This window comes from Echinops telfairi, unplaced genomic scaffold, assembly GCF_000313985.2.
Source record: "Echinops telfairi isolate 266 unplaced genomic scaffold, ASM31398v2 ScPeMD7_18;HRSCAF=68, whole genome shotgun sequence".
In the NCBI taxonomy this organism is placed as follows: domain Eukaryota; kingdom Metazoa; phylum Chordata; class Mammalia; order Afrosoricida; family Tenrecidae; genus Echinops; species Echinops telfairi.
In genome coordinates this window covers 39,138,855-39,210,943 of record NW_022103915.1, presented here as the reverse complement: position 1 = coordinate 39,210,943, position 72,089 = coordinate 39,138,855, and the positions used below count along the sequence as shown (strand labels likewise).

The following is a 72,089-nucleotide window of genomic DNA, read 5'->3' as shown; positions in this document are numbered from 1 at the left end:
TGTCAGCTTGTTGGTAACTGAAAGGTTAAAGTTTTAGGTTTACTTAGAAGCTTCTAGAGAGAAAGACTAGGTGGTCTATACCTGGAAAATAAGCCTTTAAAACTCAGTGTAGTGCAGTTCTATTCTCTCACACATGAGGTAGCCATGAATCAGTATTGACCTGACAGTAATTAGTCTTTTTTTTTTAAAGATGAAATTTAGTCACGATTCTATCCATTGTGAAATTCCATTAGACCTCTCCTCACATTACTTTTCCTTTTTTTTTTTGCTTTATTTGATAATTAGACAAATTTTCTCCCTAAAATATCTTAGGAAGAGGTTAGTCAAAACAACAGGGAACAGGATTACTGAGACTTGGCATATGCTCATTTTTATTCTAGTATAGATGTAATCATTTTAGAACACTGGAACCTTGGTTGGCAATCCTTGTCACAATTTAATAATGCTCTGGCTATTGGAGGAAGGAACATTGTAATATGGCCTATTCCAGGGTTTTCTGGCTCTCTGTGTTGATTTACTTGAGTAATCTCATAATATAAATATATAACTGAAGTTTGAGAACCATTGGTATAAAGGAAAGTATAGCGAATCTCGAGTTAGAATATGTTGGATTTCCTATGGTTCCACTACCACTAAGTAGAACTGGACCAAGACTGAGTTTTACTATTTTCATTTTTAATGCAAAAGGATATAGATATTTTTAGATGGATTATAAGTTTTGTAAAGTCCCTTTCAGTTCTAATTTTGTGGCAACCTACCAGGTATCATCCTATAAAGTACTGCCACCAAGTCAATTCTAAATCATATAAGAGAGTAGAAGGACCCCCGAGGGTTTTGAAGGCTGTACAGGTAAATCTCTACGGACTGCTACATCTTTTCTCTCATAGAAAGGATAGTAAGTTCTATCCATTGACTTTTTGTTTTCATCTGAGGACTGTAATCACGGACCATTATGACTTCTTACTACCCTGTAGCCTCATGCTACTTTAAGTGTCATCTGTGAACAGTAAAGCCATTTTTTGGTAGTTTGTTAGAAAATGCAAGATCTCAGGCAGCATCAACCCAAGACCTACTGAGTCAAAAATCTACATTTTAATAAGATTTGTAGGTGATTTACATACCATCAAAGTTTAGAAACTTTTAAAAAAGATTACTATTTAATTAATAGTTACTTGAAAGACCAATGGCTCATCAAACAAAAAGTGAAGCTGTAATCTCCTCTTCACTTATGGACTATATTGTTCTTCTATATTTCATAATCTATGGCAATAGTGAATGCTACTATCTGACTGTTTTGTACATTTATGACCTATATCTGGCAGTAATGAAGCAGAGGTGCCGGGTGACAGTAATGCTGGCTGTGCTGGTTAAGGTTATATGTCACGTTGGCTGTGCCATGATTCTCATTGGCTTTATAGTTATGTGTAATGCTATAATTTGACCATATGATATAATTTGGTAGTTACTTAATGATAAAGCCACCTTCCATTTTGTGATCTATTGTGGTAATCTTTGATTTTTGCTAATCCCATTTTGTGCAACATGATTTAGCTTCTGGAACTTAACTGTAATGGTTAGAAGTGGCATAGGGATTGATTTGAGAAAAAGGAAATGCCATGATTCATGTCTCTTAAAGATTAGAATAACAGAAGGACAATTAAATTGAATAATTCATTTGAGAGAGAAGAAGAAAACTTTAAAATTTAAGTAATGTAATAAAATGAAAACAACGATAACTGGCATTTATTAAGCATATACTAGTCTCAGTTACATGAATGCATTTTTCTTTTGGCAGCACTAACAAATTGACATGAGGGTATTTTAGCTTTTTCTGCTATTTCCACCAAAAAATTCCATCTCCACCAAATCCCTCAAGTAGACTTAAATTGTAAGGAAAAAGTGTGCTTGCTATGAAATTTTAAGATATGTCTGTTAGCTTCTGGTGAGATCACTCTCTCTGAACACATTATTGTAGATAACACTGCATCATCATAATAACTCATTTTCATGATCCAAAAAAACAGTTGTGGAGAGATTTAGTAATGTAATTAATGTCTCTCTACTAATGTTCGACTGGTCTTAGGCTCTGATTGTAGGTCCAATTATTCTTCCATACAGCTTCTCTCTCTCACTCTCTGTTTATTGGGGCTTTTATAACTTTTATAACAATTCATATATCCATCCATTGTGTCAAACACATTTGTACATACATTTCCATCATCATTTAAAAAATATTTTCTTTGTATTTAAGCCCTTGGTGTCAGCTCATTTCCCACCTCCCCTACCCGCCTTCACTCATGAACCCTTGATAATTTATAAATTTTTCATGTCTTACGCTGACTGCTGTCTCCCTTCACCCACTTTTGTATTGTCCTCCCCGTTGGGAGGGGGCTATGTGCTAATCATTGTGGTTGGTTCCCCCTTTTTCCTTTACCTCGCCTCCCCCTCCTGGTATCACTACTCTCAATATTGCCCCTGAGGGGTTTATGTCCTGGATTCCCTTTGTTTCCAGCTCTTATCTGTACCAGTGTACATGTTCTGGTCTAGCCGGACTTATAAGATAGAATTGGGGTCATGATAGTTGGTGGGGTGGAAGCATCGAAGAACTAGGGGAAAGTTGTATGTTTCATTGGTGCTAAACTGCAACCTGACTGGCTGGTCTCTTCCTTGTGACGGTTCTGTAAGCGATGTCCAATTGTCTACAGATGGGCTTTAGGTCTCCAATCTGCTCTTCCCCTAATTTACATCAATATAGTTTTTGTTCTGGGTCTTTGATGCCTGCTACAGTAGAACCCTGGACCTCGATGCTAGAAGGAACTTCGAGATGTGATGCAGTCGAGTTCCAAATAAGTTTTTCACATAAGAAATACCTGAAAATGGAATAATCCATTCTCGACTACCAAGTTTTTACCCTAACATTGCCTTTTTATGCAAAACATTACATAAAAATTTCAAAGTAAATAAGTTCAAAGATAAATAATATAATTTAAATAAGAAGCACAACATAAAAAAAGTTTTTAACAACTGCAGTATGTTTGACCCATACCTTGAGATTGATGAGGATCTGGATCTGTGGACACGGATGTGGAGAGGAGATATGGAAAGAGAGTCATTGTTTGGAAGGGGAATCCCCTTGCATAAAATCAACTGGTAGCTGCTTTTCAGTTTTTTTCCATTCTTTGCCCTTTTTCACTAGGACCTGGCTGGCTTTCTCTTAAAAAATAAAAGAAAATCTGTCTAATGTGGTCTGCTTTGGGCTTTTCCTTAACTGTTTTCTAAAAGGTTTTACTAAATTATCATCAACAATATTGATAACATGATTACCCAGTACCTTGTCATGATGATTCTTTTAAAAAAAACTCTTTCTTAGGACCCATTTTTTAAATCTAAAAATAGCACAAAAAGCCACAAAAAACAAGAAAATTATAGCAAAATGCTTGGAACACAGCCAAAAAAGGCTTAAACCATGCTTACAAACAACACCAACTAACGCTGAGTAACCTAAACATGAACTGCTTTGATTTACAAAAATCGCATGCATTGGGTCAGATTATGATGTTTTTGTTCGAGCTCGGATGCAAAATTTTCTTGACAGTTTGCGTCGCTATCCGATTGTGTCAAGTACTGATGCAGTCAAGTACCGGGGTTCTATTGTACCGATCCCATCGACACCTCTTGATCACACCGGCTGGTGTGCTTCTTCCATGTGGGCTTTGTTGCTTTTCAGCTAGATGGCCGCTTGTTTATCCTCAAGCCTTGAAGACCCCAGATGCTATATCTTTTGATAGCTGGGCACCATCAGCTTTCTTCACCACATTTGCTAATGCACCCATTGTCTTCAGCCACCATGTCAGGAAGGTGAGCATCACAGAATACTGGGATATTAGAACAGAGTGTTCTTGGATTGAGGGAGTACTTGAGTAGAGGCCCAATGTCTGTCTGGTACCTTAATAACTTAACATATAAGTATATGTACATAGATCTATTTCCCTATCGTTATATGTAAATATATTTACATATGTACATGCCTGTATTTAGACTTCTATAAAGTCCTTTGCCTCTTAGTTCTTTCCTCTATTTCCTTTTAATTTCCTTTTGTCACACTATCATATTCAACCTTCATTTGGGTTTCAATAATTCCTCTCAGCTACATTGCCCTTGGCTCTAGCCCCACCAGGCATCCTACGCCCAGATCACTTTTTGTTCCCTTGACCCTGGGTTTGTTGAAGCCCCACTTCCGTTCCCCCACCTCCACCTCTCTTGTGACCCCCCAGAACTGTCAGTCCCATTGTTTTCTCCCCCAGATTGTTTTTCCTGCCTGTCTTATCTAGATAAGACATATAGTTACTAATAAGTATAAAAACAACACAACAGTTTCTCTCTTGACTACAGTGTATTGATTAATTCTACATTTATTCATTGACCACATGTAATATCGTATGGATATTATATTAGATTTGCAGTCAAATATACCGGGATTCAACTTCAGCTCTGATACTTACTGCATGTATGATCTTAGGTAAATTATTTATTCTATTGACAAGTTTCCTCATTTATAAAATGAGACTAAAATCTACATAAAGTATTATGAAAATCATATTTAAGTATAAAATTTACAGTAGATATTATCTGAATTATACAGAAATTTAATATCATGTACTAAGTGCCTTTAAATTAAAAAAAAAAGTAAGTATAGACAGATAAACAAATGTACAAGTAGGTCCTGTGTGATTTTACAACTTTATCCCAGTGTTAGCATCTTGTATAATTATAGTGCAGTGTCAAACTCAAGAATTTGATATTTGTACAATCTAGGGTTTATTCAGATTTTTACATGTACTCATTGGGATGGATTTTATAGGTTTTCCTTTTTAAGGACTGTAGCTTCCATAAATGGCCTTTGGCTGAAGAAAATAGCAGCACGCTATGTGACTGTCTTCAGTGTGAATTTTCACTCATGAATTTACAGAAATGGAATATAACAACAATATTATTATGGCAAAAAAGGAAGAAAATAATTGTTACTCTTCTGTTTCTAATCTTTCTTTGGAGCTATAACTGGAGAGACCATAAACTACTATCTAATTGAGAGGAAACTTAGTGGTAAAGTGAAGAATCTTCATATAAATTAGGTTTAAACATAGTTTTAAAAATTTAAATATTTATTTATAGTTCCTTATTCAATCCAACTTAAATGTTTTCAACAAATTGGCTTGTGTATATGTTACCATGTAATTAAAACAAATGAAAAAGTATTTGTCATTAAAATGAAACATTGTAATCTAATCAACCTAATTTTTACCCTACGGTATCTCAAGATAATCATTACTAATTACAGTTAATTATTAACTTTAATCCTGATTCAGTTATGTTAAAAAAAATTAGCACATTTTACCAGGGGGTCATAGCATTATCTCTGATGAAAATCTTGCCATTCATTGTCCCCTTTCAATGGCTATAGATGTCCCTAGTACTGTCCTCATTCTGTACTTAAAAAAAACAAAAAAACTTTTTCTTTTTCTATAGTTCTCTTTTTACAATAATTCTTATCCATGTAATTCACCATATTTTATAATCTCACTAATATTCATATTTTGTAAATAAGATTCTCTTGACAATCTGGTAAAATGGGGCAGGAAGAACTGGATCCTCCAGTAGGAGCTCTATATTGGTTAATTTAAATTTTTCATTGCAGTTCCAGTTTTATACATTTACATACTTGCTATACTTACCATAGACCACCAGACCACACAGTACTCTATTTTGTTCATTTATTTCCTGCTAACCTTGCTCGAAGTTTATAGCGTTGTTTTATCCAGTATTTTATATAGACCTGTACTAGATTTTTAGCTGACTGATTCTAAGGATAAAGAAGAGTGGGCTTAAAGACAGGGACAAGGAAAGGAGAATAGAATAACAGATACTCAAAACATTTTTTTTCTTGCTGTATATTAAAATAATTTTGTGTGTTTTATTAAAATGACCACAAAGGCAGTTCTAAAAAGGGAATCTTCAATATTACTAAAGTGACATTGTAATGAGATTATTTTGAAGGTCATGTTGGTTTGGATATTTTGGGGGAAACATCACATTACTTTTATAACTCAGCTTCATACTTTATAAACAATGGCTGTACATAAAGAACAGGCTTACGCGTACTTGTTACACAATAAATATGAGAGTGTTAGTTCTCATGTTTAGAGTTTCGAAAATATTCAGCAATCTGCTTCTGTTAAGACAGTCAAGAAAATATAGGAAGCAATTTTATTTTGTAACTTATGGGTTTTCAGTTTCCAGTGTATATAGATCTTTTCACTTCTTGGGTTATTTATTCATAGGCATTTTACTCTTTTCGATGTTACTATAAATCAAATTGCATGTCCTAAATTTAGATATAGTTGCTGGTCCTCAGTTTGTTATCTTTTTTGTATTATAAGATAGTAAAGGCAAGAATTGTAGCTTTTCATTTTTTATAGTCATAATGCCTAGCAAAGTTCCTGTCATATAGAAAACTTTCAAGAAAGTTTATTGACTGAATGAATGAATACGCTGCAAGAAAGACTTGGATATTGAGATAGTTTATTGTGCCAGCCTGGATGATAAACGCAGGTGGGATTGACTGAGGGGCGGAGAGATGGGTGGCTTGGTGAGCCTTGCCTTTCTTGTCTCTGTGATCATCGGACCAGTGTGCAGCTGCCTTGCTTGTTCTGTGCCGCAATTTAAAGGCTACACTGCCTGTGGGACGCCTAGCCTGTGGACTGTGTTGCTGTAAGTTGAGGTCCCTTTAAGACTTCTCTGGAGCTGGGGACTGGCGGTTGGTGACCTGCCTTGTAATTGGCTGTTGTGCTGACATAGCCTTGCTCTCTCTACAAATAGAGGAAGATCTGGCATCAGACAGAGACTTGAAGGACTGCTACTCTCTCAACTTTCTCTCATGGACTTGAGTTGCACTAAGCCATTTATAGTGCTTTCTAATTTAACTGTTTATTTCTTGTATTGTATATTTATCTGTATATGATTTAACAGTTCATTTCTCGTTATATAACTAATTATCTTTATAAATAAATATATTATCAGGAATTTGGTTTTATCTCTCTAGAGAACCCTGGCTAACACAGATATCTATTCCTGAAAATCAGCTAATTGAAACTGTGATCACAGTGGTCAGTTGTGCATGGAGTTGTCGTGGCTGGAGGCCAACTACATACCAGCTAACACCAAGAACAATGACAATGGGTGAATACTCCAGAATCCTTCATGACTAGTAATTCTTCTGTAAATAAATATTGATTTGGGGAATTTATTTTCTTTTAGTGTTCTATGTATTATTCTTGACTATCTTCAGTGTATTTTCAGTGCTGTAACACTGGGAGGGTGATTAAAGTGTGGTGCAAAATATCTATGCCTAAATTTAGTTTTATAATTAGAAATTGGTGTACTAATTCATAGTTTTTTCCTTTGTCATTTGCTTCTTTTTATTGTCAGATTTTGTGTACACAGATACTATTTTCCAGCATAACTTTCTCGATATGTTTTCTCAGCACTACAATGAATAACTCAGTGTTGTGGTGTTAAAAGATAACCTAGTCTCTGTCAGTACCATACTTTGACACATAATTAGGAAGGTGAATTTTAGGTTTGATTTTTGGTATTAAAAATTTAGTGTTTCATCATTTACTTAGATCTTCATAAAATCAATTTTGGAGAGAAACTTTAGAAGTTATTTAGTCCAATTACACTTTAATGCCTACGGTAATAAACCTGTTTTCCTAACAAAGTTATTTAAAGTAATAGGAAAATTTTAAGATGAAAAAGAAATGTGTGTTACATTTCTAACAAAGTAAAAATTTGACACTGTAATATGACTTGCATACTTATTAGATTGTCATATTATAGGGAGAGAAATAGGAGATAGAAAATGTAAGGATCATAAAAAAAGGAAATGTAAGGATCATATAGACTTCAACTAATGCCAATTAGTTATGTCTCTGCCATGAGTTATTGAACCTTTTGAAATAATAGCTACAGATTAGTTATTATACTTCAACAATATAAGATTTGTTCTTGGTCAAACCCCCTCCCTTGCCAAGAAATTAATGTTTGATCCCAATGTTCAGTTTTGGTTTGATACATTTGTGTACATTAGGCTTGTGAGGCTGAGATTGGGTGCCATTGAGCATGTATTTTATCCCGGTGAAATTAATTTTATTAAGCATAAGATCATATTGTAATTCTAATAGGCTGTGAAATTATATTTGAAGCAAATTTATATGTGGGTAAAAAGCAAAGGAGTAGAATTTCTAAAAATTCTAAAATTTTAATTAATAAAAAAATGGAAAACATATGGAGAAGACAATTTTAAAATTTCTGTAACCCTGTCTATACAGAAATACCCATTGCTATCATTTTGATGTATATCTTCACACATTTTTCTATTCATGTATGTGTTTCTCTACCAACATGAGAGCTTCAGAAAGTAAATGGTCAGATTCTATTTTTATAATCTTATTTTCCCACGATCTTTTCAAGCACCTTTATATTTATTTTGAAAGTGCTGTCAATTATAATGTAAAATCTCTTTTATACATTATTTTTTGAGGCTTTATGAATATTTTTACTTCCTACTAAAAATTCAGTAAAAAATAATTTTTAATTTTCTCTCGACTATTTCATTATTTAATATAGCTCCAATAGTTAGATAATTATTGAGCACCTTTATTTGTGCATTTTTATATAAAATTACTGTTTTCATAGATTAAAGGGAATAAGATTCTAAATCACATGTTAATTGTGCCTTAGACTTATATTTTATCTTAAATATATGAATTTATATCTTTACATAAATATTTTTTGTGATAAATAATAAAGTAAAAAAACATTTTTGTTTTATTGCTCCTAATTTTCAAATAAATTAGTTGTATATTTAAAGAAAGAAATTTGTGTTTTCTTAAATTCTACAGCTTCTTTTCATTTAATAACAGTTTGACTTTATATCTTATTATTAATGTTTGTATTCCCTGAGAATTATAACCACTGTCCTTTGTGTGCTCTCTGGCATTGAGCTGTTGCTCATTCTAAGTGATCCTTTGTGTATAGTCAACTTTCAACTGTCCACTGTAATAATATACCTTGGTGTTGCTTTCTGAGTGCATGACCTTAAGACAGGAATGCTTGGTTTTAATGTTAGTTCCTATATCATGCGAAGCAATTTAGTTGAATTATTTCATTTTACTAGATTACTGTAATTACTGATGTATCGGCAGGGTCTTGCTTTATTCTGAGACTAAGAGATGTGTCCAGAATTCATATAAAATAATAATTGGTAGAACCACAGTTAGAATTTTTATTTTAGATAGTATATTACTATCTGTAATATACATGCATGTATATGTACATATGCATTCCAGTATGAATTTTTACCCGGGAACACAGCTGACTATTAAAAATTCAAATTAAAATTCTTGCTTTGCTTATGAACATTCACCAAACCCCAAACTCATGGCCATGGAGTCAATTCTGACTAACGGTGAGCCTATAGAACAGGGTAGAACTGCTTCTGTGGGTTTCTGAGACTATAACTCTTTACAGGAATAGAAAGAATTATCTTTCTCCCTGTCAGTGACTTGTGGTTTGAACTGCTGACCTTTTGGATCACAGCACAACACACAACCACTATGCCACAAGAGCTCCTATAGATACTATAATAAATATTAACAGAATGAAGGCGTATAATTGAAATGTAATTTAATTATAAATTGGGTTCTTAAAATTTTAAACAGTATTTTTACTATTGCCTTTGGAACATTTGTCGATTATGTATATTCAGATGTGCTTATATACAGTTTTAAATTATTTAAAATTTTGTTTTAAGCTCATATTTTTTCATTATCATTGAAAATGATCAACATTTTATTCTTATGAAACTCTTCAAAAAAATCTTTAACAATTGTGAATTAAAACTTAACTAGAGAATTTCCAGACAAAAATCAAATATATTCAGAGATGTGCACAGTGACTTTCACTAGTTATGTTTACTTTTATTTTTTCTTTAAAAATTACTTGTGGGTAGTAGTGACATCTGTCACTTCAGTTTTAGTCCCTTGAACATGAGGCATTATTTTAATGGCCAGAGTCATTCAGGGCTGGGAGGCGGTTCAAATAAAGTTATCAGCAGCACTGGTATGCATCTTTTTTTTTTTTTTAACAAAGTTTATGTAAAGATAACTAAGCATAGAATACCTACTTATTGCTATTTTGGAATACTTTTGGGGCAAATTTTGGTTATGCTTTTGTAGTAGTTCCATAGCAAGGTTATTTCTTGAAACATCATCCAACCAAAAAGAAAATCCGAAATTTTGTTATTGTATTGACACCTTCAGTTGTAAATTAACATGTACAGTTGAAAGTCTTAAGAAAATTGGCATCAGATATCAACATAGTCTGTTTTCAGTTTTCCTAGTATTGTAAGAAGAATATCAATAATTAAACTTGTACAAACTGTAATTTGATATTGGTTGGTTCTTTTGAAAATCTTAGGCATCAATTATCTCAAATGCCTATGACCTTGGCTCCCCAGTATCCTTGTCAGAACATGATTTATTCATACAGGTGCATTGTAATGCTTGTATACGTTATTGTTAGGGTATATCTTTTTAAAAGTTTAATTCTTATTCCATTATTTGAAAACTTGAATGTGTAAAATAAAGTTTTCTGTGTTGTCTATTTTTATTTTTTGAGGGACAGGAATTGGGCTTACAATTCAGGTGTGTGTGTGTGTGTGTGTGTGTGTGTGTAAGAGAGAGAGAGAGATAGAGAGAGAGAGAGAGAAAGAGAGATCTTGTACTCAATCAAACTTTAAAGATTTTTTTTCCCATTATTTTTTTTCTTTACCTTATACATAGCCAAATGATTCTTAGATCCCCATACCTTTCTTTTGAGCTGCCTCTGAGAGGATTTGAACTTCTAATTTATCGGTTAGTAGCTGAGTACTTGCTATCACCCATTATTTTTGAATCTTTCTATTTTGGAAAAATTAAGAAATATGCAAAGTAAACAGAATAGTGCAATTAACCCACATATCCATAATCTAGATGTAAGAGATATCAGTGTGCCACTCTTATTTCATTTAGATTCCTCTACTTTCCACCCTCATTTAACTATTGATAATTTTTTAAATCATAAAACTTATATACATTAAAATTCTTTAATCTTAATTTTACAATTTTGATAATTTAATGCAATATGGAATCTACTCCTGTTTTACAATAAAGAACACTTCTAGCTTTCCTGAAATTCTGTAAGACACTGGTAGATGTTTTTTTCAAAGCATTTGTGTCATTTTTTATTCCTACCAACAATGCATAAGGGTTTCAGTTGCTTTACATTCTCATCAACATTTGTTATTGTCGTTTTACATTTTAACCATTCTGGTGCAGCTAAATATATGACTGCTAATGGAAAGGGTGCACATTAGAACCCACCTGACAACTCTGAACCAACCCAGCAGCTCCATGGGAGAAAGGACGTAGTGGTATGCTCCTGCAAAGATTACAACCTAGAAAACCCTAAAAGACAGTTCTATTCCTCTCTGTCCTGTTGGTTTGCTCTGGGTCAGAATGGACTCCTTCGCATGCAACAGCAGTGCTTATTTGGGTTAGTCATTGGGCTTTTCATTGTAAATAAGATTTGCAATTCAAATCTACTCTTTCCTCTGTGGTAGAAAGAAAAGGCTGTCTACTCCCTTAAAGATTTAAAGTATCACAAACCCCATGTAAAGCTACTATGAGTTAAAATTAATTGGATGGTATGGGTGTAGTTATTTGTTCATGTTTTTCCTCTCTTCTCCCTCAATTGTAAAAATTTTAATCTTACTGCCATTGACTAGATTCTAATCCTTAGTGATATCCTATAGGGCATGGCAGGCTTGTTCCATAGAATTTTGGATGCTCTAAAACGTTATGGAAGCAGACTTCCTCGTCTTTAAAACCACGGACAGCTGATGGTTTCAAGCTGCCAACCTCTGGGTTTGCAGCTTAATGTTTAACCTATTGCATCACCATATAATTCACCTTTCTATTTGTCAGATTAATATTTTTTATATTCTTTATCCCTGTGCTTAAGTAGGCAAACTTAAAACCTAAAAGTAAGTTTTCTAGTTTTTTGATAATTATTAACAAGTAGTTTAGTGTGGTTGTTTGGTGCCATTGAGGTGGTTCTGACATATAGCAGCCCTCTGTTCAACAGAACCAAATACTTCCTGGTCCTGAGCTATCCTCACAATTCTCTTTAAGGTTGAGCCCATTGTCGTCACTATGTCAGTCCTTCCAAGGCTTTCCTCTTTCTTGCTACACCTCTACTTTACCAAGCATGATGTTTTTCTCTAGGGACTGGTCTCTCCTGACAATATGGCCAAAGTGCATGCGACACAGTCTTGCCCTTCTTGCTTCTAGGGATCATTATGAATGTACTTCTTCCAAGACACATTTGTTTGTCCTTTTGATAGTTCATAGTACTTTTTAATATTGTCAACACCATAATTAAAATGCATCGATTCTTCTTCAGTCTTCCTTATTAAATGTCCAACTTTCACATGTGTATGAGGGGATTTAAAATATCATGGGTTGGATCAGGTATAACTGTAACTAAAATTTATTACTAAAACTCTTTCTTAGTCCTCAAAATAACATCCTTACTTTCATCATTTTAAAGTCTTGTGCAGTAGATTGACCTAGTGCAATGGGTCATTTGATATTTGACTGTTGCTTCCATGAGCATTGATTGTGAATCCAAGCAAAAAGAAATCTTTTTGTCCCACTATCATGCTCAGCCTTCATTTGGGTTTTAGTAATTCCTCTCGGTTACATTACCCTTGATAAAGTAAAAGGAAATAGAGGACAGAGCTAGGAGGAAAAGGGCATTTATAGAAGTCTAAATACAGGCATGTACATATGTAAATATATTTATATAAGAGGATGGGGAAATAGATCTATGTACATATATTTATAGATTTAGTATTAAGGTAGCAGATGGACATTGGGCCTCCACTCAAGTACTCCCTCAATGCAAGAATAATTTGTTCTATTAAACTGATATTCCATGATACTCACCTTCCTTACATGACCGCTGAAGACAAAGCAGGTGCATAAGCAAATGTGGTGAAGAAAGTTGATAGTGCCCGGTTATCAAAAGATATAGCATCTAGGGTCTTAAAGACTTGAAGGTAAACCAGCGGCCATCTAGCTCAGAAGGAACAAAGCCCACATGGTAGAAGCACACCAGCCTTTGTGTGATCACGAGGAGCTGAAGGGATCAATTATCAGGCATCAAAGAACAAAAAAATCATATCATTGTGTGCTCACCTCTCCAATACGATCACTGAAGACAAATGGGTGCATAAACACATTTGGTGAAGAAAGCTGATGGTGCCCAGCTATCAAAAGATATAGGCTTGAAGGTAAAAAAGCAGCCATGTAGCTCAGAAGCAACAAAGCCCACATGGAAGAAGCACACCAGCCTGTGTGATCGCGAAGTTGCCAAATGAATCAGATATCAGGCATCAAAGAACAAAAACTCATATTGTGAATGATGGGGAGTGCAGAGTGGTGACCCAAAGCCCATCTGTAGGCAACGACATCCCCTTACAGAAAGGTTGTGGGCAGGAGATGAGTCAGGGTGCAGTGTAGCAACGATGAAACATACAACTTTCCTCCAGTTCTTAACTGCTTCCTCCCCCTTCACTATCATGATCCCAATTCTACCTTACAAATATGGCTACACCAGAGGATGTACCCTGGTACAGATAGGAACTGGAAACACAGGGAATCCAGGATGGATGATCCCTTCTAGACCAGTATTGAGAGTGGTGATCCCAGGAGGGTGGAGGGAGGGTGGGGTGGAAAGGGGAAACTGGTTCCAGGGATCTACATATAACCTCCTCCTCCTTGTGGGGCGGACAACAGAAAAGTCAGTGAAGGGAGACTGACAGTGTAAGATATGACAAAATAATAATTTATAAATTATCAAGGGTCATGAGGGAGCAGGGAGCAGGGGGAGAAGGGTGAAAATTAGGAACTGATGCCAAGGGCTTAAGTGAGAGTAAATGTTTTGAGAACGATGAGGGCAACAAATATACAAATGTGCTTTACACAATTGATGTATGTATGGATTGTGTTAAGAGTAATATGAGCCCCCAATAAAATGATTTTTTAAAAAGAAATCTTTTTGACAATGTCAATCTTTTCTCCATTTATCATTGTGGCAGTTATTTAATCTATCAGCTTGAGGGAAGGGGGCTCATATTAAGAGTAATTGTATATTAAGAAAATATCCCAGCCCAATCCAGATCAAGTCCATAAATCTGATATTAGCCTATATGTCTGATACCAGTCCATAAATTTCTCTTCAGACTCACACAACACATGCAATGATGCCAAATACAGGAAGATCACAGGCCAGTGGGTACAAAGTCTTGTGGATCCAGTGGCAGTGGAAACATCTCAAGGCTGGTGTGGTTGTCCACGAGGTTCCTCCAGCCCCAGGGCTCTGGTTCCATCAGCTTAGGTCCATATTGCTTGTCAACAGGAATGTGTCACAGGGAGCATGTTTGTCCCAGAATCCGTAAGAGAACACCATGCCCACACAGACCTCAATAAGGTCATAGCAATATGGACCTAAGCTGAGTTGTAATCCATTCTGAAGGTTGTAAACCTTGATCTTCATTACAATAGCAAGCAAGAGTTTGTTATGTGCATATTATAGTTTGTTAATAAGCTTTCCTCCAATTCTGATGCCACAATCTTTTTCATATAAGCCAGTTTCTTGGATTATTTGCTCAGCATACAGTTTGACTAAGTATGGCATAAGGAGACAGTCCTGGCGCACAACTTTCCATATTTTAAACCATGCAATATTCCCATTTGCTGTTTGCACAACTGCCTCTTGATCTATGTACAGGTTCCACATGAGTACAATGAAGTGTTCTGGAATTCCCATTCTTCTTAAGGTTAGCTATAGTTTGTTATGAGTTGAATGTTTTGACATAGCCAATAAAAAACACAACCTAACATCTTCCTAGTATTATCTGCTTTCAGCAAATATCCATCTGATGTCAGCTGTGATATCCCTTGTTCCATGCCATTTTCTAAATTGGGCTTGAACCTCTGGCAGCTCTCTGTCAATGTGTTGCTTTGTACTGCTATTAGTTAAGCATAGTCTATTCTAAAACTCTTAATAAATGAAGTCATGTAGTATTTACTCCTCTGTACTTGGCTTCTTTCCCTTAGAGCAGTGGTTCTCAACCTTCCTAATTCAGCACCCCTTTAATATAGTTCCTTATGTTGTGGTGACCCCCAATCATAAAATTATTTTCATTGCTACTTCATAACTGTAATTTTGCTACTGTTATGAATGAGGCGACCTCTGTGAAAGGGTTGTTCAACCTCCAAAGGGGTTATGAGGACCGCTACCTTAATGTAATTTTTTTATGCTCATTTGCATTGTTATATAAATTACTCACTTTTTGGGGGGTTATAATTGGAAGCTTCATTTCAGTATCTTCTACTATATTCAGAAAACTATTGGCAACTAGAAGTTTGTATGGTCGGGTGCTTTTCACAGCTGTAGAATAAATAAAATCAATACTGAAATTGTTAACAGTAAATACACTTTAAATGTAAATATACTTTAAAATATACATATTGATAGTCCCACACACCTAGAAGTCATACTCTGGGTATACTTTATTCACATACTTTCTTTGTGTAGTATGAATTTCAGGACACATCTTAAGCCAAACCCACTGCTATCCAGTCTCTTTTAACACATAGCCACTCTAGTGTGTCTGAACTGTGGGAGTTGATAGCCTCATCTTTCTCCCACTGTGGTTCGAACTGCTGACCTTATGGTTAGCAGTTCAACACCTGGCATTGTTACCAGGAATCCTTAGGACACATTTTAGAGGATTTATGTATATTACTTTATTTGTAGGTGTTTCAAAGAGCTTATGTAAGAACAACAAAATCTAAATTTTGCAGATACAAGCTATAGACTAGGAGAAATTATTTGTAAGCTACATGTTTGACAAAGGTCTTATATCTATAATATATAAAGAACTCTAAAATGCAAAACAAAGAATTCAATTATGAAATAAGAAAATGATGTGAACAAATATTTCAATAAAGAAAGTTGAATGGTGAATACGTTATTCAAAAGATATTCAGTATCATTAAACATTATGGAAATGAAAGTTAAGACCACAATGAAATGTCACTACAAACATATTAAATCAGCAGGTTAAACACAGTAATAATATTAAATGCTGGCAGATGTGAAAAAACCTGATTCACATCTTACTGATGAGAATGTAAGATGATGCAGCCACTCTGAAAAATAGTGTGGCAGTTGCATATACATATAAACATGTACCTCTTATACAAATCAGGAATTGTACTTTCTGGCATTTATCCCAGAGAAATGAAAACTTAGACTCAACCAAAAACCTGTATGTAGATGTTCACAGGAGTTGTATTCATAAGTGCTTAAATCCTAGAGACAGCTCAAATCCTCTCCATTAGGTGAGTGGTTGAGCAAATTCTGGCACATCCTTATAATGGAATTCTACTCTGCCATAAAAATGAATGAACTCCTGATAGATATAACAATCTGAATGGACCCCAAGTACTTCAGGCTTACTAGAGAAAGTCAGTGTAAAGGTTACAAAATATATAAATCAATTTGTTTAACTTTCTCAAAAGGACAAAACTGTAGCGATGGAAAACAGACTAGTAGTTCCCATGGGGATATGAAAGGAACAAAGATGTGAGAATGGGGTGCAAACTCAAAAAAGGGAATTCTTTAGTGGTTTTGAAACAGTTATGTGTCTTGATTGTGGTAATATTCTAATATACATCATCTAAAATTGCATTCGAATAAGTATACACATTACATACACATATATAACATAAAAGTGAACACATGTAAGAATCGGAGAAAACTGAATAAGTTTTATAGTCATCATTAATATACCAGTATCATTTTTCTAGTCTTTGATACTTTATTATAACCATACTCAGGGACTTCAATAAATTCTTTTCATGTATTTTCCATGAACTTCTGAAGCCCCTTCGTATACTGTATTACCTTTGGAGAAAGCTGAAAAGTACAGAGGATGCTGTAGTATTTTTTTTTTGCAACTTCTTATGAGGATTCTTTTTTTTATAAATTATAAAATTTATAATGTAGTTTGCAGCATTTGTTCTTCAATGTTGTATACATTTGGTGTTGAATCTAAAACGTCTTTGCTTAAGTCAAGGTCAGAAATATTTTTCTCCTATTCATTTATTTTGTAGACCTTTAACAATTTTAGGTTTACGTTTAGGTGTATCTACTTGAAGTTAATTTTTGTAGATGGAGAGAGATTTTGATGAAATTTATTTTATCATGTGACTATCCAAATGTCCACAAAATTATTTGATGAAAAGACTGCTCTTTCTCTACTACGTTACTGTATTAGTCTGGGTACTTTGGAGAAACAAATCCACAGCAACTCATGTATAAGAGAGTTTTATGTAAAGAAAATGTGCATCACGAAAACATCCCAACCCAATGCTGCCCAAGCCCACAAGTCCAACATTAACCCATTAACCCAAAACCAGTCCACAAAGTCCTCCACCTCACAAAACAGAGGCAATGATGCCAACTGCAGGAGGAAAGCTGAGTCAGTGAACGAACAAGCATCTCAGCACTAGCAGGGGTCTCCACACAGCTCCTCCAGCACCCAGGGCTGCATCGGGATAGGTCCATGTAGCTTCTCCTTGGGGATGTCTTGTAGGAAGTCAATCTTGCAAGCGGAAGCAGGGAACTGCTAAGGCAGCTGCACCCCGTGCAACCATCACAAAACAAGAGACCCGAGAACTAGAAAGGCGAGGCTTCACCACCCGTTTATCCCTCCGCCTTTCAATTAGCCCCACATGTGATTATCGGCCAGGCTGGCACAATTAACGAACTCAGTTACTTTTGCACTTTTATAAAAAAATCACTTTTCTATGTCTTTGAGGTTTTATTTCTGAGTGCTTTTTCTTCTCTTCATATAGTCATCTATTTTTAAACCACATTGTTTTGTACATAGTGTTCTTAATGTACAGTAAAACTGATGAGTCAACTCTCTGGTTTTTACTCTTTTTTCCAGGTTTTATTTTGTTTTGTCTTTTAGTTATTTGAGGGTTTTTTTTTTCATTTCTCTGAATTATAGATTCACTTTATTAAATTCCATAATTCTGTTTGGAGTTGTTTTGAATCTATATAGACCAATTTATATCTTAACATTATGGAGTCTTTTGACCCTTGAATAAAGTATATGGCTCTATTTATTTAGGTCTTTAATTTTCTTAGCAGTTTTTGTTTTGTAGTTTCAAGATACAAGTCTTTCACATCTATTGTCAGATTTCTTCCTGACCAATTAGCATAATTTCTGTGTCATTATAAGTAGTGCTTTAAAAGGATTTCATTTCCCAATTGTTCATTGATCTTATACAAAATGCACTTGATTTTTACACATATATTGACCCTGTTTTTTACAATGTTTCTAAATATCTATTAGTCCTAGTAGCTTTTTTCTAGCTCTGATGAAAGGATGGGATGCTGCTAAGGACATGCACACCTTACTAGGAGAAGGACAAGGGCCCCATGGGTCAGGGTAGGAGATATGGGAGGGCTTGTTCGGACTCTAGGGCATGCTTTCATGCTGTGTTGGGCATTAGGGGTAAACTGGGAGTTTCTCCATTGTCCTACCTGTTAATGAATGTTTAGAGGTTCTGTGGTAACTGAAGACTGAAACAAGTAGCTGAAATTGTGCTTCGATGGTTTTTTCCTCTTCACTTGCTGGCAATGTGGCAACAAGTCCTATGGCCTTAGTTGAAAAGCAATATTGCTGTGGCTTCTGGTCAAAGGTTACTCCAGTTTAAAATAATTGGTGCTAGCAGAGAAGATGTAGATTTGAGTGAACGTACTTTAGAAGTGGGTTTGATTAATCGATATGACTAGTTGCTTAAAACTGAAAGTAAATGCAAACCTTTGCTTACTGAAATATTCCATTTTTTTCATCTGTATATTCTTAGCCCTCCTTCCCCATCTACTATGTCCTCAGTTGCCACAAAAATAAATGAATGAATGAGTAAATAAATAAATGGAGAAAAGAGAAAAGGAAAAAAAAGTCCTGGGGGAACTTCAGAGGAGAATAACTCAAGTTTTTATGGTTCTGTTGGATATAGGTAGTCAAGACACCATCTTTCCTGGCCTCATGTCAGGGAGGAATACTGGGGCAAGGGGCACTGCTGGGTTGAGCTGTACTGGCTTAGGCAGAGGTCTAAAGAAAGGTCCTTGAGCTGTGGTGCTTTCTAGGTGCCAGAATGTAGAGAGTCCCTTTCTTCTCCTGTCACTCTCCACTTCCCTCATTACTGGCTGCCACGATAGCACTGGTTAGACTCCTTGATCCATGTGCTGGGAGGGTGAAAAAGTGCCCAAATTCAACTGATAATACCTAAACTCAACCAAGCTTGTTATCTTTTTCTTGACTTTGGCCTGTTGTAAATGGTTTACAACAAGGTTCACGGGGCAAATGGCATTAAACTGACCTTGTAGGCAAAGCCCTAGGACTGATTCCATGAACCAAAAGATTACCTTAAAGGTCTAGGGCTGGTTTAGTGAAATGAAAAGGTGATGGTGGTGTCCTCTGGGTGGCAGCCACCCACCAGCCCTAGGACAACTCTAGAACAACCTTGGTAATGGCTGATTGCTGATTAGCACAAGGGAATGAATCAAAAGTGTTGCCTTTGCCACTTTTACTACAGTTTAAGAAACTTCAGCCTGCATGCCCAACCTGTTCTGTGCCCTCTATTTGTCCTACTCTTCAACTAGGAATGATTTTTATCTTTTTAAAGCATTGGAGGGGAAAACAGAAAATGCACCAGAGAGCGTGTGTGGCTTGCAAAGCCTAAAGTATTTATTAATTATCTACCCTTTTCAGAAAACCGCTTTTTAGATTCTTGCCTTAAACAATACCCATAAGAATCAAGCTTGTTACCTTTTTGTTGACTTTGGACTATTGTAAATGGTTTGGCCTTTTAAGTTCTCACTTAAGTAAGACTACTGACTAGTAGGCTAAAGACACAACCTTCCTAGTGACCCAAAACTGTGTAAACAAATTATAGCTGCTAGTTGGAAAGTCCAGGTGCCTTGGGTCGCTGCTGCACTTTAAGAGCCTGTTTTCTGAAGAGACTACCTGGAATCAAGCTGGTATCAAACTTGGACAGCCTGGTTCTTCACCATTGCCTCTTGGTCCCATCATCCTATCTAGCAGATATGGCAATCTATTCACTGTCATAGATTAGGCCAACAAGAAAAGACTAGATGTTTTGATGCAGAAGCCTTCACTGCTTAATAAACTTGTTACTCCAGACAAAAGCTTGAGTTATGGCGGTCATGTGGTATCCATTTGGGTCAGGTGATTCTCTCCATACTATTTTGGCCTTTGAAACTAACATGCCATGTTGTTGCCTTTTGAATTATTTGCATTTTGACTCTCATGTGTCTTTTACCACAAAGGCCAGCCTTTATGAGCAAATAGTGAAAATATTTAATGGAGGCTGTGTTTCACATCACCTGTCAGTAGCTGGTATTGCTGAGTAATAGATTGGCCTCAACTATCAACTCAAAAATTGCTGACCCTCTCCATACCTCCTGGTACATAACACCTTATTAAACAATTTACCATTGCCTTCAGAAAGCAGTCATCTCCTGACCACTCACATTAACAGTCAGCACTAAAGCTAGGAGATGATACAGACCCAGTGGTATAGTTGATTACATGGCTGGCTACAAACTGCAAGGTGAGCAATTTGAATCTAGCAGTCACTCTTTGGGAAAGATGAGGCTTTCTGTTCATAGTCTTGGAGAACCAAAGGGCAGTTCTACTGTGTTCTATACAGTGTCGCTGTGAGTCAGATTGACTCGCTTCCAGTGGGTATTTTGAAAATTCTATCCTGGTCATTCCTTTGTATGATGGCTCTTTCTTTCCCCTAATAGCAACCCCAGGCCAACCTGATTGGTAGATCCTTTGGGTAGCAGCTTAGTCATTATGGGGAAAGAGGTGTCTGTTGAGTGCAGACTTTGTTACTGGGTTTCTAGGCATTCTACTAATTTTGCTAGCCTATATTTGATCTTTAAGTAATCATGAAAACATTTTCTAGTTTCTTTCTTTATGGTGGATCCCTCTCCTTCTTCCAAAAAAAAAAAAAAAGTGGCAAAATGTAATCAAAACTACAGAAGTTGAAAATGTGTTAAAAGGAAAAACAAATGGTAAGATTTAAAATTTTACCCTAACTATATCTATTAATTTATATATCAATGGTTCATATCATTGGTCATTAGACCTTAGGAATTCCAATAGAGACACTTTGTCTATGTGGGAGCTCTGTAAATGGATTTTGGGTTTCACTGCCATCCATAGCCTTCTGTTAACCAAGTGCTCAGAATTTAAGTTCTGATACAGTCTTCCCCTCTGATCTTGGAATTAAAAAAAAAATCATTTCATTGGGGGCTCATACAACTCTTATCACAATCCATACATCCATCCATTGTGTCAAACACATTTGTACATGTAGAAAAACATTTGCTTTCTACTTGAGCCCTTGGTATCAGCTCCTCATTTTTCTTCCTCCCTCTAGAACCTTTAATAATTTATAAAGTATCATTATGTTTTCATGTTTTGTACTGTCCGGTGTCTCCCTTCATCCACTTTTCTGTTGTCCGTTCCCCAGGGGAAGGAGTTATATGTTGATCCTTGTGATCAGTTCCCCCTTTCTATCTGACCTTCCCCTTCTGGTATCGCTACTCTCTTTATTGGTTCTGAGGATTTTATCTGTCCTGGATTCCCTGTGTTTCCAGCTCTTATCTGTACCAGTGTACATTCTCTGGTCTAGTCAGATTTGTGAGGTAGAATTGGGATAATGGGGGGGAGGAAACATTAAAGAACTAGAGGAAAGTTGTATGTTTCCTTGGTGCTCTCTTGCACCCTGACTGGCTCGTCTCCTCCCCGCGACCCTTCAGTAAAGAGTTGTCCAGTTGCTTACAGATGGGCTTTGGGTCTCCACTGCACTCTCCCTAATTCACAATGATATGATTTTTGTTCTTTGATGCTTGATAACCTGATCCTATCGACACTTAATGATCACACAGGCTGGTGTGCTTCTTCCGTGTGAGCTTTGTTGCTTCTCAGATAGATGGCTACTTGTTTATCTTCAAGCCTTCAATACCCCAGACACTATCTCTTGATAGCTGGGCACCATCAGCTTTCTTCACCACATTTGCTTATGCACCCACTTTGTCTTCAGTGATTGTGTCGGGAAGGTGAGCAACTGGAATGCCAGTTTAATAGAACAAGGTATTTTTGCATTGAGGAAGTACTTGAGTGGAGACCCAATGTCCATCTGCTACCTTAATACCACACCTTTAAATATATGCACATAGAGCTATTTCCCCATCCTTATATATAAATATATTTACATATGTGCATGCTTGTATTTAGGCTTCTATAAATGCCCTTTACCGCCTAGTTCTTTCCTCTGTTTCCTTTTACTTTCCTCTTGTCTCACTATCATGTTCAGCCTTCATTTGGGTTTTAGTAATTCCTTTCAGTTACATTGCCCTTGCTGATCTTGGATTATATCATTAATAATTCTTTGATCATGCAGACTTAGCTGACACCTCACTTAGATAGCTTCTTTGGCTTTAGACAAACCTTTAGGACCCCAAATGCTATTCTTTGTGATAGCTGGCCACCATCTGATGTCCTCACTGCACTTTGCCAGAGTACCCATATCTTCAGCCATCTTTTCATGAGGGCAAGTGTTGAGTAGGGCCACATCAAAAGAACTAATTATTTTTAGATTAGGGCTACAATTAAGTGTGAACTCAAAGTACATTCATTTATCTATGGTTTCTGTGTGTCCCTGACCCACTTTAGAGACACAATTATCATTTTATTGAGGAATATTGTAATTAATGCCTATGGGGGGCACATGGTAATTCTATTGATAGTATCATCAATTTAGCTAATGCTATAGAATTTAAAATACTGTTGAAAAGCAAAGTATACATGCATAGAACAACATTTTAGGCTAAAAATACATGGATTGTTGACTTGTATCACTTAAAAACGTAAGTTACTGGATACTATTTTCCCTAACAATGCACATTGAGGATAGGGCAAAACTTTCAATAACACTCATTCTCTAAGACAGAGCTATGTCTGCTGGAATAAGACATGTCTTAAAACAGCAGAGTGAAAATAGCAAATACATGGTACTCTTAACTTGTCAGTTGCTGTTGTTAGGTGCCATACAGTCAGTTCTGACCCATAAGGACTCCTTGTACAACCGAACAAGACTCTGCCGGCTCCTGTGCCAGCTTTTCAATTGTTCCCGTGTATGATTGCATTGTTGCAGCCACCGTGTCAAGTCATCTCATTAAGAGTCTTCCTCTCTTTTGTTGCCCCTCCTCCACTTTATCAAGCACAATGTTCTTCTCTAGGGACTGGTCTCTCCTAAACAAGATGTCCAAAATATGTAAGACAAAATTTTATCATCCTTGCTGCTAAGGAGTACTCTGGCCATACCTCTTCTAAGACAGATTGGATTATCCTTTTAGCAGTCTGTGGTACTTTCAGTATTCTTCTCCAGCACCACAATTCAAATAGATTGATTCTTCTTTAGTCTTCTTTATTCAGTGTTCAACTTTCACATTCATATGAGGGAATTAAAAATACCATGCCTTGGGTCAGGTGCACCTGTCCTCAGAGAAATACTCTAAAGAGGTCTTATGCAGCAGATTTACCTAATGCAACACTTTTGTTCTTTTAACTGCTGCTTCCACGAGCATTGATCAGGACCCAAGCAGGACAAAATCCTTGACTACTGTAACCTTTTCCCCATTTGTGGTGATGCTACCTATTGGTTAAGTTGTAAGGATTTTGGTCCTCTTTATATTGAGTTGTAATATATACTGAAGGCTGCAATTTTTGATCTTCATCAACAAATGCTTCAAGCCCTCCTTACTTTCAGAAGGCAAGTTTGTGTCCTCTGCACATTTCGAGTTGTTAAATGAGCCTTCCTCCCATCCTGATGCCACATTCTCCTTTTTGTAGTCCATCTTCTCTGATAATTTGCTCAGCATACAAATTGAATAAGTATGGTGAAAGGACACAACTGTAGTGTACACATTTCCTGATTTTAAACCATGTTGTATTCCCTTATTCTGTTCATACACTTGCCTCTTGATCCATGCACAAGTTCCTCATAAGCCCAATGAAGTGTTCTGGAATTCCCATTCTTCTCTGAGCTGTCCATAGTTTGTTATGATCCATGCAGTCGAATGCCTTGGCATAGTCAATAAACCACAAGTAAAAATATTTTTGGTATTTTTTGCTTTCTTCAGCCAAGATCCATCCGACATCAGCAGTGATATACCTTGTTCCATTTCTTTCTTTTAAAAAAAATCATTTAATTGGGGGCTCTTACAGATATTATAACAATCCATAAATCAATTATATCGAGTGAACTTGTTCATTTGTTGCTGTCATCACTTTCAAAACATTGTCTTCCGTTTCTTCTTATGAATCTGGCCTTAACTCAGGCAGTTTCCTATCAGTGCACTGCTGCAATCATTGTGGGATGACTTTCAGTTAAATTTACTTGCATGTGATATTAATGATACTGTTTTATAATTTAAACATGTTTTGTCACCTGTCTTTGGAATGGGTACAAATATGCATCTCCTCCAGTCAGCTGGCCAAGTAGCTGTCTTTCAGATTTTTTGGCAAGATGAGTGAGTGCTTCCAGTAATTCATCAGCTGGTTGAAACATTTCAGTTCGTACATTATCTATTCCTGGAGCCTTGTTTTTGGCTAATCCTTTCAGTGCAGCTTGAACTTCTTTCAGCACCATTGGTTCTTGCTCATGTGCTACTTCTGAAATAGTGGAATGTTGACTAAATCTTCCTGGTGCAATGACTGTGTATTCTTGCCATCTTCTTTGTATGCTTCCTGCATCATTCAATATTTAGCCCACAGAATCTTTCAATATTGCAACTCAAGGCTTGAAATTATTATTTTTTTGAGTTCTTTCAATTTCAGATATGCTTAGCGTGTTCTTTTATTTTGGTTTTCTAATTCTTGGCCTTTGCATGCTTTGTTATAATATTTGGCTTTGTCTTGAGCTTCCCTTTGAAATTTTCAGTTCATCTCTTTGAATTCATCATTTCTTATATTTGCTTTATCTGCTCTGTGATTAAGAGCAAGTTTCAGAGTCTCTTCTGACATCCACTTTGATCTTTTCTTTCTTTGTTTTTTTCTTATCTCTTTAATGACCTTTTGCTTTCTTTATGAATAATGTTTTTTTTAATTTAAATACTTTTATTGGGGGCTCTTACATCTCTTATTATAATCCATACATTCACCCAGTGTGCCAAGCACATTTGCACATATGTCACCATCATCATTTTAAAAGCATTCCCCTCCCACTTGAGCCCCTGATATCCGTTCCCCATTTCTTCCGCGCCCTTCGCCCGCCTGCCCTCCCTCACGAACCCTTGATAAATTATAGACTATTATTTCCATATCTTACATCATTTTCCATTGCCCCTTACCCACTTTTCTGTTATTCATACCCCTGGGAAGGCATTCTAGGTTGATCCTTGTTATCGATTCCTCCTTTCGCCCCCTATCCTCCCCCAGTTCTCCTGGTACCTCTACTCTCCTTATTGGCTCTGAGGGGTTTATCTGTCCTGGATTCCCTGTGTTTTTCCAGCTCTTACCTGTTGCAGTGTGCATGCTCAGGTCTAATCCGATTTGTAAGGTAGAATTGAGGTCATGATAGTGGGGGGAAGGAAGCACCAAAGACTAGAGGAAAGTTGTGTGTTTCATAGGTGCTCTACTGTACCCTGACTGGCTCATCTCTTCCCTGTGACCCCTCTGTGAGGGGATGTCCAATTGTCTACAGATGGAATTGGGTCTCCACTCCATTCCCCACTCCCACCCCACCCCCATTAACATTGGATATGATTGTGTTCTGGGTCTTAGATGCCTGATCCCTGATCCCATCGACACCTCAGGATCTCACAGGCTGATGTGCTTCTTCCATGTGGACTTTGTTGCTTTTCAGCTAGATGGGCGCTTTTTTTATCTTCAAGTCTTTAAGACCCCAGACGCTATATCTTTTGATAGCCGGGCACCATCAGCTTTCTTCACCACATTTGCTTATGCACCCATTTTGTCTTCAGCGATTGTGTCGGGAAGGTGAGCATCACAGAATGCCAGATTGTTAGAACAAAATATTCTTGTGTTGAGGGAGAACTTGAGTCGAGGCCCAATGTCCATCTGCTACCTTAATTCTTAACATATAGATATGAGTACATATTTCTATTCCCCTCTCGTTATATATATATTTACATATGTACATCCCTGTATTTAGGCCTCTATAAATGTCTTTTGCCTCTTGGTTGTTTCCTCTGTTTCCTTTTACTTTCCTCTTGTCCCTCCATCATGTTTGGCCTTCAGTGAATGATGTTCTTGATGTCTTCCCACAGTACATCAGATCTTCTGTCATTAGTGTTGAAAGCATCAAGTCTTTTCTTGAAGTATTCTCAGAATTCTGGTGGGACAGACCCAAAGTGTGGCATTTTGGCTTTCTTGGGCTTGTTTTCATTTTCGTCAGCTTTATCCTGAACTTATATATAAGCAAAGTCTGATGTGTTCCACAGTCAATCTTGGCCTAGTTTTAGCTGCTGATATTGAGCTGCTCCATCTTTTTTCCCACATATGTAGTTAATTTGATTTGTGGGGTTTTTTTTTCCCATCAGGAGAAATCCATGTGTATTGTAAACTCTTGTGTTTTTGAAAAAAGTTATTTGCTATGAATAAATCATTGGTTTTTGCACAATTCAATTATGCAATGCCCAGCTTTGTTTCTACAAAGCCCTTATTTTGACTACTTTTTTTCTTCCCAACTTTTATTCCATTCACTAATAATTATGTAATTAATATATCTTGATTGCAGGTTTGATCAATTACCAACTGAATTTGTTGGTGGGATTCATCAATTTATTCCTGACTAGCTGTTGTGATTGGTACATACATTTGAATAATAGTATTGATTCACTTTCCTTGATGATGGACCGATATAATCAGTCCTACTACAGACAGCATTATATTTCATGAATGATTTTGCAATATCCTTCTTGACAATGAATGCTATTTCTTCTTGATTGTGTTATTCCTAGCATAGTAAATCATATCATTTTCTGACCTAAAATGGCCAATACCAGTCCATTTCATCTCACTAATGCCTAGGATATTGATCATTATAGTTTCCATTTCATTTATGAACACTTCCAATTTTCCGAGATGAATACTGCCCACATTCCACGTTCCAATCATTAACAGAGTTTTGCAGCTGTTTCTCCTTACCTTGAGTCATACCCCATAAGCTAATGAAGATCCTGAAGCCTCCACTTCCACAGGCTTTACCCGACTCATATCACCATTGTTGATTCTACTTTGAGAAATCAGCTCTTCCTCTGGCACTATCCCTGACAGTGTCTGCTTCCACTTACTAGACCTTCAGTATCTGACAGTGGTTTTAAGTTGTGTATAAGGGTTTCAGCAGCTCCTTCCTCTGAAGTGGGGAGCTGAGTTCTCCTTAGTTGGCTGTTCTTAGTTAGTCTGGAAGGTTAGCTGAAACTTGTTCACTTTAGGTAACCATGTTGGCAATTGAAATACCAGTGACATAATTTTCAGCATTACATAGTTTCAGCATCAAACACAAGCCACCGCAGTATGACAGCCTGACAGACAATTATTAGGCATCCTCAAAGCAAGAGGGATAGTAGTCATCCACTTCTAACATAAGCATATTGCAGCCTTAATTCCAAGGGAGTACTTCAATTCCTTTAATTTGCAATTCGTGCGTTTAAAGTCCAGTTTGCTTAGTAGGGTTTCCAAATCTGACCCTTTTGGTGTGCCCTCTGAAGGATGTTGCGAACTTTGAAAGGACAAAGTCTAAAGTTGTGGTGGCTTTCTTTTGCTGCTGTTGTTGCTTTCCTTAGAATAAAATTGGCTCTTGTTTTTATTTTCTGGATTGTTTGTGTCTTTAGATTTCCTTGCCTCCTAGTTCGTGATAGTTTTTAATAGTGATTTTTTGGGTCTAATCAGAATTCTTTTGTTTTTAGGATGAGAGTGACATTCTTTTGTGATTTAATACATTCTATGCAAAAGCAGAAGTTTCTAGAGAATCCCTCAAACATGTATAGCACTTTTTTGGGGTGTGGGACACAAAAACACTTAATTCAGAAATGTTAGATTTTATGTTCATTGCATTTTTTTATGCTATATCAGAGGAATATGTAGTGAAATTTATTTAATTGTGATATCCTCTGTTATCCTATTGTTGTGGTTAGACAGAAGCAAAAAATAGGTAGAGATAGAGAAAATAAGTGTCAATTTAGAAAATTATATATTTTCCAGTGTTTTATCTTTGATATCAAGAAGCTGCATTAATAATACATGTTGAGTGAAGACTTCAATCACAAAAATTCAAATGGAAAGAAAACTGCCTTTTGTTATTTAAAAATGCATTATAATAATCTCTGGTAGGATATGACAACTTTTTAATATAGCACTATAGGGTATAAATCAGATTTATCATTCACTTGATTGATACTATGGGAGTAATGCCAGAGGTAGAAAAGGATGACTTTATATGGAATGTGAGTGCATTTAGAATTAATTATTTGGGTAATATATCTAATCAGAACTTTGGTAATCACGTGATATTCATGTGGATTCCTTATTAAATATTTTCCAAACTCATGTTAACCTATTTGATTCTTATGTGTATAGATATCAAACATTATGTGTGAAAATTTTTGAACCCTAATTCATTAATATCCTGAGTGAGTAATAAGACTATCTAATTTAGGGTATTAGGTTTATAGTAGGGCTTACTTTTTAAAAAATCATTTTATTAGGGCCTCATACAACTCTTATCGCAATCCATACATACATCAATTGTGTAAAGCACATTTGTACATTCATTGCCCTCATCATTCTCAAGACATTTGCTCTCTCGTTAAGCCCCCGGCATCAGGTCCTCATTTTTTCCTGTCCCTCCCTGCACCCCCCTCCCTCATGAGCCCTTGATAATTTATAAATTATTTTTTTGTCATATCTTGCCCTGTCCAACGTCTCCCTTCACCCACTTTTCTGTGGTCCAACCCCCAGGGAGGAGGTCACATGTAGATCCTTCTAATCGGTTCTGCCTTTCCAGCCCACTCTCCCTCTACCCTCCCTATATCGCCGCTCTCACCATATAGTGGAGCTTACTTGTGGTGATTTTCTTTTGAAAGTGTTTGGTACTTTTAATTAATGAAGGGGCTTCTTCTCTGGCCTGCTTGGGGTGAAGGGGAAGTGTGTCTCATTAAATATTTTATTAAAATTGAGATATATGAGAAAATATCCGCGTGCACATATAGGTGCTTTTCTAATTGGAGTAGCATTCTACAATCAATTTCAACGAGTTTTTCAAAGTATATATTATAGCACCATTAACAGCTTTCAAAAATTTTTACCTTGTTTTCATTGCATGTGAAAAATAAAAATTTTTCTCTTTTTAATTTAGTTTAGTACTACAACTTAAACTTATAAAATATCATCAGTTTAAACCAAGGGGGTTTTAATACCCTCTGAAAATTGAATTATATCTTATATGTCATATAATCACCATTATAATATTATACATACTAGTTTTAATACCTTTAAGATCGCCTGTATATTACCTACTGATTCCTCATTCTCTCTTGTAAGATCCCTGACATTTACTGATCTTTACTGCTGCTATAGTTTTGCCTTTTCTGTATCATGTAATTAGAATCATAGAGTACAAAGTTGAGTTAAAAATACAATATCATCGTAACCTTTATGAAACAAAGTATTGAAATGTGAAGCTTTTGTTTCTGACATATCCTCTATATAGGTTTCTACACTTCTGAAGGCAGTGTTTCCATCTCTCAGCCTTCCAGTTTGAGTTTGGCTAAGAGTCCCTTGCAATTGATAGAGTTCTAGGTATTCTGCTTGGAACCCTGGTGGTACAGTGGTCACGCATTGGGCTGCAATCTACAAGACTTTCCTCCAGTTACGATTCATTTCATTAAATTGTCTTCATTAGATTTAACCATGCACTTTGAACTAACTGAACTTCATGTAACAACCCCCCCTTTTGGGGGGGATATCATGCTTCTTGCAGGAACTATTAAGAGATGGGCAAGTGTATTACTGAGACAGCTTGTTTGTCACTGATCGCAGTCAGTGATCGCAAAGACAGTTTTAAACACAAACTGTTTCTGTGAATTGGAATCCTAGGAGCAATACTTCTTGACTTAACCTTCTTTGTAGCATTTTCAAACTTGCTTCTTTTATTAGCATTATGCACTTGTTTCCTTAATGTCTTTTTTTTTTTGCTTGACAGCTCATTTCTTTTTATCACTGAGTAATATTTTATTATATGGATATACCACAGTTTAGTTTTTCATTTGAGTGCTGTCTTCATTGCTTCAGTTTTTGGCAATTATGAATAGAGCTTCTATAAACATTTTTGTGTGACTTTAAAAATATTAGATTTCAATTCATTTAGATAAATGCATAGGAATATAATTACTGGCTTGCATGTTATGTCTATGTTTAGCTTATAAGAAACTTAGATATTTTAAAAAATGGCTGTACCATTTTGTACTCCCATCAGTAATGAATGAGAACTTATATTACTCTATATCCTCCCTAGCATTTGATGTTTTCTGTGTTTGGGATTTCAGTTATTTTAATGCATGCATAGTGCTGTGTCATTGCTGTTTCGATTGATGTTGATCTTTTAATGTTATTTCCTTTGCCATCTATACATCTTCTATGGTGAAGTGTGTGTCCAGATATTTTTTCTATTTTAAAATTTGGTTGGTTGTTACTCTTATTGTTGAATTTTAAGAGTTACTTGTATATTTAGATATAATTCCTTTGTCAGATATGGTTTTTTCCCCCTATCAAATCCTCTCTTGGTCTATGGCTTCTCATTTAATTTTCTTAGAGCAGAACTTTCAAAGGTTAGTGAAGTCGAACTTACCAATTTTTCTTTGCTGAATCATTTTGGTGGCATATCTAAAAAAAACCATTGCTCTACATCCAAGATCACTTGGATTTTTTTCTACTCCCTATTCTTGTGCATTTTATAGTTTTCTAGTTAGGTCTATGATCCTTTTTAAGTTAATTTTCACAAGAAGTATAAAGTCTGTAGGTCTGTGTCTAGATCCCCCCTTTTTTATTCATTTGACTGTCCAGCTATTTTGATAACATTTGTTTAAAAAGATGGTCCTTTCTCCATTGAATTGCTTTTGCTATTTGCCAAACATCTGTTGGTTATATTTGTGTAGGTTAGTTTCTGAGTTACTCTTTTACTGATGTGTTTGCTGCTAATGTAAATGCTTATATTTTTTATTTTAAATTCCACATGTTTATTTCTAGTGTACAGGTAAGCAACTGACTTTTCTGTATTCACTTACTATCTTACAAATGTGCTATAATTCCTTATTCATTCCAAGTTTTATGAGTGATTTTTTGAGATGTTTTTACTTAGAAAATCATGTCATCCATGAACAAATATGTTTTTATATCTTCCTTCTCAATCTGTACACCTTCCACCACCCCCTTTTCTTGGGTTAGTTGGTTATCTAAGAATATTATGTTGAATAGGAATAGCAAGAGGGAACATCTCATTACTCCTCATTGATTCCATTTAGAAGGTTAGGTTTTACTTTCTCAAAATTCAGTATGTTAACTAGATGGTTTGTAGCTTTTCTTTAAGTTGAGAAAGTCTCCTATTCTTAGTTTTCAGGGAGTTCTTCTTATAAAGGGCGCTGACTTTTCTCAATTCTTTTGCATTCACTCATATAATATGATTTCTTTTCTTTAACTGGAATTACATCAATTGGTTTTTAAGTATTAAATCCCTGCTATAATTTTTTCTTTAAATGTAGAATTCAGCAATGAAAAAATTCAGATTTATAGTTTTGACAAAACTTTCTTATGACTTAATACTTATTCAGAAATGTAGCTAATACTTGCCAAATATTTGGAGATTATAAAGTTTTTCTTGCTAGTTTTTTTCTAACTTAGTTTCATTATGGTCTGAGAATGCACTCTCGATATATGATTGATATACTTTAATATTTATTAGGATGTGCTTTATGACTCAGAATGCAGTCTATCTTAAGGAATGTTTTGTGTAAGCTTCAAATGAGTATGCACCTTGCTGTTGTTGGATGGAGTGTGCTGGAAATGTCAATTAGAACACATTAATTGATAGTGATATTCCGGTGATATATATCCTTGTTGATTTTCTGCCTGGTTGACTTACCAGTTACTAAGATAGAGAAGTGTTGAAATTTAAAATTCTAATTGTAGATTTAAAACAAAATTCTTCTTTAAGTTCTAACAGATTTTACCTCATGTATTTTGACATACATGTTTACGATTTGTCTTCTTGTAGAGTTGATCATTTTTAATATTATGTAATATCCCCTTTTATTCTTGATGATTTTTTTATAAAGTCAGCGTTGTCTGAAATTAATATAGCAATTCCTTTCATTTTAGTAATTAACATATTATCTCTTTCTTAGTCCCTTTTCTTTTAATCTGAGTTTTTGTATTTTAAGTAAGTTTCTTGTAGGCAGCATGTAGTGAGTCTTGAGGGTTTTGTTTTGTTTTGTTGTGGGGGTGGGACAGGAGAGGTAATCCAATTAACAATCTTTTGAACTGATATATTTAGACCAGTTGTAATTAAAATGACTTATCTTTTAATTGCATTTCCCCACAGACTTTTGTAACCTCATATCTATCTCTCATCCATTTTCTGTTAAAACCTATTTCAATGGTTGTTCAAGGATTTTTGTAATATACAACTTAAAATAATCTCAGGCTACCCTCAGATAAGAATATGCCAGTCAAAATGTAATGCTGGGAGGATTCAAGTTCATACACATCTGGGTTTCTTCCAAACAAAGAATGTTTAAATACGTCTCTGTGACAAAAGAACAATTGTGAAGATGGCGAGAGAGACTGGGCAGTGTTTTTGTTCTATTGTACTCTACGTAGGGTCACTGTGAGTTAGCTTAACAACACTTTAAAACTGTGATTAGTGGAAGGCAGCAGACAAGTTCCTTCAGTAATACGTAAATGTGTCTTAGTCACATTAGGGTGCCTTAAAGAAAAAAGTATACTTTTTATGATTGGAAAAAAAAATAATTTTGAGGTCAGAGAAGAATTCTTGGGGAAAGGTTAGAGAGATGGAAACACTGTCTTCAAAAATGTAAAGACTTCCATAGAGAAAACAGTATCTTCATGTTTGGGGATTCTTGTTTAATATGTTCTGTGATTTTTGTAGCTGTGTTTTTTTATTTACCTTCAAATTGTTTTACGTACAGCGCAGGTAAATTTTAACAGACTGTTCCCAGCTCCTCCATTTTAATTCTTGTGATATTGCTGGTGTTCATTTCATTTTTCCATATGCTATAAATATGTAAAACATTGATATTACTAGTACCTTAAACTGTTTTAATTTTAGATTAATTAATAAAAGAAACACATTTATTTATTTATTTTTTAAGTCTGGGTATGTTTCTTCAAGATTTTGACAAAAATGATTCCCAAAGTAATATAAGCTCAGATGTTAAATTTCAAGAAAAATTTGAGTTCATTCTGGCATTAAGTCAAAAGTTGATCCAATTCTACAATCATAAATACAAGTCCCCTTCTTACATTCATTGTGTTTTCCGAGAGAGGCTACCAACGTAGTTTTCATTTTTTGGAAGTATTTTGAATCATTTTAACACGGTTTAGCATCTTTAAATTCTAAAACTTGTACACATCCTGATTACCATTAGAATGAAAAATATTAATCCAGAAGTGACAACTTTTCCTTACAGAATTACAGTGAACAAATGTAGAAATAATTGAATAGAAAATCACCATTAGAACCCCACAGTAATTGTCACAAGCAATATCTACCAATGGATACTAAAGTGAGTGCAAACAATTTTAAGCAGAAATGAAACATTTGCATAGTAACTCACTACCTACATGTAGTAGTTACAATGGGAAACATAAGAATTGATCATAGAGAATCCTAACAGACACCATCTTTGCCTAGGAATCAAGGTTAACAACATCAAAATACTTACAACACTATATACACCTCCTACTGGACGCACTGTGGCTGACACTACAGAGACGTGACAACTCAATGCAGTGTGTAATGCTGGAACAGTAAGAGGACATTCATGGGAAGATAAATAAAATCTCCAAAATTTTCTACTGTAGCTAATATTATTAAAGCAAGATTAATTCCATAATTTTGACAAGTGTTCAATGGTATGTAAAATGTTAACCTAAGGGGAACCTGGATAAAAGCTACACAGGAATGCTGTACTATTTTTATCTCTTCTATAGTCTAAAACTATGTCAAAAGTTGTATAATAATCATTTAAAACACATACATACGAATATGTGCCTATCTTTGCTTTATGTGTATGTGTATATATACAGACAAATCAAGACTTCATGAAAAATGGCATTTTTGGGACTTGGTAAGTTAAATACCAGTGTTCTATTTTGTATAAGTCATCATCTCACTGGTTTATGGTAACTTAGCTTTAAGGTCCTGTACCGTCTTTTAATGTTTAGCTTCAATTATAATTTCATTTTCATGGAAAAAACTAACATTCCTATATCAAGCCAAAGATAAAACCCTGTAATAAGATTATCACAACATATTTTAAAATCACTCATCCCAACTACAAAATCTAACTAGTATTTTTACTAAATTTTGCCTCAGCATACAATGTGCTCCTATCAGTTTGGCTGTGTTTCTAGAGGGAGGAGAGAGCTGATAGATTTATAATCTATAGGTTTGGCAGTCTCAAAAAAAGTATCACTTGAAAATCTTATTAAGAAATAGCTGTATTTCCAATAACAGATACTGTATACTAAAACTAATCTCATGTAAAAAATAAGTTATTTACATAATCTTTTTTATAGAACAGTATTAGTGCTACTTAGCAAGCCCAACTACGACTCTTAACACTCCTTCCATAAATTTGGTTCTAAGAAGACTGTTAATGGCAATAAACATCTTTTTATAAAACAGGCAATTCTTTCTGTGCAATTTACAATAGGGAAATAGAGTTAATCACAAATATACCCTCAAAAAAAGCAAATAAGTTTCCACTCTAGCTGTGGTTGATTCAATCCCTGAGCACGAATCCCCATTGTTTTCTACTCTAAACTGAGTTGAAATCTGCTCATAGGGATCTTGAAAATAACTGATTATAGATGGAAAATGGTCTTACCAAAGGGGTCATCTTTATTTTGCTGAGTTGTTATTTCTACTAACTGTGGCTACAGTTTATCATCTGCCACATTGCTTTCTCTATAGAAGCAGCAGTAGTAAAAAGAAAACTTGGTTAAAAAAGCCATTTTAAAACGTATCTTTATCTAAAATATGGTAAAAAGCAAAAGAGAGAGGTTCACAAATATTTTCATTCCTACGTCAGTGCACATTGATCTTCCATTAGTACCATGAAAATAGAAGTGTATACTGAGCTATACAAAAAGGGAGACAAACAGCTTACCTCAGGAACTCACTATACATTGCAATATACTCAAGTGGTGAAAAGATACAAATTCATTTAGAATTTCCATACTTCATGGCTGTCAATATGGTCTCTTGAAATAATTTTAAACATATTACTATAAAATTTACCAAGAAGTAGAGAATAATGGTCTATTTATGAACTTCAAATAACACACCAAACAGAGATCCATGAATGCTAAAGTCCAAGCTGTAATTTATACATGAAGTGTACATGGGAAGCAGTTGTAATGTACAAAAATTGACAATCTGGCTGTTTAAAAAAAACACAAAAATAGAGCCTGTTTGTCTCAGATCATATCCAGTCTCATCTGGTATGTTTCTGAGATAAGCCTGTTACATAAAGTATTTCCCTCCTGCTTGATAGAAGCTTGCAAATATACATACATTTCTTAGGGAAAGAGTAACCTTACTTGGCAATAACTCCATAATTTCATACTACATTCATTGGTCTGAAGACAGTTCATTACTACAATGTTTTTCCAAGTCCGTCGTCAGACTTTGCAGTGTGAGAAGCAAAGGAAAGGTGGAATGTATTGCTTCCATCTCAAAAGAGGGTTATTAACCAAAATCACGGGTTCTTTGGTCAAGTTAGTAACAGACATTCATAAACCCTTTCTAAACCCTTTTATAATCCATTTTTTCCCAATTTTCCCAAGATGGCCTGCATCTTACAAGCAGCCTCTTTCCTGGCTTGCCAGACAGATTCCTGGCCCCTAGTTTCAATGGAATCCAATTCTAAAAGTTCCTTGGTTAGCATTTCTTTTAGAAACCAATGCTTTGTCTTTTTTCCTACAAATCCTGCTACGTCTTGCTCAAGATACTGGACCTTCTCCAGCACATTTATAATTTTTTTTTAATACTTGGAGGTGTACCTTCATCAGAAGATAAACACTCTTCAGGATGATTATTACTTTGATCTTGATTCCTGGGAGGTTCATTAATGGTATTATCATACAGTTGAGGCTCAGCACTATATTGGACTTGAGGATCCAAAAGATCTGAATTTTTGTGGTTCATGTCCCCGAAGATACATACTGATGGACACTCCAAAGAAAGTTGTGCCGGTTCACACCTTGATCTGATTGATTATAGGAGTATGAAGACTTCTTGGACTGCTGAGGAGTCAGTTGAGTCAGTTGAGGAGAGTGCTGTTAGGCCATGATGAAGTACTTTCACTCATGTAGAGATTCCCAGGTGGTGCTGAGGGTGTAGCTGAGGGCCAGGGGTAACGGGTTCCCATTCCATAAGCCCCAGGAGAAGCCCATATATCCTCTTGTGGTCGCTCACTTGGTCGTGATTGTGGACCACTACAGTTACCATCCCCATAAGAATAATAAGGCAGGGTCATTCCAGGGTTCTGTGAAGTAGGATATCCTAGTACCTGCCCCCTAAGAGGGATACTTCAGTTTGGCAGTCCTGCTGGAGATATAACTGAAAGACTGGGCTTGGGTTGTTGCCAGGTGAATGATATGTGCTTGGAACTTCTGAGTAACTGGTCTGACTATATTCAGGTGCATAATAACCCCCAGAATATGAGGCAGTATTTGCCCCAGGTCCAGGGGTGTATGGTGGGCCATATGCTTCATTAGTATATGAATGCAGACTCTGGCTTTGTATCTTTGGTCTTACAGAATATGTACTTGGGTAAGGAGCTCTAGTCTGGGCCGGAGAGTTCCAGCAGTTAGAATTGTAGTTAGGATAAGGTGGCTCTTCCTGGTGGCTTCCTCCACTTTGTCCTGACTCTGACCAGGCGCCACCAGAGGGATAGTAACCATTGCCTCCTCTGCCTTCTATCTGCCAGCTGGTCTCAGCCGGGCTGCCCCAGCACGCCCTCCAGGAAATGGGAGGCTGGGGAGGTTCCCAGCGAGGAGGACATAAAGGTGGAGATGGGTGCACGGACACATCTCCAGTCCCAGGCCCCTAGTAGTGGCCATAAATAAGGTGGACCGTCAATAGGGCTGTAGCCCGAGTGCCTCAGGGTCAACATGGGCTCCACTCCCCCCGAAACACATTTATTTTACCCTCATTTTTTCCCTAGTGCTTTCTGTTGTTGCTCTTCTGTTAGATCCATATATCTGATTAATGTCTTCATTATTTGAAAAGCTTCTTTTAATATTTTTGTAGGGCAAGTTTACTAGCAATTAATTTCTGAACTTTTGTTTGAGAAATTTTTGTCTTTCACTTTTGAAGGATAACTTTATTGGGTATATAATTCCCCATTGGCACTTTTTTAATGTCTTAAAATGTTCACTATTTCTCTTGTATTTTCTAAACAGCAGTTTGTTGAAAATGTTATTGTTGTTTATTTGTAGGTGAGGTGGTTAAAAAAATCTGGTTTTATACAGTTTGAATATGCCTTTGGGTCTGTGTGCACACATGTATATTTATGTTTAATTTACTTGCCCTATTTGGTGTTCCATGATCTTGAGTCTGTGGCTTGCTGTGTGGGATTAATTTTAGAAAGTTCTTGGCCATTATTTCTCTCAATATTTCTTCTGCCTGTTCTCATTTTATTCTACTGTTGTTTCAACTGAATATATATATTTTTTGCCATTATAAAGACTTTAATATTTTTAAGAGTGCAATAAGCAGTTATGAAAGGATTTTAGTAGAAGAATAACAATTATATAACTCTTTTTAAAAAATCATTTTATTGGGGGCTTGTACAACTCTTATCATAATCCATACATGCATCCACTGTGTCAAGCACATTTGTACATTTGTTGCCATCATCATTCTCAAAACATTTGCTTTCTACTTGAGCCTTGATATCAGCGCCTCATTTTTCTCCCTTCCTCCCCGCCGCCCCCTCCCTCATGAACCCTTGATAATGTATAAATTATTATTATTTTGTCATATCTTACACTGTCCGACATCTCCCTTCACCCACTTTTCTGTTGTCCGTCCCCCAGGGAGGAGGTTATATGTAGATCATTGTAATCGGTTCCCCCTTTCCACCCCACCTTCCCTCCATCCTCCTGGTATCACCACTCTCATTTTTAAACATTGTGATATTGTAATATACTTCTTTGTATATCTGTTCTGTTTTTTCTTTTGCATTTTGTTTGGAACATTTATTTTTTTAAATCATTTTATTGAGGGCTCATACAGCTCTTATCACAATCCATACATCCATCCATTGTGTCAAGCACATTTGTATATATGTTGCCATCATTTTCATTCTATTTGAGCATTAGGTATCAGCTCATTCCCCCACCCCCCGACCCCGCCTCCACTGTCACTCCCTCATGAACCCTTGGTAATTTATATATATATTTTTTATGTCTTACACCAACCGCTGTCTCGCTTCACCTACTTTTTTTGTTGTTCTCCCCCTACCTTCCCCTTAACTTCCTGGTATCGCTACTCTCATTATTGTTCCTGAGGGGTTTATCTGTCCTGGATTCCCAGTGTTTTGAGCTCCTATCTGTACCAGTGTACATGCGCTGGTCTAACTGGATTTGTAAGGAACATTTCTAACGATCTAGCTCCAGCTTTACTCATTTTTTCCTTAGCTGGTACTGATAATCCTTTTCACGACATTTTTCATTTCTTTCAAGATGTGTCCAATTTCTAGCTTTTCCTTTTAATTCTTTCTTTATAGGCCCCACCTCTCTGCTGGCAGTATCCATCTGGTCTTCCATGTTAGTCCACTTTAGTTTACTTATTAAGCATATAAAACCAAACCCACTGCCATCAACTTGATTATGACTAATAAAAGATTTACAAAGCTATAAATCCTTACTGGAGCAGATAGCCTTAAGCTTTTCCCACAGAGCAGCTGGTAGGTTTGAATATCTGACCTTGTGTTTAACAGCCCAGTGCTTACCTGACACTGTCATGCATATCATTTTAAAATTCTTCTGATGGCTTCTTTGCTTCCTCAGATAGTGTGTATGTGCTTTACTTTCCCGTTTTAACATATTTTGTAATTTTTTTGTTGGAATCCAAATATATCCCATAAAGTAATAGATAATTGTCAGAGGAAACTAGCCTCTAACAACAGAAGAGCCTATAGGCGCAATTTTACAGCTATACTATATAAAGATCATCGTAAAGTCATAGAAGATAGGAGAGAGAGTAAAACAAAGGTATCAGACACATTTCATGGTAGCATGCTCACCTCAGCCCCTCTTATGGTCCACATGATGGTGGGAGAAGAGAGAGCTGGAGAGAGAGCATCTTTACTATCTTGGGGATATTTATAGGTAGCCATAAGACATGCATATTCAGTAGTTACATATATCACAAGGTGGGTTGTAACCATAGTAAGGTTCCTGAACTCACAGGTGAGGAAACCTAATACCTGCATTGGGGGAAGGTATGAAGAAGGATGGTAGGAGGAGGTAACAAAATAACGTCTGCTTCTATAGGGAGATAGAATTAACCATGTGCTCACTTTAAGGCAGCATAGCTGTTAGGGGAGAATCTGTGGGAATGATATTTAAAGCAGATGATGTACTTGGACTTTATCTCTAAATTACCAAAGTGGTAGCTTTCCTATCATGGAATATTAGCTTTCCAGATTTTCTCTGTTATAAATTAGGGAATATAGTACTAGTCATATTTCCTTTAGTGTTAGTTTCCCACAGATAGTGAGGTAAATGTGCATTTAATAGTGTGAGGGTTTATGTTAATCTGGTAGGAGTTGGGTTGTTTTAATATTGGCACTAGCTTTAGACACCTGAGGCTTCATAGTCCTCTTGTCTTTTCCTCTTTTTTGCTTTGACACTTGTGGGATAAGGATTAGGCTGCTAAACTCAAAGTTGACTTTCAAACCCACAGACCACTCTCTAGGAGAAAGATGAGGCTGTTTACTCCTGTAATGGTTTACAGACTCAGAAACTTTTATATATCATAGGCTCCCAAACTTCTTTGGTCCACTGCCCCTTAAAAAAAATTTACTGGCATTTAAAAAGTTGTGTACTATACCCTGTATTCCAAGATAAAGTGTAGGTACTATTTTTACATTATCCCCTGGATCATATTGGTGAACTCTCCCCAGAGGGCAGTGGCACCCACTTTGGGAAACCACTATATATGGTTGAAATTCATTCCATGACTGTAGGTTTAATTCTATTGGTTTTTGCCATTGATGTTTTGTATTGTGTCACAAACAGTCTGTGTCTTGCTGTGCTTTCATCTGTAATTCATGCTTGTTAACATGGTGTTTGAGTATGGGAAGGGGGGAGTGTTTTCTAATCTTCTAATTACTTTTCAATGTTTTAATGAGCTGTTTGGCCTTTTGAAGTGTTTATATTTCTCCAGGCATAGAATTTATCCCTAGAAACCTCTCAGGATAGTATTCTCAGTATATTTCTTTGAAGGTCCATCCCCCATTTACTGTGGCTTTTACTTACTATTTTTTCCCCTTAGGTGAAATAAGAAGGTTGGAGAGGGCTGGAATTGGACTGGGGTTTCTTCTCTACTTGGGATAGGTTTCAAAATTGTCTTTGTTGGGCAGAAGGAGTAGCAAGGTTCAGAATAGCTACTGTGCTTTTCAGGGTCCTAGGGCCACTTGGGAAGCTTTTTCTTGTGTCCACCCTGTGAGAACCCAGTAGATTTCCGGGAGAAGACTGCAGAAATGTAGGAGCTCTCCTTTGACCAGAGCCCACAGAATGTTCTCACTTTCAACCTTTGGCAATTTGTCAAAATTAATCTAAGTGTTCACCATGACCTGTTCTTTAGGTAAAAAAGTCTCCGATGCTTATCTCCCTTGATATGCTTGATTTTTGAGGTTTTGGGGTGATAATTTGCCCCAGTTGTCCCAATAAGTTTTATGTCTACCTTTTTACTTGTTATAAGGACTGGAATAACAACTTTATACTCATGTAAGAGTATAAAGAGCTGAATCCCTGTTCTGAATATAATTTTTGTGTATATCTCTTTGTGTGTGTCTGTGTCTTTGTTCATTCATTCTTGGAACCCTTTAGAATATTTTATTCTGTTTGTTTCAAAATTTCTTGCTATGTTTCTTGGTAGATGTCTTTTAAAAATTTGCTTTGATGACCACCTTGTTTTCTGTACAGAAACTGCTTTCTGTCATTTCTGTACAGAAACTCTTTCAGTTCTAGAAATTGTGTTGTATTATTTTCAGGATCATGTTCTTTCTTTGCTACTCTCCACATTTTTCATAAAACACAACCCCACCCAGCCAACTGCTATGCTTAGTAATTTTATAGAACACAGCCATCTATTTAACTTCATAGAGGGCCAGGATTATAATTTATGTTCTAGATTCTGCAACAGGAAACTGAATGTAGTCTAAAGTGCAAAAAAGTTATTCTGTGTAACTATTTTCTCTGTAGTCATGATGAAAATCTTTTAAATTTTGACATGTTTTATCTGAGGCCATAATAAGCTTTGTTGTAGGATACTTGCATTTAAGTAAATAGGCTTTGTTTTATGAAATGTATTTACTCTCACTCTGATAAAAATATTCACCAAACGACAAAAAATTTATAGGAATTAGGCTTTTATTAAGGCAGTGTCTTACAAAGCATATGATAAATAAAACCAGCAAGAAACAGTTTACTATAATTGAATGCCTTTTTTTCTAGTTATTTGGAAATCTTCCTCATTTATGTAATAGTATATTTGACGTATTTTTTTGCTTAGTACTCGGTCTTAAACATGTTAAAGCACACTACAATTATTTTTCAGAATTATCTTTGTAGTTAAGTCAACACATGAGTTGAATGATAGTTCATTTAAATGTTCCAGTAATGGAACTGGGTTCATGTTTATCTGGAGATAAGATTCTCATGGAGGACCAACATTTATACTAAATTTATACACTTTTATATATGGCAGCTAGATAATTGATTCTTCATAATATTCTACTAAAGATATTTTATATCATAGTATTCATGCCCATTTCAAACTAGGGCAATCAAACAAATTGCAGACGTTATCAAACTGTCATTAGTAGCACATGATAGCAAAATTTTGCAAAAGATCATTCAAAATTGGCTGCAGCCATATATCTATCAATAACTAACTACCAGAAGCTGAAACTTAATTCAGAAGAGGATGTAATTCAGGAAAGATATCATAGCTGATGTGAGATGGATCTTGGCTAGAAGCCAAAAAATACAGAAAGAGGTTTACTTGTGTTTTATTGACTATATGAAGACATTTTACTGCAAGGGTCATAAAATTATGGATAACATTGTGATAAGTAGGAAGTCCCTAATACTTTTTGTGTTCATGCAGAACCTGTACATAAATTGTGTCAGTTACTCAAACAGAACAAGAAGATATTTATTGCTTAGTTCAAAATTAGAAAATGTATCCAACAGGCTCGCATTCTTTCACCTAATTCAATCTATGCAACGATCTGTGAATGTGAACTATATAATTCAATAACAGCCTTTCTTGATAAAGGTGAAGACAACTTGAAGGATTTACTGATGAAGTCTATAGCCTTTAGTATGGGCTATATATGAATAAATAAAACTAAAATTCTTGCAACTGGACCAGTAAACAACATGTGATAAATGTTGAGGAAGTTGTTAAAGATTTCCTTCTTAGATCAGCAGTCAACATGCATGGAGCAGCATTCATGAAATCTAACAGACTATTGTACTGGACAGATCTGAAAACAATCTCTTTAAAATGTTAAAAGCAAAATGCCACTTTGATGGTGAAAGTGTGTACAACCCAAGCCATGATATTTTCATTTGCTTTATACACGTGCTAAAGGTGGGCAATGATAAAGGAAAACCAAAGACACATTCTCATTGTGGGGTTATTAAAGAATATAGACTGTATTATGGTCATCTAGAAGAAAACACTGTTTTAGAGGAAGTACAGCTAAAATACTCCTTAGTAGGAAGGATGTCAAGACTTCATCCCTCTAACTTTGGGCACACTATCAAGAAAGACCAAAAACTGGAGAAGACAATTATCCTTGGTCATTAGAGAGTCAGTGTGATGAAATGAAATTAGTTGGTATGGCTCACAAGACCATTCTACTTGTAAAAAGTAAGCCATCTCAGAAACATGAACAAAGGAATCCCATGACCATCAAGAAAGAAGAACCTTGTATACCAGGTGTGTGTGTGTGTGTGTGTGTGTGTGTAAAGAAACACCACAAGCAAGGTGTGTGTGAGATCCCTTCCTGAAGTAACAGAAGCAGCAAAGAAACCAGAGGTCACAGCACTGAGACCATGAAACAGAGTAGAGGAGCATTACTGAGACTATGAGACATAATGGGTAAGAAGCCAATGGACCTTGTCGTTCAGAAGCCAAAGACCGTAGAGAAGGAAACATTTCTGCCAGCATATGTGAGAAGTATCCTTAATGCTTTCTTGATCCTGACTTGTAAACTGGTAACTTCCCTGATAAACCCCATTAATTGTGAGTATTGTCTATAGAGTTCTCTGTGGCCATTGCAATGGATTGTGGAACTCAGCAGAGTAGAGTATCATGAGTAGGATGGCTGGTGTCAGAAGAAGATAAAGAAGGATGAGGGATGAAGGCATGTCTGACTTCTACTTCTTATGAATCATCCTTGGACAGATGTGAACTCTGTATTCCTAATATAATTTTTAATGTTTCCTGCACAATTAAGCATTTTGGCCTCTCTGCTCCCCCCCCCCCCACACACACAAAAGCTTCAATATTTCATCTCACAGTGTGGAATTTTTTCTTCACTTCTTTCAGTTTGAGGTATGGTGAGATTTACCTGTACTGACTCTTGGATATTAACTATATTAGCAGATATGTTTAATTAAAATTATGTTATTAAATAAGTGAAAGTTAAATACTGATGGGGAAAAAATAGCCTAGATTTCCACTGGAGGAATGGATCTAGTAGAACTCTGTGGTCAATTAGATGACAATATAAAAATAAAAGAAATGCTGTATCTAGTGGTAAATTTAACAGATTTAAACTTTTTAGGGAGCCAGCGTTCATATTTTTTTACTAGTTCCTTGGAGATAGGAAAGTTTGGAGGTAGAGCATTTAATAGAAGAAAGGCAGATAATTTTGGTGAGAGGTGTGTGCCTGATATCAATCTTTCATGATACAATCTGTTGCCTTAATGACTTGAAATATAAAAGCTCCAAAGGACATAAAAATATATATTAAGAGAGAGAATATCGAAAAAAATAAAGAATGGCAGGTTCAGTGTAGTCTATGTTGATGATTGGGCAGTCAGAGCCTTCCTAACATAAGTACAAGTAGGTTTTCTTCTCATCCCAGTTAATTACACAGTCTGCGCCTGGGATTCCCTAATACTGACTACATCATATCCTGTTACTAGCAAATAATTTTATTTTCAGCCAATTTAATGGGTTAATTTTCTCTTTGTATCTACCAGAATTTATCATTATCCCCTTTATTTAACTTCAGTAGACTGTCAGGATAATAGCAGTTTTTCTTTAAAAGGTACTTTTAAGTGCCTTAGCTCAAAATAAATGTATTTATTATCCGCTGTACCCTTATAAGCAAATTTAAGTCTTCGGGAGCTTTATTGTTGCTGAGCTATTTCATGTAATTTTTACCCCTCAGTAGGTCTTTCTTTGCAACTATTACTTCTTTTGATAAATTTGTATGAGTCCTAAAAAGCCTTTTGCTATGTATAATTAAAACTTTGTGACACAGTGGTTAAGTACTTGACTGCTAACTGAATGGTTGACAGTTCAAACCCACACAGACACTCTGTGGGATAAAGACCTGGCTCTGCTTCTATAAAGATCACAGCCAAGATAATCTATGAGACGGTTCTATTGTCGCATAGGTATCTGTCAATTGATAACACCTCAACATCTTCACTTAGGGTAGCACATCTCATGTATGGAAAGATCACTTCTTTGCAGAAGACAGTGCTAACTGTCATAATGAAATCATTTTAAAAGTACAATTGGCTATTAGACCAGGCCTGTAGAGGATTCGTTTTTGCATTAAGACTTGTGTTGTGCCAGATGAATTATATTAAAGGTTAATATTGGATTGCAGTTTTACTTTATATTCTCTGTATTAGAGAAAGTTTTTGTATTAAAGAATCACTTTTAAAATGTGAGTTATTTTCAAATGTGTTTCTAACCCTGGCCAATTTTGTAACTCTTGTTACAAAACATTCTCTATTAAACATTCTCATTTCCTTTCATTTTGTTTGTAGCTTCTTTCTTTGAATTTGGATTATCCAAGCTTTATTCATTACCCTTATTCTCAGTCCACATACCTTAATGCTACCTTACTCCCCGTCGACCTGCCGTTGTTAGGTGTCACAACAGAATGAAACACTGTACTTGTACTGCACTATCTTCAACAATTGTTCCTGTGCCAGAGCCCATTGATGCAGCCACGGTACCCATCCATCTCATCAAGGACCTTTTTCTTTCTCTTTGCCCTTTCCTTTACCAAACATGACATGCTTCTTCAGGAACTGTTTCCTTCTGACATGTTCAAAGTATGTAAGGCAAAGTCTTGCCATCCTAACCTTTAAGGTCTGGCCTTACTTATTCTGAGATAGATCGGTTTGTCTCCTTGTAGCAGTCCATGGTACTTTCAAATATTTTTCCCCAGAAACACAATTCAAATACATTCATTTTTCTATGGTCTTCCTTATTCAGTGCCCAACTTTCACATGCATATGAGGCAATAGAGAATTACCATGACTTGGGTCAGACATGTTAGTCCGCAAAGTAACATCCTTGCTCTTCAATACTCTAAAGAGGTCTTGTACAACAGATTTACCAAATAAAATACATCTTCTGGTCTCTTTGTTCCTGCTTCAATGAGCATTGTTTGTGGATCCAAGTAAGACAAAATCCTTGACAACTTCAACTTTTTCTCCATTATCATGATGTTACCTATTGATATGTGAGGATTTTGGTCTTCCTACATTGAGTTGTAATCCATTCTGAAGGCTACCAATCCTTGACATTCATCAGTAAGTACTTCAAGTCTTCCTCACTTTCAGCAAACCAAGTTGGGTCATCTGTTAATAAGCCTTTCTCTAATCCTGATCCCCATTCTTCTTCATATAATCCAGCTCCTGTGATGATTTGCTCAGCATATAGACTGAACAAGTATAATGAGATGATAAAACCCTGATACACACCTTTCCTGGTTTTAAAGCATGCAGTATTCCTGCACTCTGTTCACATAACTGCCTCTTGATCCACGTACAAGCTCCTCATAAGCACAATGAAGTGTTTCAGAATTCGCATTCTTCTCAGTTTCGCCACATTTATTAAGGTCCCCACAGCCTTTGCATAGGGAATGAAACACAAGTGAACACCGTTCTTGTATTCTCTGCTTTGAGCCAAGTTCCACCTGACACCAGCAATCCACATACCCCATCTAAATTTCCATTGACAGCGCTTTCATAGTCAGCAAAATAAATATATATTTTAAATTATTATGATGTGCTGGTGAGTCCATTTGTACTCATAGTGATCCTCTGCATATCAAGAAGATATAGGTATATAGCTATAGCTCAACTTTCTTTGCATAGGCTAGTGCAATCTTTCACCCATTTCTTGAAAGATTGTGGTTGGTATTTTATCAATCCTGATCTACCTCCCTCTCCCCAAAATACCTTCAGGGCAACTTAGACTTTGTGGTAGTTTATATAATTGTTTGTCAATTTGAGAGGAATAAGAGTGAAGGGATAGAGTCTGGCCTGTCAATCAGTCATAACCAGTGAGGCCTGTTTGTGGACGTGGCCTTCTCCTGAGGATTCTGGGAACTCCTGTATTCCTCCTTGGAGGTAGGAGACACACTCTCTCTCTACTGTGTGACATTCTTGTTACAAGCCACATGGAGATAGGCTGATGGCAGTCAGAGCCTCAGAGCTGAAGGAACTATGTGGAGACACCTGCCAGTGCTGAGATGCTTACAGTGCCACTGAATCCACATGACTTCCCATCCACTGGCCTGTGATCTTCCTACATTCGATGTCATTGCATGTGTTTCATGAGTCGGAAAAGTACTTCATAGATTGGTATCGGACATATGGGCTAATATCAGACTTATGGATTTGATCTGGACTGGGCTGGATTGTTTTCTCAATATTCAATTTATCTTGTATAGAAAAGCTTTTTTTCTATACACATTTGAGTCTCCCTGGATTTGTTTCTCTAGTCTACCCAGACTAACACATTTTTACCGTTAAAACTATCAGTTATTGATCATAATAGTATCTCCTGAAATGGTTAGATGTCAATCAGTTGTTGTTTTTGGTATGTTTTTAGTTATGTAGATCTGGATTTGAATCCTGTTTAACTCTGAGTTCTTTGTAAAATTAGTTAACATCTCTAAGCTTCATTTTCTTAACTATAAAGAGAAGAGAGTAATTTCTGTCAAGATTAGCCAGAATTAGGTTAAAGGAGATTATACGTGCATGTGTAAAGTTCTTACACAGTACCTAGCACTTAGCAAATGATAGGTTCTTCATGTGTAAAAAGTGTAAAATTTAATAATTATCTTTGTTGCTTTATTTTCTCGTGTAGATTTTATCAAATTTTAGTAATTTCAGTTTCACAATAATCACATAAACTCCTTTGCATTCTATTACTTTAACTTAGTTTGTTGTGTGTGAACTAGCTTTACTTCCCTGTAATCCATTTTAAGAAGCCTAGTCAAAAGATTTTGAAAAATATTTCTCATCCACCATGCCATATTTCTTCTTAAGAAAGGAAAAAAAAATTGGCTCCTGGTTTTCATGTTTCACATAGTAGAATTTTTCATTTTAGTCAGTCTGATTCATTCACTTTAAAGGCTGTTTTTATTCTTACCTGTGCCCCTGTTCAATGCCCTCATTGCAACTCTGTAATGTACAATGACTTCAGTATTGATTTGTGACTTACTGTATGTTACTTGCTGTTGTTAGGGGCCATCAAATAGACACCAACTGATAAAGATCCTATATACAACTGAACACAACACTGCCTGGTCTTGTGCCATTAATACATATATATAATTATTATATTTATGCTCATAGTTGTAGCCACTGTGTCAGTCCATCTCCTTGAAGGCTTATTTCTTTTTCACTGATTCTCCACTTTAGCAAGCATGATGTTCTTTTCCAGATACTGGTCTCTCCTGATAACACGTTCAAAGTACATTAAAGGAAATCTTGACATTATTGCTTCTAAAGAACATTCTGATTGTAGGTCCTTCAACAATGTTTCCTTTTTTTAAAATATATTTGGCACTCTATGATATTTTTCATATTCTTCACCAACACCATAGTTCAAACATGGAAGTTCTTCCATGGACCTTATTCATTGTCTATCTTTCACATGCATACGAGGCGATTGAAAATACCTTGAGTCAGGTGCACTTTAAGTTTCAAAAGAACGTCTTTGCTCCGTTACACTTCAAATAGATCTTGTGCACCAGATTTGCGTAATGCAATATATTGTTTGAGTTTTTGGCTGCTGCTTCCATATGTATTGATTGTGCATCCAGGAAAAATGAGATCCTTGACAACTTCAGTCTTTATCATGATGCTGGTGTCTATTGTTCTAGCTGTGCTGATATTTGTTTTCTTTACATTGAGTTGTAATCCCTACTGAAGGCTGCAGTCTTATAGCAACAAAAGAATACTATATTTGAGATACACACACACACACAAACACACACACATTTTGTGCACATTTATTTGAGCCTTGTACCTCTGCCAAACAGCTAGTTAGGAAAGTACTTGCATAGTCAAAGATAATCAACTGAAATTTATTTTTAAATGATAGCTTACTTCTATTTGAGTTTTAAACCACACCTCTCAATTATTCTTTTAACTTTTATATTTATTGGAATTTATTTAAATCTGGAGCTGTATTTTGTTGAAATTTGGATTTATCTATTTGATTTTTAGATTTGTGGTTAATATATAAAATTCACGGTAAGCGTTATGTTAAATTTGAGAGTTTGAAAGAGCAATTACAAGTGCAGTTTAGTGTTCTAAAAAAAAGTTCTCCGTAAACTGTAGATACTAACCTTCTCAAATTTCACTAGGTCTATCTAAATTATAGTGTAAACTCATGGTTTGGTATACTTTTAGATACTGCTGATGCTTTCTAAGACTAATTTTGTTTGCTGCCCACATCTTCTCTGATTGCCTTCATGAAATTAGATAAACCTTTAACTAAACCACCCACTACCAAAAATGTTTAGCTTTTTCTTTCATCCTTTTAAGGCAATTTTCACAAGGCCAAGTAGAAATAGTTATAGTAATTATAGTAACAGAAATAATATTAGGAAGCATTTAGAACCCATCAGGTAGTATTCTAAGCACAATTATGCATTGATGTACTTAACGCTTACAACTCTGAGAGATCCTACTGTTAGTCTCATTTTAAGCATGAGAAAATAGAAGAACAGAGGGTAAATGATTGGATGAAGGTCATACATCTATTAAGTGGATACCAGGATCCAAGTCCACATTGTTTAACTCATGAGTTTGTGTTCTTAACTAACATACTCCTAAAACATAGCTGAAGACATTCTGAAAATTAAAATTCAATCATTAAGTAAACTTGACGTTTTTACAAATGTTTTGAAGAGGCTAAGAGGTTATATTGATCATTGATTCTTATACAAATAATCTTGAGTTATATATTTAACATACCAATTTAAATTTACAGTAAAGCTTGCAAATATTACTTATTTCTTATTAGTCATTCTTCTGTATTTGCCTTTCTCTTCTGAAAGATAAACCAAAAACCAGACCCACAGCCACTGAGCCAATTTTGACTGTTAGTGAACCCGGGAAGTTTCTCAAGTGGTCTTTACATGAGCAGACAACTTCATCTTTTTCCCCTGGAGGAGCTGGTGGCAGTTCGAGTCCACCAGTCACTCTTAGAAAGATGAGTCTATTTACTCTTGGAGAGATTTGTAGTCTCTGAAACCCTGGAAGCAGTTCTACACTTTCTGGAGGGTTTCTGTGAGTTGGAATCTACTCAATGGCAAAGTATTTTCTTTCCAAGTTGGCTTATCTGTATCTCAAAAGGTCCAAAACTATTTAGGCCAATTATAAATACAGCATTTATAATAACAGATCATATAATTTTTTACTATCAACATATATTATTTGATATTTAAACTAACCCTTTGAAATTTCCCAGTGGAAGTATACATGTCCCTATTGTATAGGTGAGGGAACCCATGCTCATAAAGATTAAAATCTATTTACAAAGTTACACTACATACTTGCCATAGAGCTAAGATTTGAAAGCAGATCTTTTGCCTTCCAGTACAATATTTTTTTCACCTTTCCATATTACTTCTCTTATGATTTTGAAATATTTCATATGATTAATGTCACTTATTTTAGCATTTGAAATTTAGGTACAATATTTGTGTGTGTGTGTGTGTGTGTGTGTGTGTGTGAAATGTGCAATAAGTACCAGTGTTGTTCTCTTAGTTAGATATGCTTTTGCCATTCATAAAAAGGATCCTTTTGACTTTTACAAAACACAAGTCAGTTAAGGAGCTCTAGTGGCATAAATGGTTAGGCACTTGAGACAGTTTATTGTCCCAGCCTGGCCGATAAACACATGTGGGACTAATTGAAGGGCAGAGAGATAAATGGCTCAGTGAACCTCGCCTTTCTTCTCTCTTGCTCTTTGATCATCGGACCAGTGTGCGACTGTCTTGCTTGTTCTGTGCCTCAATTTGCAAGCTACACTACCTGTGGGACACCTAACCCGTGGAGTGTGTCACTGTAATTTGAGGTTCCTTTAAGACCTTGGCTTTGCCACACAATTGGAATTTACATCTCTTGAGCTGGGGACTGACTGTTGGTGACCTGCCTTGCAGTTTGCTGCCTGTGCTGGGATAGCCTGATTCTTTCTACAGAGGACTACCTGGCGGCCCTCAAGGACTGCCAGTGTCTCACAACTGTCTAACACATTTGAATTGTATTGAGCCATTTGTACTGCTTTATAATTTAGCTGTTTATTTCTTGTGTTATCTATCTATAAAATTATTAGCAATCTGGTTTTATCTCTCTAGAGAACCCTGTCTAACACAGCACTCAGCTGCTAACCAAAAGATTGGCAGTTCAAACCCAACCAGCAACATAAAAGGACCTGGTGGTCTGTTTCTGTAAAGATTACAGCCCATGAAATTCTATGGGACAGTTCTCTGGCACAAGGAATCTCTAGGAGTTGGAATCAACTCAGTAGCACCTAATAATACCCAACAAATGTGCGATTCAACTCAGCAGCACCCAGTTCAACACAAAAATGCCCTTTCTTTGGGAGATATAGTAAACCCTAGGGGTTCTGTGACTAAATCTTTCTGGGAACAGATAGTGTCATCTTTCTCCTGAGAAGTGGCTAGTGGATTTGAACCACTGACCATGTTGTTAGCAACACCTAACCCACAGTGCCATAAAAAGTCCTTTTTGATCAATGGCAACATAAAATATTAAATATTTATGTGTGTCAAATGGAAAATAAGTGAAGATTTTTGGAATTGTTTGCATGATTCAAAAAGCCACTTGCGTAATCCAAAGACATTTGCTATTTCTTGTACATTTTCAATTCTACCATAGTAATTGCAGAAAGTTTAGAAGAATCTTGATTGATGTGATTGCATGTATGTAAATCACTTAATTTTTGGAATCAAATATCTCAGCCTGTTTTGTAAATACTTTTTATGGTTTCAAGTAATTAGAAATGTCTGTGAGTTTAAAACAACAACAACAAAAAAAACAAAACCCACTGCCATTGACTCATAGCGACCCTATAGGGTAAACAGGATAGAACTGCCCCTGTGAGTTTCCCAGACTGTTAACACTTTGTGGAGTAGAAAGCAGCCCCCTTCTTATGAGTAGTGGCCAGTGTTTTTGAACTGACCTTGTAGTTAGCAGTCCAAGGAGTAACCACTATGCCAAAAGAGATGTTAATTAGAGATACTCAGAGGTTCTCAGCAGAGTTTGATAACAAAATGAGTGGAGAAACGAATTCTTGTGGGAAAGAATATGTGAGTTTTATGATTTTAAGTCCTTTTTCTAAGAACACTGAAGGTCATTGATTAAAAAAGAAGAAAGATACAGATTTAGAAAATTTTAAAATAAATATATTTGCTCTTGAAAACATATAGAACTATATTAGGCAAAGGAACCCTGATTTTAGCCATAAGCCCAGTGTATATTTATTAGTAATTTTCATTAATAATATCTTTCAATAATAACAACTTAATACTTTAAACCATACTTTTTAATATACTTCTCATAGTTCTTAAATCAGTATAGCAAATATTATGCTTACTTATTCTTTTTAGCAACCTCAAACAGTAGTTAGTACAGATTCTTATTTTTGTTGTATAATTTGATGACAAATCTAAAGCACAGAATTAAAGAATTTGCTTATGCTCATTTAGCTAATAATTAGTAGAGCCAGACTAGAGTTGTTTATTCAGATTTTAATCTCCATATTCTTTGCACTGTGTCAGTGATTTTAGGATCTAACTATACCCTAAAATCTTACCGTGCAGTTAATGAATCAGAATCTCAAAAGCGTCCAGTTTTGGTATTTAAAACAAAAAAAACTCCATAGAGTCTCTGATGTACATCATCACTTGGTAATATTGCACGTAGTTAATGAAACCAATTATAGTAAATATGATTTGGAATTTGGGAAATATATGCATCTTTCTAGGACAGTGGTTCTCAACCTTCCATTGCCACGACCCTTTAATATAGTTCCTCACGTGGTGGTGACCCCCAAACACAAAATTATTTTTGTTGCTACTTCATAACTGTAATTTTGCTATTGTTATGAATCAGGCGACCCCTGTGTGAAAAGGTCGTTCGACCCCCACAAAGGGGTTGCGACACACAGATTGAGAACCACTGTTGTAGAGAAAGAAGTTGGTTTATAAAGGTCTTAAAGTAAGAATGTTTTTAGCCTGCAAAATAAATTTTGGAACTGGCTTTTGATTCCACTAAACGACACTAGACTGAACTTTTTGTTTATTAGAATGATGGCCTGCTGACTACCACTAGTAGAGCCTGATACATATCCTTAAACACACAAAAGAGAATTGGTATTTTCCCAAGAATTCAGTACAGTGTACTGCAGTTGTACATTAGATTTGACTCAGTATCCTTTCAGCCAAAGCAAAGTAGAGATAGAAGTGAATCTATAGATGACATTGTGTAGTAAAAGGGATCATACCAGTTTTCTAAAGGAAACAAATATTTTAAGGAATTTTTAAGTTTTAAGGAATTTTATATTAGAAGTATTAGTGGGTCAATTATAAATTTACCAAGAATGCATAAAAGTTTTTCTGTTATTTATACTATACTATACTATACTATACTATACTATACTATACTATACTTAAAACATTTGCTTTCTACTTGAGCCCTTGGTATCAGCTCCTCATTTTTTCCCTTCCTCCCCATGCCCCCCGATGAACCCTTGATAATTTATAAATTATTATTATTTTGTCATGTCTTACACTGTCTGCATCTTCCTTCACCCACTTTTCTGTTGCCCGTCCCCCAGGGAGGGGGTTATATGTAGATCCTTGTAATTGGTTCCCCCTTTTTACCCCACCTTCCCTCCAACCTCCCAGTATCGCCACTCTGACCACTGGTCCTGAAGGGTTCAACTGTCCTGGATTCCCTGTGTTTCCAGTTCCTATCTATACCAATGTACATCCTCTGGTCCAGCAGGATTTGTAAGGTAGAATTGGAATCATGATAGTGGTGGCGAGGAAGCATTTAAGAATGTGCATATATTTATAGGTTTATTATTAAGGTAGCAGATGCACATTGGGCCTCCACTCAAGTACTCCCTCAATACAGGAACATTTTGTTCTATTAAACTGGCATTCCATTATGCTCACCTTATGGACAAGATCGCTGAAGACAAATATGTGCATAAGCAAATGCGGTGAAGAAAGCTCATGGTGCCCTGCTATCAAAAGACATAGCGTCTGGGGTCTTAAGGGCATGAAGATAAACAAGTGCCCATGTAGCTAGAAGCAACAAAGCCCACATGGAAGAGGTACACCAGCCTGTGTCATCATGAGGTGTCAAAGGGATCAGGTATCAGGTATCACAGAACAAAATATCTTATCATTGTGAATGAGGGGGAGTGCAGAGGGGGGAACCTAAGCCCATCTGTAGGCAATTGGACATCCCCTTACAGAAGGGTCGCAGGGAGGTGACGAAGCCAGTCAGGGTGCAGTATAGCATCGATGAAACATACAGACTTTCCTCTAGTTCTTAGATGCCTTTTTTTTTGGTAGATCTAGAAATAGAATATTGACCTTAGAGTTGCCCTCTTGTGACTGTCCCAGTCACTGCTAGTCTCTCCAAGAAGAGGAAATGTTAACTTTTAGCACCCAAAATTTGTTTTTCTTGATTTTGAATTGTGTATAAAGTAAACTCATATAATATGGTATGTACTGTTATGTCTGGATTTTTTTCTCAGCCTTCAGTTGCTACACTCATTCTCATTCCTTGTAGAATTCTGTATCATTGTATGAATATACCACAATTTGTTTTATGTTGAATTGGACAGCCTCTATATGCTAATATTGCCAAAAGTCCTCTTTTTTTAATGTTAAATTAGAAGAATAACTGGAAATTTTAAGAATACTACAGACAATTATATTCCTTCATCTGTTATTTTTGTGTGAGCTATGGAGTGAGCTCAGACTTGTGGCAACCCCATGCACAATGAAATGAAATGCTGCCTGTACCTGTGCCTTCTTTATGGTGGCTCAAATTTGTTGTTACAACTGGTGTGTGGTTTAAGTGCTTCCAACTCAAAGGGCTCATTTATCAGCATCAGAGCAGTGAATATAATTAGTGAAAAAATGTATAGATATACACTCAAACACAAATTTTCAAAAATACAATATAGTATATTTCTACAAATTATATAAATATTGTATACACATATAAATATTAGCTTTTTACACGCACACACACACATATATTTATTTATTTATTCACTGGCTAAATTTGAAAGTAGATCACCAGGTCTTTTTCCTAGTCTTTGTTAATCTGGACAGAGTAATGAAATCTGTCTACCATGTGTGACTGTACTGGTATTTGAAATACCGGTGCCATAACTGTCTACATAACTGCCTACTGAAAGTCACTACAGTACAGCACAGTGACATGAGTAGAGTTTCTTTCACATAGTATGATAAATTTTTTTAATTACCATATTTTAACACCTCATGTATATGACCTCTCCCACTGTCTTTCTCTCTTTCTGTGAATGTATGTTTACTAGAATTTTATTAGTAGAACCATTTGATATGTCATCCCTAAATACTTCAACATAACTTGCCTAAGAACATGGACCAGATTGCAATGGTCACATTCAGAAAACCTGATAATAAATAATACAATGCTATTTTCAAATACATTCTTCACATTATAATTTCCCCAAATTACTCAATTTCTTCTATTACTAATAATTTCACATGGCCCAATCCAGCTCAGGCACTCACAACTGCAGACCAATGAAGCAGGAAGAGCAGCAGGAAGCTGGATTTGGAGTTGTGTGGATCCAAGTCAGTAGGAACATAGCAGGACTTCCAAAGTTCCCAGGGCAGCAGAACACATGGGTCACTTGCCCTAGGAACAGGAAGGAAAGGGGCAAGAGAGAGAAAGACCAGTTTTCTACAAGGTCTTATAAATAGGCTGTACCTCCGAAAGAGTCTTCTTTAGCCAGAGACTTGATTGATAGTTTGGACTCCACCCATATCTTCTTACAAGTACACAAAGTGTACAGAAAGGTGTAACTATAACAAGCCACAAACACTTTAGTATGCATATATAATAGAAGGCTATTAACCAGAAGGAAGTGCTCAGAGAGATGTAATAACAAATTAATTGCAACAGTGGGCTTAAATGTATATCAGCTAGCAAGAAAATGGACCATGACAGAGCAGAATTTAGTTATGTTAAACATTATGAGTCAAAGCTGTCACGATGGCAATTAAGAACAGCGTTTATTTAAGGTTATTATTTTTGGGGATGTAAATTTACAAACAAATTTAAAAATTAAGAGTACTGCTTGATGAATTTTGAAAAATATATTCATCTGTGTAATAAACCGCTTTCTAATTTAAGAAACACTAATATCACACCCCAGAAAATTTCTTACAATTTTCAATTAGTCCTTGCCTTAATTCCTGAGACAATCATTTTATTTATTTATTTTTTTAGTTTTGACCTTTGATAGCTTTTATCACTTCTACAACTTTGTATACATGTAATCCTGCAATATGTGCTCTTTTAGATAAGATTTCTCCTTAGCCTAAACGATACTGGGATTCATTCATGTTATTGCATGTATCTTTCTTTGCTTTCTCTTGTTCATTGTATATGAATGTACTATGATTTTTTACCCAGTCTCTTGTTGATGGATCCCAATGTTTCAAGTTAGGGGTATTACAAATGAAATGGCTTTGAATATTTGTATACAAGCCTTTTATGGCTGTAGTTGCTGTTGTTAGGTGCGCTGACCCAATACACTGCCCTGTGCCATTCTCACACTATGCCTCAGTCCAGTGATGCTGCCACTGTGTCAGTCATCTCATCGAGGACCTTCCTCTTTTTCCTTGCCCTTCACTTTACCAAACATGATGTCCTTCTCTAGGAACTAGACACTCCTGACATGTTCAAAGTATGCAAGACAAAGTCCCAGCATCTTTGCTTCTAAAGCACTCTGGCTGTACTTCTTCCAAGACATATCAGTTTGTCCTTTTAGCAGTCCATGATACTTTCAATATTCTTCTCCAGCACCACAACTGAAAGGCATCAATTCTTCTACAGTCTCCTTATTCAGTGTCAAACTTTCATATGCATACAAGGAGGTAGCCCCCCAAACTTGGAATTCCCCCCACTCAAAAGCTATGTGTTTAAATTTGTTTGACAAAACAACCTTATCACCTACAAAGTACTCTCCATTACACTTAATACATTGGTCAAATCTATAATTCAATTCTTGGAAACATTTTTCAAATTCATCTGTTTGGATGGCTGACAGCATCTCCCTCATTTTTCCCCTCACCTCTTCTAGCCTTCTATGTAGTCAACAGATTCTCCTTTCATGTCCCTCTTCATTTGTGGAAACAAAAAGAAGTCACATGGAGTGAGGTCAGGTGCATGAGGCAGGAGAGGCATGCTGGGTTTTTTTTGCCGAAAACGGGCACATGGAGATGAACAGGTACATCATCATAGTGGCAAAAGCAGTCATAAATCAGGCCTTTTTTTTTGTCGCATACTGTTATGCAATCTTTTCAGAAACTCTAAATAGAATTTTGATTAACAATCTGACCTGGTAGAACAAACTCCAAATTCTCTACAAGTTGACATTTTTGTCTGTTCGGGAAGTTGATGAATGTCCAGAACAAGGTTTGTCATCAATCAACATTTCACCTTTTTTAAAATGAGAAAACCACTCATACACTTGTTTTTTCCCATAATATTGCCCTTGTGAGCTGTGTTCAACATCTGTTCAATCGTTTCTGCAGACATTTTTTCCAAGCAGGAAACAAAATTTCACAGCCGCATGCTATTCTCTTAAATCAGCCATCACAAAAAATGAGGTTGGAGTGAAACAACTTTCACAAAAAAATTCACTGTAACCAGAGAGAACCTTCCCAGGCTACGCCACTGGGTGCACTAACTCAGAGTGAGTTTGTAGATGCTTTTCTAATGGGAAAAGTGGATACTATGAAAGTTCTGTCCGGGCAGTGGGGAGATAAAAACGAGGAGCTGATGCCAGGGGCTTAAGTGGAGAGCAAATGTTTTGAGAATGATGAGGACAATGAATGTACAAATGTGCTTTACACAATTGATATATGTATGGATTATGATAAGAGTCGTATGACCCCCCTAATAAAACAATTAAAAAAAAAAACGGACCAGGGCTCAAGTAGAAAGCAAATGTTTTGAGGATGATGACAACAAATGTACAAATATGCTTGACACAATGGATGGATGTATGGATTGTGATAAGAATTATACGAGCCCCCAATAAAATGATTTAAAGAAAAAAAAAAGTTCTGCCCAGTGGAGCCTTTTTCTGTTTTTATGGGGGTTACCCCCATCTGAGGCAATGGAGAATATTATGGCTTGGGTTAATAAGTACTCCTTAGCCCTCAAAGTAAGATCCTTGCTCATCAGTACTCGAAAGAGGTCTTGTACAGCAGATTTACCTAAAGTAATAAATCTTTTGAGCTCTTGACTGCTGCTTCCATGAGCATTGGTTGTGGAACCAAGTAAGACAAAATCCTTGACTTCAACCTTTTCTCAATTTACCATGATGTTACCTATTGGTCCAGTTTTGAGGATTTTGGTTTTCCTTAACATCGAGTTGTAATCTATACAACAATCTTGGCCTACATCAGCAAGTGCTTCAAGTCCTCTCACTTTCAGCAAACAAGGTTTTATCATTTGTTAATAAGCCTTCTTCCAATCCTGATGCCACACTCTTCTTCATATAATCCAGCTTCTCTGATGATTTGCTCAGCATACAGATTGAACAAGTATAGTGAGATGATACAACCTTGATGCACACCTTTCCTGATTTTTAACCATGCAGTATTCTCTTGTTCTGTTCACACAATTGCCTCTTGATCCAGGTACAAGTTCCATGAACACAAGGAACTGTTCCAGAATTCCCATTCTTCTCAAGGGTAGCCACAGTTTATCATGGTCCACTCAGTCAAATGCCTTTCTATATAAATTCAGTAATATACAAGTAAACAGATTCTGGTATTCTTTGCTTGAGCCAAGATTGATTTGACATCAGCAGTGATATCCCTTGTTCCGTTTCTTCTTATGAATTCTGCCTGAACTTGTTATTTCCCATTCAATGTATTGCTGCAACTGTTTTATGATCTTCAGTGAAAATTTACTTGTGTGTAATATCAAGGATAATCGTTCTGTCGTTTGGAGCATTCTGTTGTGTCACCTTTCTTTGGAATGGGCACGATGTGGATTCCTTCCAGTCATTTGGCCAAGTAGTTGTCTTCCAGATTTCCTGCCATAGATCAGTGTGTGCTTCCAATGCTCTTCAGCTTTCTGAAACATTTCACTAGGACATTGCATCAATTCCTGGAGGCTTGTTTTTGGCTAATGCATTAATGCAGTTTAAACTTCTCCCTTCAGCACCATTGGTTCTTGCTCAGATACTACCTCATGAAATGGAGGACTGTTGACTGATTCTTTTTGGTACAGTGATTCTGCATATTCTTTCCATCTTCTCTTGATGTTCCCTACATCATTAGATAGTTTAATCATTCAATATGTTGCCTGTAGAATATTTTAAAAGCCATAAAAGCTAATCTATGCATAAAAAACTTTATGCATAGCTTTTATGGCTATATGCTTTGATATTTCTTGTAATGAAATTGCTAAATAATAAAATTAGGTACATGTTTAGTTTTAGAATAATCCTTTACTACAGTGGTTATACTGTTTTTACTCCTATCAACAATGTTTGAGAGTACTGCTTATTTCAAATCCTGTGCAATGTTTGATCTTACCAATTTTTCTGATTTTTGCCATTCTGTTGGGTTTGTGGTAGTATTGGATTGCAGTTTTAATTTATATTTATTTGATTACTAGTGGTTCTAACATTTTTGTGTTCCCCAAGAGCTATAATGATCATTTGTGAATATCTCAGTACATTTTGCTCACTTTTATAAATGGACATATTTGGCTTTTACTAATTTGTAGGAGTTATTTTTGTTTCTCAATACCTATCTTCTGCTAGATAAATGTCTTATGATTTTATCTCTTAGTTTTTTATTTGCCTACTTATTTCTTAGTGGTATCTTTTTGATGAGCAGTTTTTTAAATGAACTTATGTGTATAACTTTTAAATTATTATCATTTCTATGTTCTATTATTAGAATCTTTCTGCGTGCTTAAGTTGCCAGGACATTTTTTCTTCTAGAAGCTTTCCTTTTTAACTTGTTTCAGCCTATGATTCCCTCTTTTTAAATTATAATAGCTGTAACTATTATTACTTAGTCCAAGCTTGAATCAAGGAAAATATATTGCATTTAGTTGTCATGACTCTTATCCTCCATTAGTAGAATAGTTGGTATCTTTTCTGATCATTTGTTTTGGTTTTGTTTTTAATTTTCAAGATGTTTACTCTTTTATAGAATCTCTCTCAATTAGGACTTATTTCTTGATTTTCTTTTTTGTCCAAATTAAGATTAAGCTATATTGACTGGCACTTTATCACCTATGTTTGGCACATTAATTGATGTTAAAGTTCCATTAATTGATGTTAAATTTGATCTCTTCTTTAAGGAAATGCCCCCTCAACTCCCGAATTCTCTGTTTAAAGTTATTTGTTTTCATTTTAGTTTAAATAAATATCTTGGGTAAAACTTTAAGAATATTGGTCCCTTACCCAATATTTTAGGATCCTTGGGAAGTTCTTTCTTGTAGTGTGGCCACAAGTGATCATGGAATAAAATCTTGTGAAAATGAAATAAAATGCTAGAATTGATAAAGAACATGTCAGAACATGGTAGAAACAAGTTTGAAGGGGTTCTCATTATACAATTTTGACTTTGAAAATACAGGCTTGATTTCTTACATAAAACAAATGAACAAACAAATAAAAATAAAGCCAAATCCTTTGACTAATTAGGCACCATACTGAATAATAATTGTTGGAATATAAATATAAATCCTATAAGTAGACATTCCTCCTCATTGCTATGGGGGCCAAGAACTTTTGGCTTGATTAGTAGACACATGTAGTAAGTAAAAGTTAAAAAATGTAAAATTCATGAATTGATACTAAAATCTAGAATTATCATCTGGAATTTATTTCTTCACTGCCTTCTATTTTGCTTCTCCTCTCTTCCATAAAGAGAATCCTGGCCTTTAACATTACCATTGTAGGCACTGATTTTTTCAATTTTACAAGACAAATAATATAATTTCTTCTCTGCACCTGTACTATCATTAGTAATAAACTTGTTAAGGATGGTTTGAGATTTCTTTGTACTTTGTGTTATTCTTAGTATTTATGGTACTGAGGATAAAATATCGGAATAATGTGTTTGAGAATTATTTAGATTCATTCCATTTTTCTTCTTCTATACCGTTACGTTTTTAATTTGGTACATAGCTAGGTTAATTTTTGTTTGTATTACTTTTTATCTTTTTCTCCTACTTTGAGTTTTAAAGACCTATAACAGTGACATGGCTCAAAAATTTAAAAATATATAAAATTTATATATATACATATGCTCAAATATCTCAATTCTTTCACTACTCTTCCTACTCTTTTCCTATTACATCCATTTTAGGGAAATATTTTTGTTTTCCAGTCTATCCTTATGTTTCTTTTTTGCAAGGTATAATTTTATAGTTTTAAATGTCTCATTTTTTATTTAGAAAGTAGCACTAATAACATTTTGTACCTTACATTTTTTTCACTTCTTAAAATCTTCTGAAAATTTCTCTAATTCACTTGGCAGATATCTTCCACTATTTTATAGTTAGTTGTATGATATTCCATTGTGTAGAGGCAAGATAGTTATTTTAACCTGTCTTAAAATTTTTTGGAATGTGTTTATATGAGCATTTAGAGTTTTCTCCTCCAAGTATTATGCTTCTACAAATAAATGAGTAATCTTATGCATAGTTATTTTGTTGGAAATAAATCTAAAGGATAAATTCTGGGAAGTAGGAATGTTGGGTCAAGTGGAAAATGCTTATGTACTTTTGTTGTAAATTATCCCATCATAGGAGTTAGGACATTTTGTCCTCTCACTAAGAATACCTCTTTACGACAGCCTCTGGAGCAGAAAGCATTGTCAAGCTTTAGAATTTTTCCCAATTTGAGGATGAATTATGATTTCTCATTTTAGTTTTAATACGCATTTATCTTTTGTGAGTGAAGTTGAACATGTGCTGTAGTGTCACTACACCCAAAACTATTTCATCATCTTAAACCAAAATTCTGTACCCTTTAACTAATAACTTCCCGTATTTCTTCCTCTCCCTAATCCCTGGTAACCTCTACTATTCTTATGTCTCTATGAATTTGCCTAATCCGAAATGTCATTTAAGTGCCTTTTTGTTTGGTGTATTTCATTAACATAATGTTTTTAAGGTTCAATCATATTGCAATATTTTTCATAACTTCATTCCTTTTTATAATTGAATAATATACCAATGTGTTCATATGCCACATTGTTATTCCATGGGTTATTTATCCTTTTTAAAAAAAAATCATTTTATTTGGGGTTCATAAAACTTTTATCAAAATCAATACATATATCAATTGTGTAAAGCACATTTGTACATTCATTGCCCTCATCATTCTCAAAACATTTGCTCTCTACTTAAGCCCCTGGTGTCAGCTCCTTATTTTTTCCCTTCCCTCCCAGCTCCCCACTCCCACATGACCCCTTGATAATTTATGAATTATTATTTTGTCATATCTTACACTGTCTGTCTTCCTTCACCCACTTTTCTGTTGTCTGTCCCCGAGGGAGGGGATAATGTAGATCCTTTTAATCAGTTCCCCCTTTATTCTTCACCCTCCCAGTATCGCCACTCTCACCACTGGACCTGAAGGGATTCCCTGTGTTTCCAGTTCCTATCTATACCAATGCACATCCTCTGGTTTAGCCAGATTTCTAAGGTAGAATTGGGATCATGATAGTAAGGGGGAGGAAGCATTTAGGAACTAGAGGAAAATTGTATGTTTCATCATTGCTACACTGCACCTGACATCCTTTTTGCTATATGAATAATGCTAATGTTAGCATGTGATCCAAATTTTTGTGGGGTCATGTTTTTTTTTTTCTCTCTCTACACTGTATATCTAGGAGTGGAATTAGTATATTGATGTTTTAACTTCTTGATGAAACTCTAAATTGCTTTTTCACAGTATTTTACCCATTTTACACTAACAATGTAGGAAGGAACCCTGGTGATGTAGTGGTTATGTGTTTTTGTTCTATTAAATTTTGAACAATGTACAAGAGTTCCAATATCTCGACATCCTTGGAAGTACTTGATATTTACTCTTTTTGTTATTTTTAAAGAATACTGTGCTGTGTGTTGTCTTAGTATTCCGTACTTGATCTCTCTTAATTCTAATATCCATTGCAATGGCTACACAGAATTCACTGAAAATATTCACCATCAAAGGGTTTATTCAGGAAGTTAACAAGTTGTGATGCCAGTGAGAAATGCTCAAGGTTGAGTTATTTTTTTTTTTTTTGGACATGTTACATAGTTCTTTTAGGTCTGCTAATAAGTGCCTAAAAGGACTTACCACTCCCAGGGAAACCTCAACCCACATGGATTCAGCTCAAACTTCCCCAAGTCAGCAAACTCAGCTCCCTCATTTTGGCTAGACTTTAAGACTCAACTAAATTGGAACATAATAACAAGAAGACTTTCTTACATCTAAAAGAGGCTATTTTTCTGTTATTTTTAGAGGGCATAACATTCTATACACATAGACTGGAGTTATATATGTATGTATGTAATACTGTGTATCAACACTAAACTATTGGTAACTTAGTGTGTTAGTGCTGGTAGACTAGAGAAACAAATTCATAGAGACACTCATGTGCATAGGAAAGAGGTTTATATACAAGAGCACTTGAATAATGCGAAAACATCCCAGCCCAGTCCAGATCAAGTCCATGACACCCATATTAACCCATATGTTCAACACCAATCTGTAAAGTCCTCTTTAGACTCATGAAGCACATGCAATGATGCTGAATGCGGGAAGATCACAGACAAGTGGGTGGGAAGTCTTGTAGATCAGTGGTATTGTAAGCATCGCAGTGCTAGCAGGTGTCTCCACTTGGCTTCTCCAGGTCCAGGGTTCTGGCTGCATCAGGGTAGGTCCATGTGGCTTCTCCTCAGGGATGGCTCTCAGGGAGTAGTCTTCAGTCTTGTCACTAGAGTGTCTCCAAGGGAGTGAGCAGAGAAAGTGTCTTGCCTTCAAGGAGGGCATACCAGAGTTCTCCCAGAATCCTCAGGGGAAGGCCATGCCCACTGAGGTCTCATTGGCTGTGACCTGATTGACAAGACTAGGCTCCACCCTCTGAAGTCCCAAATTGACACCAGATTATGTAACTACCTCACTTAGTTATATAATATTAAGTAAAACACGAATTAAGTATAAAATGAAACCAATAAAATTATTTTAGACTAATTTAGCAAGGGAGTGATTCCCTGAATCCAAAATAAATGTAAAAACTCACCAGCATTGTGTTGATTCCAAGTTTTGGGTTTTCAGGCTATACATTTTTATTGGAACAGAAAGTCTCATTTTTCTCTAGCTGAGCTGCTAGTGGGTTCTAACTGTTAACCTTGTGGTTAGTAGCCTGACCTGTTGCTCTCTGCCACCAGAGCTATAGAAAGAAAAATGAGAAAACAGCTGGCAGTTATTAATGACATCCATTCACAGAATCAATTTCTCATTTTTCTTACTGTCTACACTGTGTCAAAAAGAGATACATATTTGAATTTTTTCAACAAAAAGTAATAATTAGCAAATCTAAGGGTGTTTTGTAGCACTATACCTGGTGGTGTTAGTGGTTGTGCTTTGGGTTGCTAACTTCAAGGTCAGCCATTTGAAACCCACTAGCTGCTCGGTAGGAGAAAGATGAGGCTTTCTACTGCACTAAAGAATTATAGTTTTGGAAACTCACAGGGGCCGTTAATTTTACCCTGGCCTATAGGGTCACTGTGAGTCGGCACTGACTTGATGACAATGAGCTTAGTTTTGGAAGGGTGTATATTTTAAAACAAATGAAAATTAACAACATCTTCCAATTTGAAAGAACCTAAGTGGGGAATCTAATGAAATAATTAAGCAATTATACTGTGATGGTTATATTTACTCATATAGTTAAAAAATTATCTTCTGAGAGTAACCAGATTATATAAAATATATGAAAAGCAAATGTCCTTAAACACAACAAAGTGTAGTATTCATGTAGTCATAAATAATAATAAAGCTGATCTGCTAGAATGAATTTTAGCTGTTTGAATCATGTAACTTTTGTACACCTACAAAGTTGCTGTTGAGATGGCAGAATAGATTTAATTTTTCTGTGAGCCTGGCTTTTGTTGAAACTTAATTTCTTTTGTTTTTCAGCCTCTTTAGTAGTTGCTGTAGTTGCTACAGTAATTCCTGACACATATTGAAGGTGCCAAATGGGAACCCAATTATACCATACACCATATGTTTTCTCAACTACACATTACATCTGTTAACTTCACTGCTCAAGCTGTATGAGCAGTTAAAAACCCTTTGATTTGTTGTGTTTCTTCCTTTCTCTGTCTTCCTCTCTTCCCCTTCTCTTTTCCCTTATACTACACCTACAGCACATTGTCCCATGTACCTTCCCTTTCCTTTTCTCTCATCTCACTCTCTTGCCTCAGCCTTGCTCTTCCTCCTCTTTATCTTTCCTGGTGTTCTTCATGTTCCTAGTACTCCTGATTTTCCTCCTCCCTTACTCTCTGTCCCCATCCCACTCCCCATTTCTCCTGCTGCTTAGCTTCTTTCCACTGTCCTCCTCCTCCTCTGGTCTAATCAATCTACTCCACTCCTCTTTTCCCCTCCCCTCTGTCTCTATCCCCTCTCCATTTTTCACTCCCTCCTCTCTTTTCATTGTATTCTCCATTTCCCCTTACACTTCACAGTGCCCCCACCCCCATTCTCACCTCTATCTTCATTCTTATTTTCCTTCTCCCCTTTTTCTTTCTATTTGTCTTGTCTAACTTCCCATTTCCACGTTTTTTCTTCACTGACTCCCTTTTTTTCTCTGCCCCCCCTTTGTCCTCACCAATTCCTCTTCCTCCTCCTCTGCTTTTTCTCTTCCTTTTGATTTGCTATTCCTCCTGCTTTGCCTTTTCTCCTGCTATTTTCTTCTCTGTTTTCTTCACAATGGATTGCATGTTGTTCTGGTAGTCCATGATGCTTTCAATATCTTCACCAGCACCATAATTCAAATATGTACATACATTCTTTTTCAGTCTTCCTGTTGTTCCATTGTACAACTTTGAAGTGTGTATGAGGTGCTTAAAAATACCATGGCTTGGGTCAGACACACCACTGTCCTCAAAGTGACATTATTGCTCATCAAAACTTTAAAGTGGTCTTCTTATGCAGCAGATTTGCCCATAAAGTACATCATTTGATATCTTGACTGTTGCTTTCGTGAACATTGATTATGGATCCAAGCACAATCTATTCTCCATTTATCATGATGCTATCTATTAGTTGTGAGGATTTTTTTTTTCTTTTTACATTGAGTTGCATTCCATACAAAAGACTCTAGTCCTTGTATTTCATCATCAGGTGCTTCAAGTTCTCTTTGCTTTCAACAACTAAGGTTGTGTCATTTGCATTTTAATGTTTTCCTCCAGGCCTGATGCTACTTTGAGTACTAAGGTTTGCTTGACCCAAGCCATGGGATTTTCCATTGCTTCATATGCATTTGAAAGCTGGACATTGAATAAGGAAGACTGAAGAATTGATGCATTTGAATTGTGGTGCTGGAAAAGAATATTGAAAGTACCATAGATTGCTAAAAGGACAAACAAACCTGCCTTGAAAGAAGTACTGCCATAGTGGTCCTTGGAGGCAAAGATAGCAAGACCTTGTCTGACATGCTTTGGACATATTGTCAGGACAGATCATTCCTTGGAGAAGGGGACATCATGCTTGTAAAGTGGAGGAGCACAAAAAGTAAAAAAGACCTTCAATGAGATGGATGAAGCGGTGACTGCTACAATGGACTCAGGCATAGGAAGAATTGTAAGGAGGAGGCAGGATCTTACAGAGTTTCTTTCTGTTGTGCTCAGGGTCTATATGGATCAGAAACAATTATGTGGCACTTACCAATAACAACCTGGCCTGATGCTGAGTTCTTCATATAGTTCAGCTTCTCAGATTATTTGCTCAGTATACAGATACAGACTGTATAAATATGGCAAAAGGAGCCAACCTTGATGCATACTTTTCCTGATTTTAAACCACTCAGTATTCCTTTGTTCTGTTTAAACAACTGCCTCTTGATCCATGTACAAGTTCCTCATGAGCATAATTGAGTGTTCTGGAATTCCCATTCTTCTTAATGTTATCCAGAATTGTTATGATTCACGCAGTCAAATGCCTTTGCATAGTCAATAAAAGACCTGTAAACATCTTTCTGATACTCTCTGCTTTCAGCCAATATTTATCTGACATCAGAAATGCCCCTTATGGCATTTCCTCTTCTGGATTCTGCCTGAATTTCTGTTAGCTCCTTGTGATATACAGCCTGCAACCTTTGGTGAATGATTTTCAGCAAAAATTTACTTGCTTGTGATATTAATAGTACCGTTTGATAACTTCCACATTTTGTTGGGTTGGCATTCTGTGGGATAGACACATATGTAGTCAATTTTTAAAGTATTTTAGATTTCTTGACACAGACCAGTGAATGTTTCTAGTTCTTCATCAGCCTGCTGAAAAATTTCAAGCTGGAAGAGAAAGAAAACAAGACATTCCAGGAGTTTAAGGCAGTGGAGTACAAGTCTCAAGTGGTCGCCAGGACAAACTACTTCATCAAGGTCCACACGGGCGATGACAACTTCATGCACCTGAGAGTATTTCAGTCTCCCTCACGAGAACAAGCCTCTGACCTTGTCCAACTACCAGACCAACAAGACCACGCATGAGGACCTGACATACTTTTAATCCCTGGTTCCTTAGAGGGTCCTGGATCCACGTGACCCACACATGAAGACGGTTCTGCCCTCTGAGTGGCAACCCAGGACCAGAAAGTACACATGTCCACACTGTGCCGCTGTGTCTTGTTCATTGTGTCCCCAAAATAACGAGCGTGAATCCATAACCCTAATGTTAGTTCCCAAGAAGGCCAAGCATTCTCTTGAAATCTATTTTCCAGTCTTTGGGGGGGAAAATTTTCTATCTGTACTCTGCCAATTTTTTAGCTTCTAAATTTTCATTAGGAGCCCTGCTAGCATAGTGAGTCACATGTTGGGCTGCTAACAACAAGGTCAGTAGTTTGAAATTACCAACCCCTCTGTGGGAGAAAGATGAGGCTTTCTACTCCCATAAAAAGTTACAGTCTCAGGAGCAGTTCTGCTCTGTCCTATAGAGTTACTATGAATTGAAATTGACTTGATGGTAGTGACTGAGTTTTTCACTAAAGCCTTCAGTGCAGCTTAGACTTCTTCCTTAAGTACCATTGATTCTTGATTACCGTAAATACTCGTGTATAAACTGAGTTTTTCAGCACATTTTAGATGTAGTTTTCTGGTAAAATTAGGTGCCTTGCCTGATATTCGGGTCCACTTATACTCGAGTATATACAGTATATGCTATCCCTTGAAATGGATGAATGTTGACCTTTTTTTTTTTTCTGTATAGTCATTCTGTGGATTTTTTTCCATCGTGTTTTGATGCTTCCTGAATCAGTCAGTATTTACCCCAAAGAATCCTTCAACATTCCTCCGCAGGCTTGAATTGTTCTCCAGTTTTCTCAGTAAAGCACATTTGTACATTCATTGCCCTCAACATTTTCAATGAAATTTTTATGAACAGCATCAGAACACTGTCAGATATGGTTCCAGAAGATGAGCTTTTCAGTTTGGAAGGTGCTCAATATTTGACTGGAAAAGTGCCATCTCAGAGTATAGTCAACCATAATGTACTAACATTTGGGGGACCTTCAATTACTGATGAAGTATGATTCAAAATGTAAAGAAACAGTTGTAAACAATAATAACGGGTACATGAAAAGTATGAATCTTGAAAAACTGGAAGTCGTCAGAAATGAAAGGGAATATATAAAGATCAAAGTCCTAGGTTGAGTGAGTTCAAAAGGACTGGTATTGCTCACCTTAACTCAGACAATAATATTGTTTACTATGCTGGGAATGAAAATTCAACAAGGAAGATATCACATTCCTCATCAGAAAGGACATTTCAAGATCTATCATGAAATACAATGCTGTTGAAGCGACAAAGCCCACATGGAAGAAGCACACCAGCTTGTGTAATCATGAGGTGTTGATGGGATCAGGCTTCCAGCTTTACACCAACATGCATGCCTCCACAGTACAACAAATTGATAGACAAGTGGTGGATGTTAACATTCTCCATCTCATCTTATCTATAGGAAGCATGAGAAGAAAGGATAATTAACTTTAGACATTTTAAATTTGGGCAAATGTATGGAAAACTGGTTGTCTTTGGCATAAACAAATGTGAGATTGCGGTAGATCCTTCTGTATTTTTAGCCACCTAAAATACAAACCTACTGCCATGGCATTGCTTCCAAATTATAGTAACCCTATAGGACAGAGTAGAACTGCTTAGTTGGGTTTTTCAGATAGTAAGTAAATTGTTTTGGATGGAGACAGTTGTATCTTTTTCCCAAGCAATCAGCTTGTGTGTTTCGAATGTAGAACTTTTGGTTAGCAATCTAACACTTAACCCACTCTACTACCTTTAGCCACTGAATTGTTAAAATGCATAAAATATGACTGCATGAGAATAGAAATAAAGTAGCAAGTATGAGCAAAAAATTATATTGTGTTTGTATTTTTATTTGCCTGAAGTCTAACTAACCTTAAGGCAAATCAGCTACAATGTCTACCAAGTGTTTTTATAGAACCATTTCTCATTTAAAATTTTATTTCACTGGATATTTAGCAACTACAGAATGAATGACGTTAGAATTAAATCTGGCCTTACTTGTCTTACTAGCAATTTTAAATGGTTAGTTATTTTCATGTCCATGGAACACCACCAGAATTATTGTTAAAACTGTATTTCTATTGGTTCTTTTTCTGTTTTTATCTTTTAAACTTAGATGAAGGGGACAGTCACCTTTTACAAAGTGCCTCTTTTGCCGAATTGATTTCACAGATAGCTGACTAGCAAGCCTTTAATGGAGCGAAGGTTTATTCCATTTTAATCGAGACTCCAAAACTTCCAGGCCCCTTAAGTTTACATCTGAGCTCTTATATTTTTGCCAAATTGAGTAAGAAACTTTATGAGAACAAATTTTATGATATTTTTCTTCAATTACAGTTCAACTTAGCTGGAAGCCAACTTTCTTTACTGTATGCCATTTTTATTTTTCTGTTTGGCCCTACCTGGAAACTTATGTAATTAACAGCTTTCCGGTTAAAATTATGGAAAGTATAAAATTTGTCATAAATCTATAGGTTACGTTCAATTTCTATTAAATATAGAATGAAAATGATACATAATTAGTCAAAATGACTCCACAAATAAGAAAAACAATAAAATCTATTGCTTTGGATTAATAAAAATTAAGTCACACATTTTCCACTTTATATGTTTTTCTACATCATTGTGTAGTCCTAGATTTGGAAGTCTTAAGCTAATAATTATGCAAAATTCACTATTAGAAAAAGAAATATGAATCTTGGGAATGGACAAGGGCAATGCTATATCTTTGCTTATGTAGATTAGAAATAACTCTCAGAGGCACATAATGAAACATAACTTGACACAAAATAGCATGCTAACAAATGGAAAAATGTTGAATTAAAAAATCAGTTTATTATCACTCTTGCTTTTGATGAATGTTTTCTCAAGTTAAAGACTTGTAGATTTTCAGTTTGATCCCCAGCATTTTAAACATATTCTATTACCTTCTGGCTTCTCTGTGTCCTGTCTTATCCATTGCTAATAAGATTTTTCTTAAAACCTTTGACTTTTAGTAGCTTGGCTGCCAGTGGGGCTTAAAAAAATATCCCCTCCCCCCTCTTCCCCAGAGTAGAATTTGTTGTATTATCTGAGTTAATGGATTAGTGTATTTTATTAGTTTTGGAATGTTTTCATTTTTTATCTCCCTGAAAACACTGCTTTCCTCCATTTCTCACTGTATCCTTCTTTGACTGTAATTACAAATATAGTGGAGTTCTTTGGTTTCAAAAATGGCTCTTATGTTCTGTTATTTTTGTTTTTACCTGTGTGTCAATATGGATGTTTTTCTCGGTCTTTTTCTCTACTAAATCAGCAAGAAAATGGACCCAGTATATTCTTAATTTCAGATATACTAACTTAAAATTATAAAATTATTATTTTCCCTGTGGATTTTAATTCCCCTTTGAAATGTTTTCATCAGTGTAACATTTTTTCTCTCATTTTTCAAATACATTAGTTTCATAAAATCTTTTTCATTTAACTTGTTTCATTTGTAGATTTGCTTGTATGTATTATTTCTTTTGATTGTTAGATTTTCTGCTTTTCTTCATAGCATATTTTATATCCTAAAAATGTTCATAATGT

At 35.9% G+C, this 72,089-nt stretch overlaps 2 pseudogenes; one reads left to right on the top strand and one right to left on the bottom strand.

The window, feature by feature from the left end:
- Positions 1-36,423: 36,423 nt before the first annotated feature.
- Positions 36,424-37,785, bottom strand: LOC101648313 (annotated as a pseudogene).
- Positions 37,786-44,011: 6,226 nt separating this feature from the next.
- Positions 44,012-68,495, top strand: LOC115868709 (annotated as a pseudogene).
- The last annotated feature ends 3,594 nt before the right edge of the window (positions 68,496-72,089 follow it).